The 63,730-nt window shown below is 34.1% G+C and overlaps 7 protein-coding genes and 2 non-coding genes across 17 annotated transcripts; 4 read left to right on the forward strand and 5 right to left on the reverse strand.

Moving 5' to 3' along the window:
- Window positions 1-619: 619 nt before the first annotated feature.
- On the reverse strand, window positions 620-702 carry LOC133309856 (small nucleolar RNA R16). Its single transcript, XR_009751372.1, has one exon. It is a non-coding gene; the product is annotated as a small nucleolar RNA R16 (small nucleolar RNA).
- Window positions 703-5,206: 4,504 nt separating this feature from the next.
- LOC133309828 (protein SLOW GREEN 1, chloroplastic-like) lies at window positions 5,207-8,227 on the reverse strand. The gene has a single exon (XM_061510667.1). The coding sequence runs from the start codon at window positions 8,147-8,149 to the stop codon at window positions 7,073-7,075; it is 1,077 nt and encodes a 358-aa protein (XP_061366651.1). The 5' UTR covers window positions 8,150-8,227; the 3' UTR covers window positions 5,207-7,072.
- Window positions 8,228-12,202: 3,975 nt separating this feature from the next.
- LOC133309853 (uncharacterized) lies at window positions 12,203-13,738 on the reverse strand. Of its 2 annotated transcripts, none has more exons than XM_061510706.1 (3): window positions 13,718-13,738; window positions 13,092-13,197; window positions 12,203-12,519 (listed from the first exon to the last, which is right to left on the reverse strand). In XM_061510706.1, the coding sequence occupies exons 1-3, from the start codon at window positions 13,736-13,738 to the stop codon at window positions 12,383-12,385; spliced, it is 264 nt and encodes an 87-aa protein (XP_061366690.1). In that variant the 3' UTR covers window positions 12,203-12,382. The 2 variants fall into 2 exon arrangements, with proteins under 2 accessions (XP_061366690.1, XP_061366689.1); XM_061510705.1 differs by lacking the exon at window positions 13,718-13,738 and adding an exon at window positions 13,338-13,674.
- Window positions 13,739-17,632: 3,894 nt separating this feature from the next.
- Window positions 17,633-22,550, reverse strand: LOC133309851 (serine/threonine-protein kinase AFC1). Of its 8 annotated transcripts, none has more exons than XM_061510698.1 (13): window positions 22,454-22,550; window positions 22,252-22,375; window positions 21,717-21,888; window positions 21,429-21,455; window positions 21,125-21,278; window positions 20,995-21,043; window positions 20,766-20,880; window positions 20,444-20,535; window positions 20,002-20,158; window positions 19,857-19,921; window positions 18,787-18,884; window positions 18,593-18,698; window positions 17,633-18,059 (listed from the first exon to the last, which is right to left on the reverse strand). In XM_061510698.1, the coding sequence occupies exons 2-13, from the start codon at window positions 22,369-22,371 to the stop codon at window positions 17,898-17,900; spliced, it is 1,317 nt and encodes a 438-aa protein (XP_061366682.1). In that variant the 5' UTR covers window positions 22,372-22,375; window positions 22,454-22,550; the 3' UTR covers window positions 17,633-17,897. The 8 variants fall into 8 exon arrangements, with proteins under 8 accessions (XP_061366682.1, XP_061366684.1, XP_061366683.1 ...); XM_061510700.1 differs by adding an exon at window positions 21,943-21,953 and having other exon boundaries at window positions 21,717-21,845; window positions 22,223-22,548; XM_061510699.1 differs by having other exon boundaries at window positions 21,717-21,896; window positions 22,257-22,548.
- Window positions 22,551-30,230: 7,680 nt separating this feature from the next.
- Window positions 30,231-34,694, forward strand: LOC133309832 (diaminopimelate epimerase, chloroplastic). Its single transcript, XM_061510675.1, has 9 exons — window positions 30,231-30,577; window positions 30,666-30,833; window positions 30,942-31,012; window positions 31,327-31,384; window positions 31,602-31,781; window positions 32,134-32,218; window positions 32,719-32,778; window positions 32,903-32,976; window positions 34,516-34,694. Exons 1-9 carry the CDS (start codon window positions 30,308-30,310, stop codon window positions 34,630-34,632), a joined length of 1,083 nt encoding a protein of 360 aa, XP_061366659.1. The 5' UTR covers window positions 30,231-30,307; the 3' UTR covers window positions 34,633-34,694.
- A 5,750-nt stretch (window positions 34,695-40,444) lies between these two features.
- Window positions 40,445-41,111, forward strand: LOC133309847 (zinc finger protein ZAT11-like). Its single transcript, XM_061510693.1, has one exon. It carries the CDS (start codon window positions 40,552-40,554, stop codon window positions 41,056-41,058), a length of 507 nt encoding a protein of 168 aa, XP_061366677.1. The 5' UTR covers window positions 40,445-40,551; the 3' UTR covers window positions 41,059-41,111.
- A 7,557-nt stretch (window positions 41,112-48,668) lies between these two features.
- On the forward strand, window positions 48,669-49,184 carry LOC133309854 (zinc finger protein ZAT11-like). The gene has a single exon (XM_061510707.1). It carries the CDS (start codon window positions 48,669-48,671, stop codon window positions 49,182-49,184), a length of 516 nt encoding a protein of 171 aa, XP_061366691.1.
- Window positions 49,185-61,571: 12,387 nt separating this feature from the next.
- On the reverse strand, window positions 61,572-61,678 carry LOC133309855 (small nucleolar RNA R71). Its single transcript, XR_009751371.1, has one exon. It is a non-coding gene; the product is annotated as a small nucleolar RNA R71 (small nucleolar RNA).
- A 37-nt stretch (window positions 61,679-61,715) lies between these two features.
- Window positions 61,716-63,401, forward strand: LOC133309846 (uncharacterized; the record flags this gene model as incomplete). The annotated part of the gene is made up of 3 exons (XM_061510692.1): window positions 61,716-62,101; window positions 62,210-62,549; window positions 62,601-63,401. Coding segments are annotated over exons 1-3 (1,527 nt in total), but the record flags the coding sequence as incomplete, so codon positions are not given.
- Window positions 63,402-63,730: the final 329 nt, after the last annotated feature.

The raw sequence follows: 63,730 nt of genomic DNA on the forward strand, positions 1-63,730 counted from the left end.
AGCAGTCCCAAATATAAATTCAAAATAGCTCGTAGATTTTTATTTTATTTTATTTTTTTCTCCCTCACTCAACATAGTACATTGTTAAAGCACAACTACGTTAATGGACACAAGGAGAAAGAACTTCAAAGATGAAGTATAAAATCAATATAAAATTTGTGTGAAAGTTCAAATTAATTTCTTGATAAAAAAGAGAGATGAAATTCAGCAGAATGAGAGCGTACACAGCTTAGATACAAGACATAAGGGAAATTGCAAAAGACAAACTACATATTTAAAAATGTGTATGAAAATTAGCTCAGAGCAAATGAACGTGAATTGAAAAAAGAACAACTGTGAAAACATATTTATTCTTAAAAAATGAAAAAAAAAAAAAACAAGGGATGCGCTTTCCGCTCAGAGAGAGCATAACAACTCACCGAGATATCTCGTATTTGCAGACGTATTTAGCTACTCATCATAGCAGAATACATGCACATCAAAATTAAACTAAAGGACAGAATCAATTACTCTAAATCAGAAGAAAGCATCATAAATTAAATGTAACATAAAAAAAAAGAAAAAAAGTTAATAAGTCCAATCTAACAAAAGGATGAACATATTGTAATCAAGAAAAGAATACGGCATCAGATAATAAGCGGAGTTGTGGTCCACACAGTAACTTCGGTGTGTAGGATAAGATTATTTTCATCATTTGCCAAATCAAAGTGGGGAATACATAAAAGATGGATGGGGAAACAAGAAGCACACACTTTCTACGAAGAAAACGAAGTCAAGAAGACTACAAAGATCGAGCTTCTTTCGTGAGCAATGGCAATAAACCCTAATCAGTGACGGCACTGAGCATTACGATTAAGATGGTACAATCCTTCATATTTATAGATGTAAAGGGCCGAAGACAATTTCCTGAGCTTTTCGGGCATGAGCTGACCCAGGCCCAATCTGCCCTTCTTATGTTCAATTGAGTTTGGCCTTGTCAGTTTTTATATATATATATATATATATATCCCATCAATTTTAAAAAAAGAAAAAAGAAAAAAAAGTGAAGCACATCTTTTTATGAGAGTGTCACATGAGAGATAAATCTTATTTAACATAAGAGTATAATTTCCCATATTGATAATTGGTTCATGAATAACTAAACGATAGATGTTAGATATGTCCATATACTTATGGATTATAGTTTTTCATCAATATGATATAAAATTATCTCTATTAACCCTAAAAATTATGTTGTTTTGGGGATTAGGGAAATTAATAAATGATATTTTTTATAAAATTCATATAACAAGAAACAAATGAAATTCCTAAAATACCCTTCATTAATTTCACTAACCTCCAAAATGACATAATTTCAAGGTTGATGGAGATAATTTTATCTTATGTTGATAGAGAAAAATAAACCCTATATTTATTATATCAAAAAATATTCAGCATTTAACAATTTGTTAAACTTTTTTTTTACAAATATTAAAACCTACATAGATTTATATGTAGGAAAAACGACCATATTGATGCAATTTATTGAAAAAATTGCCCAATTAATGCGCATTGGAAAATATATTTCATTGTAATGTAGTTCTACACGCAGTATAAGCATGCTTGACTAGTCTCGCATCTGATCAGTATGAGATTCAGTGCCACATCACAAGTCTCGCACATACTTTCCAAAGTAACGTGTGCAAATTCACTATAGCCTATAGCGATTTTAGTTCGCAAATGTGACACATTTCTTGTGAGTACCTAATTCGTTTCAGGTAGTAAGGAATTAGGTAGTTCGCAAGACACTTGACAGAGATTGACAAATTCACTATGAGACATAGTGAAATACACTTGCAACGGTTAGAAAAAGAGTTGTTGGGTCACTTGCCCGATGTGGACAAATTTGATGTACCATATAGCAAATTAGGTGCAACGGTGAGAAAAAAAACCCTCTCAAATAAGCACTAAGATGTCGTTTGGATGGCTTCTGTCTTTACAAAAGCTACTTTAAAAATAAAATAAAAGTGCTTTTACAATTTTTTGATTGTTTGGATGTTAATTTCTAAAAAAAGCAAAGGCCAAGAACAAAGTCAAAATATGACTTTTTGAAAAATCTAAAATTTGTAGCTTTTGAAAAATGAGAAAAAATCTAAAATTTGTAGCTTTTGGAAAAAGGAGAAGCTGGAAGCAAGGAAATGACCCTCGTGTGAGCATTTTTTCCCCCGAGTTCCTGCACCATCTTTCTTGAATGATGTTTGTCCTTCATTTCCATCATAGCACTTCTCTGTGGACTTATCTGCTTTGAGGTACACTCTCTTTCTAAATATGTGCATACTATGAAAAACAATGATGGATATGCTGCCACATTTAGGGTTCCCCGAATGTAAATATAAAAGCTTCACAATCGAGACCCATAAAAGACAATTTTTTTTTTTTCAAAATGAAGAAGAGAGTGAAGAGAAGACCTTAAAAGTGTACTTGGGGTTTCTAGGATCTTCCTTGTAAGCATCAATGATTACCTTGTTGGAGAACATAGACAACACATAATAAAATCAATCAATAAAAATGTTGGTTGCTAAAACAGCGGAGTCTGCTGTTGTTGTTGTTGAGAAAAAAGGATGTGGAGAAAAAGGAAGAATCAAAGCCAGTGCCAAAGGGGGGCGTAGAAGAAGACCCAAATGCTGGCGTTGATGATGGGGTTCCCAAACCCAGGGTACCAAAGGCTGGAGTAGAAGATGGGTACCGAATGCTGCGGTTGAAGGGGTTCCGAAGGGCACAACGATCATTTTATATTTAAAAAGGTCTTTTTTATTTTAACATTCAAATGATATTTTTAGTTCAAAAACATCTTTTAAATATTGCATTCAAACGCAAAATAACACTGGCTTTTAAAAAAATTCTTTTAAAAAAAGCAACTCATAAAAAATCTTTTTCAAAAGCTCATCCAAACAGCTCCTAAATTGTCTCAAAAGAACTAATTTCCTAAACTTTCAACACTTAAAATTTTTATTCCTATACTTTATCACTTTTTTTTAACATAATTTAAATCTCAACAAACATAAAATAAATTAGTTTCAATGATACAAATATTATTTACTTTTTAAAAAATGTTAAGGTAAAATTTGTTACATATCATATCAAATTATTGATGAAATAGTTAAACATTAACAAATCAAGTCAAGCAACACTCACGGATTTGGGAGTGCAATCAACAAATCTATTTGCTGACTTGTGAAGATAGTGTGCCTAGTAATGAGCCATCCATATTTTGCCCAAACAAAGGGCATGAAGTGTAGATAGTGTACCTACCCTTTAGCCATCCATGTTCTAGGTGGCTGCCCTTTTTATTCATAATAGTGTGAAACTACATGAGTTTCAAAATTTTGTTATCTCATATATAGGGATAAAGTCTTCATGATTCTGTTACCAAAAAAAAAAGAGTCTACATGACTCACTTTTGGTCCCAGTTACTCAAGAACTCTGGCGCTTAGCTCAATTTCAATATTGCATGGGCAGACTGAAATTGTAAATAAATGCCTAGAAACGTATCTTTGTTGCTTCTGTCATCCTAGGCTCCACCTATAGCCCAGGTGGATGCATGGTGGAATATTGATACAACACAGCATATAAGTCACCCCATGATATGATTTTTTTCCGAGTTTTATACGGATTGAACCCCCTTCTTATTCAAGGTGCCTCACTCTTCCATAACGGCTGAAGAGGATAAAATGCTACTAGAGAGAGATCATACAGCAGCAACTCTTCCATGCCGAGTATTTCACGTTTCTTTGGTTAAAAGATCCCTGTCAGCCACAGATATGTTCCAGTTCCACCCTCCTCCTCCTATGCTTACTTGTGATTTGAAATTGCAAATTGAACCAGAGAAAGTGCTTCAATGGCACAAAACTCCTACGAGAATTCATGGGAGGACTACTATATGACTGAGAGACAATTTCCGGAGTTCCACCTTGTTCTCAAGGTGCTTTTATTTAAAACCCCACCTAATTATAAGGTTTACTGCAAGCGGCATTACAGGGGAACACTCACAGATTTAGGAGTGCAATCAGCAAATCTATTTGCTGACTCAGCAGGTGGAGAGAACATGGGGAAGGCTAAAGTTAGGGAATGGGAGGGAAAACTTGGAGGATAAAAAGAGAGGGTCTGTCGGGAAAAGGTGTCTTTTGGGTCATATTTTAGAATTCGGACACCATCATGTGTATGTGACTATGTGACTAAAGGCACTGCAATTCCTCTATGCTATCTTACTTTTCTTCTGCACCTGTTTCTGCATATACTGAGATGGGTTGTTATATCAAAACGTTGATTCGAATCAGTGATTAACACTGATTATGGAGTTTGTGTTGGTTCCATAAAGCAATCAAGCTGAAACATTTTGACACTCCTAAAATTAACGTGTTGATCCAAGATTCCAATATTTCCATCTCTCGCTTGACTCTGAAACACACCACTAATTTCTTTCTTATCACAACACTTTTAGTGCACTTCATGCGAGCTTGGTTTGCACGAAGGCACACTACTAAACCAAATTATAAACTACAAAAACAAAACGAGTCAGAGCCATATATACTAATACAAAGCACACATATGATACAACTTTTCTGATTGAACAGATGCAGAAGTGAAAGCAGAGGGCCAATAGGTGAGCTTAAATGATTATAAAAGTTAATATGGTAAGGTTCCGCGTAAACTTATCAAATATTTAATTTTCACAATAAAATGTTTGATAGTCTTCTAAATATTAACAACTCAGCATAAGTATCGATCTATTACCCATAAAAATAATTATGAGCATCATAATAATCCCCAGAGTTTATACAAAGGGTGGTGATATTTGCATAATTCTCTGACAAGCCACTAGGTCCCACTAAAACTTTTTTCTGAATAATCCAAGTATGTGCAGTCTAAGTATCTTTTCCCTTGTACAAATATGGTATAAATGTCAGGTGCTAGGCCTTCCTCAAATTAGAAAGGACCTGAGAAATTAGAGTCTCACATGCATTGAATGGGCAATAATAAAACGAGGGGCAAAAGATCCCAGAAAGAGGCATAGACAGAAAACTGCCAGAATAAGAAAATACACACAGAAGTCGTCAAGATCTATAGACTCATCTACAAGTTAGCAGGCTTACATGCAAATAACATTCGATTAGACTAGGTTTAAAGCCATAAGTTCCATTAAAGTTTTCATCAATTCATACTTTCATAGTAGTTGTGAAACTATCAGTACAACCTAGGACACTAATATAAAGAATACAACTAACCACATAATTATTTTTCTCTTTTTAATTCTTTTCGCCTGGCAGGTGCGGGAAGGAGGGTGTTGCTAGGACATTTCAACCTGAATTCTCTCCATTGCTAATCATAAAATTCTGAATATATCCGCTTTCAGTAATATTTCTCTGCCCACACCCACCAATCAAAATCTCAATGTAAGCTCTTACCATCTTCATTAAGAGATCTGCAGCAAGATAACTACAATGGTCATACTATTACTGACCTAGCAAAAGTTGTAGCAATTTCAGTGGGAGTGAATTGATACAAGCTGAGTAAACACACCAGCGAAACCACCAACAATCAGAAAATGCATCATCAGAAGTTAGGATAAGTTGGCAAATACTAATGAAGGTGTCATGTATCGAGTCGCAAACCACTTATTATTACATAAAAAAATGGGTGAACTATACACAAAACAAATCCTTCCAGGCCAGCTAAACAAAAAAATCACTTGGAAAAGCAACATAAAGAAGATAGCATTTTGGGAGGGGGATAAAGACATAATTAAAGACACAAGGCCAAAAAAAAAAATATATTTAAAAATTGTGCAGGCCATCCTATTTACAGTTACACTTGAGAATAAAATGCAAATGCAACTCACCACTCCCACCACATAAGCGGAGAAAATCGAGAAGATATAGTCCAGATCATGAAGGACTTCCCTTCATGGAATCATCTCAGCAGATGAATAAGCTAGATCAGGTAATCCTTGGAAACAGAACCATAATAGTTCAGGGACTTCTAAAAAGTTGATGACCATGATGACAGGAATTAAGTACTATATCCTATGAAATTACGCAAGATACCCTTGATCTCACATAATATGAAAGATCAAGTAGCCTAAGAAGGACATATTACACTATCACATCAATTGAACTGCACTTCAACTGACACATGTTGCTTATGCAATTTTCAAGCTACAGGTGAGAGCTAAGATAAATAAAAAAGGTACCTCATATGTGCTCCTTTGATATAACACGAGCAAATCATTTGGTATAATCAACAAATGCTGCATGAAGCAATCTAGAGGTATATGTAATAAGCCACAGGATAGACAGGTTCATATCCATCATTCAGAGTTAAGCTAGTAGAGCCATCATTAGAGTTCCAAACTAGAATGAGCATAATCTGATGCAATCCTATTGTTGTAGTCCCATATAAAATGGGATGAAATAAGATTTATCCAACACCACCAAAACAGTGTCGCATAACTAATTAACAACCATATTTTTCACCGTAAACACACAAATTTCAAAAAGACTTCTGTTTCCAGATGTCATGCTATTCCCCAACAATACCGCCCACAATGTACAAAAGATATAGAGAGTCCATTTTCAAAACCTACATTGTTGCGCAAGAAAGTGTTCCAGTATATAGCATTATGATTATCCTATGTTACTGTCACAGCTGAAGTAACATATTTACTATCTAGGCTCTTCTACCTCCCAAAAGATAGGAAGAAGATCCACTGTAAAGAAGGAAATATAACTGGGGTTAGAACCCCAAGGACAACATAATGCCATAAAAATAGAACTAATGCATCATTTGATTTTTCAGCATCAAAATAGCTTCTCGTCATCAATCTTACTATTTATATCCACCAGAAAACCAAACAAGAGTAATTCTGAACCACCATTGAGAAGGAAAACTATTAAACTAACCACCTACAGTAACACCAGCATTACTATCCGAGAGCATTTAACTAAAAACCAAGGAGCGGTAAAGAAAAAAGGGACAAAAAAAATTCACGAGGACATCTTCGTAGAACCGTCCACAATTGTCATCATTACATTTCTCAGCTCCTAGCGCTTTCTCCCTCCCTCTCCAATTTCTGCGAGAAAAACTTGGTTGCAAACATGTTGTCCTCAAAATACTCTTTATAAGGATGATTCTTGGGAACAAGCCTCCGGAACTTGTCGAATTGCTTCTCAGCTTCATCTTTCTTTTTTAGAAGGGTATATATGATACCCTGACACAGGTAGGGCCTAAAATCTCTTGGTTCTTCCCTTACTAGCTCCTGATAGGCCTTAAGTGCCTCAGAAAAATCTCCTTCCATTACTTTAATCTGCGCAATCAAGAGCTTTAAGTCTCGCTCATCCGAATTCCTGTTCTGCTTCTTGCACAACTCCACCGCTTCTTCAACCCTCTTCAACAACCCCTTCAAAGGCTCATTCGATTCCGTAGTCGCCATCACGAGCCCGTGAAACGCTTCCACGCGAAGTGGGTCTTTCTTCAGGATATCTTCGAACAAAATCCTAGCCTGTCCATGGTTGTCGTTGAAAACATGCATGTTAGCCTTCAGCAGAGGCCACTCGAGCTCTTCGGGTTCGAGCTCAATCAAACGGTCAATGACCCCAATCGCTTCGTCAATCTTGCGCGCTTTGATTTTGATCTCCATGAGAGCGCGTAGAGCTTCGGTGTCGCCAGGGTTGCTGCTCAATCTCTCTTCGATAACCCTCTCGTTTTCTTCTTCGTTCGAAGCGTTTTCCGTTGAGGATTCAACGGTGGGCGGTGCGAGCGGGGCGGCGATGACGGGCTTGTGATGGAAGCGCATGAAGAAGAATGCGGTTGCTGCAACGACGATGCAGGTGGTTTCCACGACGGGGGATAAAAGGGGGTTTAGGGTTTGGAGCAGGTTGGGTAGGGAAAAGGTGTTTCTGGGTTTGTTAAACGCAGGGTCGTTTGTTGATGGTGACGGCGACGGCGAGGATGAGGCTCTGAATCTGATTGACGGTAACCTAAACGACGAAGACGGAAATTGCGGTGGTGGTAGGGATCTGAAGGAGACGGAAGAAGATAAGGGCGTTGGGAATGATGAACGGTGGTGATTGAGCGAGAGGTGAGAGTGGCGCAGTTTAGGAAGAGAGTCCATGATTAAGGCCTGAGTGTGAGTGTGAGTGTGAGTGTGAGTGTGTATGTGTAGAAGAAGGAAGTGAGGCCTAAAGGCTAAAACCCTCACTCGCAGATTCATTACGCACGGAAAGGGTATTACACGGGAACGAAAAATTCGGTAGCATTTTTTTATTTTTCATTTTTTGCTTTTAATTTTAAATCTCGAATTGTCATTTTATTGGAATATAAATGAAACAAGACCTTGTTACCAAAAAAAAAAAAAAAATTGAAACAAGACCTTTGCAATAAATATTGTATGTGTATACTGAAAGGAAAATAATAGTTACCATTTTGATATTTCAAAATGTGTTAAATTATGTCTCTTTTATTTATTTAATTATTTAAAAGTTATAAAATATTAAAATCGTGGGTTAATATTGTGTATGATGTAAATAATATCATGCATAAATCGCGATAGAAAGATTGCTATTAACCTTTTCAAAATTTCAGGGAGAGATAGGTACATGTAAAGAATACAATGCACAATTACCTACCAAATCATGAGGGAAAGAATGCGAGAAACATTTTCGGCAGTTTAGCGGATATAGAAATATGTCAACTCATCTTGGTTTCTCAGGTGTTTAATTTTCAAAATATACTCAACTCAAATCTTAATGTATAAGCTAAATTTCATATTTTTTAAAAAATATAATCATTTTTCAAATAATTTTTTTATCTAATGTGAAATTGTATTTACAATGAATAACTAACGGTATAATCACCATCAACTATTACTGAATTAAAATTATAATATAACATCTAACGTATACCATATTATAAAATCATTTATTATGGGAACGAGGGAGCAAGACGCGGAATATAAGGCTCTGTTTGATTATTGTTTTTAAAAATTATTTTTTAGTTTTCAGAACAAAAAAATTAAAAAACTCGTTTGATAAGATCTGTTTTGTAAAAAATGTTTTGAAAACTATAACTGTTTCTTTGTTTTAAGAATCAAATTTAGAGAACATGTCTGAGTTGTTTTTGTTTTCTGTTTTGGTTTTTAACTTTCAAAAAAATAAAATAAAAAACAACTGTTTCCATAACTATTTTACAAAACAATTTTAAGAACAAAAAAATCAGAATACAATCAAATTAGCCCCAAGACTTTCTTGTCAAGACTCTTTGCTTTGATAAGACTTTTTGCATTTGAAAATGAATTTGAAAGGCAACAAACAACCTAAGTCCAATCCCAAGTTCTTTAATATCAATGACATTGAGATAAAAGTTGTGCTTGAGGCTAACTTAAATATAGACAATCTTTAATGTCTGTTGGTGAAACAAACCTATTATTATTACTGAAACTTTTAAGGAGTCCTAACCATGATTTGTTTTCATAATTATTAATATTATAATATTCTTATTTTAGTAAATGAAATTTAAAAAAAAATGTAATTTATTGGTTTACTTTTATAATGACATCACAAAATTTAAACCTATAACTTTCTACATATTACTCGAACTCCTAAAAATTAGTTCATTATTAGTCATTGGGCCATGCGAGATTCACTGGACCAAGCCCAACTCCCTGATAAAATAACCCAATCAATCTCTGTCAATCCAACTATCCAATGCAAGTCCAATTCTAACATCAGCTTGGGCATACTCAACTGACCGAGTTGACTTGAATCAATGCCCTCCAGTTTTTACAGAGAAATAGAAAAGATTGAAACTGAACAAAGGATTTTGATACATCTTGCATGCCATTTCTGTTAATACTGCTTTCAACAAAGGTTCGTTTTTTTTTTTTCTGAAATTAATGTAAATAAGTTATTTATATTGATTCTAAAATAATATTTTTTTGGAACGAAAATTAAAATATTTTTATAATTATAATTTATATCAGAGTTATAATAATTTTTTTATTATAATTTTTTTTTTTTTAACTTAAAACGACATCATTTTTGAAGATAGATAACTTATCTACATTTATTGTAAAAATATTAAAGCATTAAACAAATATGGAAAAAATAATGCATTTATACCATTTCTATTTTATGATTATTTTCTTCTATTTTTTTTTTGGTAAGGGAGTATTTATTCCCAGCTACAACATTTGGCTAACACATTTGTCGGTTGTATCAAGATTATAGTCATGGGTGGAAGGGTGAAGATGAATAAGTAACTTATTCCTGTCCCAAAAACACAAGTAAAACGCGAAAAAGACCAAGAAATAAATACATGGAGTGAGTGGGACTGAGGTGACATGAACAACAGATTATAGATGGCATCATCAAAACTGGTTTGATTCTTTAAAGGACTGCGATTGTGACTGCAATTCAATACACAGACAAGTACACTTGAAGCCCCCACCAAATTACCAATGGTTCATGCATCATGCATGCACCGTGCTCCCATTAAGAAACAGTACAGACAAGGAAACCTAAGGAGCCACAAATCTATGCTCACACACCGCATCATCCAAGGGACAAATATAGACAAAGGCACACATACCACTGTTACAAGAAATTGTTTTTTTAAAAAAATTATTCCAAGAAACTTTAACGTAGGTGTAATTTGACAACATGACTCTAGATGCTACAGCTAGAATTCACATTCAGTACAGATAAAATTAGTTCGCAGGCTTAAGAATATATTATTTATTTATTTTAATTCCAATTTTTTTTTTATTAAATTTTGTTAACTTCAAAAAAATAATCTAAATACATCAGTAATAATTACTTATTAACTTAGTTTTTCATAATTTTTTTTTTGATAAACAGTTTTTCATAATTTAACTATGACAAAATATTTATGAAATAATTATATGAAGTTAGTATTTAAATATAAACATATTATTTTCCAAATAAGAAGAAAATTGAGATAGAATAGTCGATTATTTTAAATAATTTATTTGAGAAAAAAACTATTTAATTGGAAATAAAAAATAACTTATGGTATTACGAAACATTTTAACTTAGGTAGTTGCATGACTAGTTGTACATGAGCTATTTGCATAATTAGTTGTACATGTGATATATGTATAATTGTCACGTGACAAGCTCATATGTCATGTGCGCAACTCATTGAATTTTGCCATATGGTATCATCGTAAGTGTTCGTGCAATTATCTTTCACTTATCTTTCTCTTCCTACTTTTCAATTCTCTATAAAGTTAATATTTTGTTGTGCATGTTTCTATCTATCAAAATGAGTTCAAATTCTGATTTGTTTGTGCAATTCTATACTATAATAGTAGAAAATTTAGAGGTAGTAACGAGATAATGTTTAAAGGTGAAAAAAGACATGCATATTAAAATAATATATGCATAATACAATCAAATTCAACAAGTTGTGCCACATAATAAAATCTAATTAATTGCGTACGCACCTTGTGCGCAACTAGTTACACATGTTATATGTGTAGAACTCATAGAAAATTGTAATGTAGCGGACATGCATAACATGTGTGTGCGTAGTTTTATGTGTGTGCACAACAAAGAACAAACTACATTTGTTGAGTTAAATATTTCAAAATGATATTAATATTAATATAATTATTTATTTTATAATCAATAAGTAGATTCTTTTTAAACTATTTAAGTGAAGCAAATAAGAATAGATATTCTCATATTAAAATTTTAAATGATTTGGTCATATGAAATTATTGGGTCTATCTCTTTTCTTATCATATCTCTTTTCTTATCATGCATTAAATAGGTGAAGTATAATTATATTTTGTCAACATTAATGAAAAAGAGATAAACGTACAAATTTTAAGTGACGTGAAATTTTAACATTAAAGGATCCACTCTTGAAACAAATGCCTAAATAAAATTAAGAAGATAATATTATGTTATTTTAAGTAAAATTATCGTGTTTTGGTATTTTTTTTACCTTTTCTCTCGTAAGTAATATTCTCATTTTCTCTCTCTCATAATTTCGTGAACAAGAAAGGAGATAAAAAATTACCAAAATTCAATAATTTCAGTTAAAATAACACAAAATTATTTTCTTTAAAATGAAAAATATTTTTTCCAAACATTCTTATGTACGCCACGTCATACTCTTGCGGTCACTATAGAGTACTTATTAGTTCAACTTCTACCCCATTTGGACAAATCAAATGGAACCATTTACGCGGTACGTTGGTTCAATTAATATTGGGATGTTATTACATAAAACAAACAAGTTTGTCAACCTTTTTTTATTTAACGATTAACATGGTTTGCGTCTGAAACCTAAACTCGTCCTTTGGAAGAATCTAAAACACCTAATCTCGTTCTTTGAAAGAATCTGAAACCATATTCTGTATCCTTTGCCTTGTCTGTTGCTCTGAAGCTCTCTCTGCTCTAGTCCTCGAATATGCCTCGAAGAACTCCTTGTTCTCCTTCTCTAGCTCTTTCCAAACTGCTCCACATAATTCGTACCATATGCATGAACATCCGTCATTCACGTATCCAATTATACTTTTTAGACTCAGGAAAAAGTTAAAAAGGAAAATAATAATAATGATAACATATTAACTTCATCAATCAAGTATGAAGCACGTGTATACATATTTCCCAAAGATTTGGTATAAATATGCCAATATGTACCGTGCTCAAGATGTTAGTTAATAATTAGGGTTTAAATTATCTTAAATTGACGAAGATAATTCTCTTATGCAAGTGAGACATGAAAAACCATGTTATTACTTTTTCTTTTGATTTTAAAAAAAATGATAGAACCCACATGATTTGTTTCTATAGCATGAGGTAAGCCATCTCCTACTGTAGAATAGGAGATTAATAAATCCCTAATAATTAATATATATAGCACAATTGTGGTTATGTACTTGTTATAATAAAGTCAAGCTAATTAATTTGGAGGGCAGCTATAAAGCGATCATAACAGTAAGTGAAATTAATTAAATAATTAAAGCATAGTTTATAAATTTAATTTTCATGTACAAAAAGGAGAGTGAAATCAGGTGATTTTACCAGTGGAGGTAATAACCGGTTTGATATTTGCATGTTTGGAAAGAGCTTCCATGCACTCTTCTTTGCTCATGTTGAATAGGATACACTCCTCAATCAGACGGTGCACCTATATGCATGTATGCATAGAGGCTTTAGAACTATTATAATTACCAGCAAAAGGAAACAGAAAAAGTAAATGAAAATTAAAATATATGTTTTTATTTGTCAGAAACTATCAATATTTGGACAAACAAAATTAAAACTCACCAGGTGTATATAAGCAGCAGAGGAGGAGTCTTCCATGGCCTTTGATTTGTGAGATGAATTATAAATTAGAAGGCGGTTTTCTCTCCTTGTATATGATCTGATGGGTTATATAATATAAAAGTTTGTTAATAGGATCCAGAATAGTACAATTGAAAGAGAGTGAAGAAGCCAGAAATGCTTGAATTGGAAGGAAAAGAAGGGCTAGCTAGAAGGTAGAAGAAAAAGAGAGAAAAGACAAGGAAAGATGACGAGAAAGAGAAAACCAGATGAAGAAGGAAAATGAAATGGTTGGATTTATAAGGAAGGTGCTTCAAAGAGGGTAGATGTCAAAGTTAAAAACATTAATAAAGGGAAATTAACAGCAAGAGAGCACATAAAACGATTAGATAAAAGAGGCACATGAACTTATGAATATGAATAGAATGTCAGGCTGCTGTGGCGGGACCCACAGTCCCACGTGGGAGCAAAACGGCGATTGGTGGCGAGGAGATTAGAGGAGATTCTATATGAGAAGCACCAAACGTAATTGTTTTGTTTATCACGTGGCAGTGGGGCCATTATTCACGTGACACGTGGGGTCTCATATCTTCTCTTTGTCCAAAGTGGCACCTATTAAAATGATTAGGTAAGACTATTTTTTTTCTTCATAAATTAAGCAGTGAGTTTGTTTTTCCTCATTTTATATCTTCAACGTTTTCTCTCTCCCCTTGTTGGAAATCACGTGAACTCACAGAGTTTGTATCTGACATTTGATATTGAGTAAATATGGCTGACCTTATGGTGCAAGCATGGTCATTATTGTCTTGCTGCTGAAAGAAACTACTAATTTTTTTTTTTGTAAGTTGATGATAATAAAAATACTTCATAGGTCATAACAGTAAATAGAATGCCAATTTTCCTTTCCCAATAAATTCCTGTGTTACTAACAACAGTAATATGTAATACCAATTATTAGCCATAAGAGAATAATATTCATGTTAAAGTTTTATATGAGAAGGTCATCTGATATTTTTTTTTTAAATAATGACATATATCATTCTTAATTTTACAAATTTTAAATTAAGTTATGTTGAATTAATTATGTGTATATATATATATATATATATATAACTTTAAATATTTTTTATTTTGATTTATATTTTTTAAATTCTATCTGATCAATGTAATGCACAAAATTCTTACTAGTTAAAAATAATAAGCAATGAGATGATTCATAATTTCATTGCATTTTCCAGATATTAATACTTAATTAGAATTTGTGTTCAAGGTTTCTCAGTTAAGTTAACTAATATTTAATTGTTCGGATGGGTCTTTCACAATTATGTTTTCTGGCAAATCAATGTTGTTATTTTTCAACATTTTCCCAAACAATACGGTGAACCTGTTTCCTCTATTTGCTTATTGTGTTCTTTAAAATAGAAAGGAAAAAAAAAGTTTCTAAAAAAATACTGTGTACCTTAATTAAGTCTTGAACTTTGATTTCCAGGACCTCTGCTATAAACAATGTCTCCCCGCTCTTGTTTACACCTAAATAGATATATTTGCTCTTTGTACCTATTACCTTTTTGGAATTTCCTTAAAAAAAAATTGAAAAAAATGTGTATCATTTTAAAGGATACAAATTATGTCATTTTAAATAAGAGACAAAGATAGATCATAGGAGAGAAAGTGAGAGAATTTTTTTTCAAAAGTGTGAATCCTACTTTAAAAGAACATAAGGTATGTCTTTTAAAATGACACACCTTCTTCCCAAAAAATTTATATTATTTATTTTTATCAAAATAATCCGTGTAAGAGAAAGTATATAAATTTAATTTCGGTGTGAGTATAATATTATTGATAATTTATTAGTGCAAAACAGCAAATGCCATTTCAATTCAATCTTCATATATAAAAGTACTGAATATTGAATAAGAATTTAGAAGAGACACCAAGAGATGGAATAGGCATCCATGCGGAAACGCATATACATAGGTCTCTTGGTTTAAATATTAATTTTGATTTGGTTACAGTAAAATGATAGGAATGAAGGACCTTCACCATTTTTTTAACAATTATTAAAGGGTACAGGCATGGCTGTATGATTACGATGCCAAGTGCCAACCACCATTTAAGACCATTGTTTAAAATAATATATAATATATTTAAAAGTAAAGCATTATGCAAAAAAATATTATTATTTGCTTTTACAGCTAGAAATGACAATGACATGAGGTCCATGTTAATCTACCCATGGGTCGAATTTGGCAGAGCCTAATTATTATTTACTAGTCAGAATTAGATCAGCATAAAAGATTCATTTAAAAAAAATAAAAAAAAAATAAAAGAAGCCAAAAGGATAACTTACTTGGTCAGTTATTTACACATGTTAACAAGTATAATTTGGATTCAAATATAAAGATTTATTGTAAATAAGTTTATTATCCCATTATAAATACTCATTATTGGTTAATTCTGATTTTAAAATGAAAAATGTCTTTACTCATTTATAAACTTTAAATATATTAAAAAAGAGAAGAAAGATTAGGATAAAGAAGAAAAGTTAGTTTTGGATTCAAATTTCAGTGGAGGAAGTATTGAACTTTATAATACTCATATTTATTTAAGAATCAAATAGTCAGATTTAGACTGATTTGTTCATTTTTGAATTTCATTCGTATAAATCAATATTTTACATTTTCTTAAATACAATGTAAACTTTTTAAATAAAAATGGCAATCAAAAGTTTTTTTTTTGTAATACAGTTTGTTTTCTTTCAATCAGATTATAATATAATAAATTTGTAACAATCTTTTCAAAAATAAAAAACAATATATGTAAAATATATTATAATATAAAAACAAAAAAGAGTTATGGAGTATTTGAAGACTAGCGGTGAGAGACGTAAATAGTTCATATTAAATTATACATTCAAACCTCAAACTTCAGTCCTATGATTACATAAAAAAATATTCAAAACTATACGGACCATTTAAATTAAGAGAAAATTATATTTACAAACTCTTAGAAACTACAAAATGTACTAAGAGTAATACATTCCAGTATATAACGTACTATTCATAATACTTAGTGTAATTTATAAACAAAAAATTTATAAATATAAAGATCCTTTCTAAATTAACCTAAATTTGAGCCCATGCCCATAACTTTTACAAGCATATGTTAGGATCCAATTGTTATCACTGACGTCACATTGTCCCCTTTGGGAGTATATTTTTTATGTAACGAGAATAAATACTTCTTCAAAAAAAATAAAATATATATATAGTAAAAAATAACCATAAAAATAATGGTAATATACATGTGTTACTTTTTTTCATATTCGGTAAAAAATATATCACCATACAACCATTTGATACATTGATAATACCGAAAATATTATCCCGTTTTTGATTCCTATCATTGAATGAAAGGCCAGAAAAAGCTTCACGAGATTTGCTATTTACTGATACGAATAGTAATATCTAAATTTAATTAAAACTACTTAAACATTGGTATTACTGATGTAAATTTCTTTTTATACTTTTTCATAATTGATTGTTGACTTACATAACAGTTTGCTTCTCACATTGCTTACTCGAGTGTAGTAAAATATTATATAAAGTTGTGTACTTATTATTTATGAATTGTTATACTCAACATAAATAAAACTATTTGTACTGACTTGAACCGGGATAATTGCCGTGGGAAGTCTTAAGATTTTTTAAACACCTCATCTCAATACACATAAATACCCAGGGGTGCAAACAACTTTTTCTCGATGTGTATTAACGTATATAATACTTTGCAGCTGATATAGACGTACAAGTTTTACTACAAAATTCTTAACATATTTCCATCGACATTAACTAATAAGAAATGCTACCACTTGGAGTCCGTCACAATGTACAACCAATAAGATATGTATACAAATGTGCAAATCGTGCTCAAGGGAAATGTTAAATCTTTATAGAATAATCAGACAATCACAGTCTAACAATCCTCCTAATTAGACAAGACAGAATAAATATTCAACACTTTAATCTCAATTAATCACAGAAAGGCAATAACTACAACTACCAAGTCTTTTTTTTTTTTTTTCAGAATTAAAATCAGTGCTTTAGATTACACATCACCTGTTGAGTGTGGACAATGTTTCTCCTCGTCTGTGACCTTCTCCAATGCTGCTGAAATTCTTACATAATAATACACCAACTTTATGAACATAGTATGACACAAATTGAATCTATATTGTGAAAACATGCAAAAACCCCAACCCCAACCCCAACCCACCCTCCCTCCCTCCCTATCTCTCTCCTACCTATCAAGTCGAATTAGGAAGATGACATTTGACTCCACCTCAAACAGTTCCGATTTGAACGGGCAGCACCATGGCAGCAACTAATTACACGCTAAAAAAAGGGGGAGGGGGGGAAGGAAAAATCAAAAAATGCAAGAGTACAAAACGAAATGCAATTTACTATACAGTGGAGCAAACAATCGAACGACTTCAACTATTTGTGTTATGGCATTCATTCTCTCAACCGTGTTTTCTCCTCCCGGCCATTATGTTTGGGGTACTTATAAAGGGTAACCATATCTTTTAGGATCTCTTGTGCAGAAAAAGGGATGTCTTAATGCTTCCCTTGCTTTAAGCCGTTCTGCAGGGTCATACCGCAGAAGCCCTTGCAAGAGGTCAATCAAATCGCCAGCAGAATGATCAACATGCTGCATTATAAGGTTCTGCAGGGGAATATTAGAGAAAATATACAGGTAAGGAAATGCATTAATACCATTTGAGGCACTGTCAAGTGGATGGAACAAAACTGGATGATAGAATATGACAAAGAAGAACAAGTTCCTTCTTTACAACACTGAGCAAAAGTTTCCTCACGTGTAAAATTTGAAGCTATCGCAATTAAAAACTTCTGGTTTTGAATAACAGCACAAAACCAGGGAACTTTAATCGTAAAAATGTTAAAGGATATCTATAACTTATGATTGACACAGTCAAATTTAAGTACTATCACATTTAGGCATCTGATCAATTCACCCTTTTATGCATTGATCTGAACCTCAACAACCTATATCTACAGAATTCTCTTTAAGATACTGTAAGGAGCCATGAAGCAAGAAATGGACACACAAAACTGTAGTGAGTAGATGAAAGAGGAATATCACCAGGGCATGGAACTGTATTCTCATATACAAACCCACAAATGATATAATTATATGAATATTAAGTTAGAAACAGGCAGCCACAAAGTAAGCAATACCGGCAAACGCGGCAATTTCCAAACTGCCCTCATGCTTTCTCTTGAAGTTGAACTATCAGGCCAACCTACTCGTGCACCTCTTTTAAAATACTTCTCAGCTCGACGACTGCAAGATCAGGCTTTACATGAAAATCCACAGAAAGTTTAAAGACAATACATATTTCCAAAAGCAAAGAGAATTCAAAAGCTCTTACTCAGCCCTGCCCACCATATGCGGAGGTAGTGGCCCTAAAACTCTCTCCATCATGGCAAGATGTTCCAAGTTCTCATGTGTTTGGAAAAGTGCCTCACCCTGTTCATATATATGTGAAATAAAATTGCTCAAGTCACTCACAAAAACCATAAACAAGTTTTGCTGGTGGAGTAATGGCAACAAGGACATAAGCATATCATGCCAATGGATATTGTAACATATCCACATCCCCAAAGAAAAATTTGTCTGGGCTAAATGTATATATGAACATGTCTTGGGCTTCATAGCATGAAAATCAGAGAATAAAGGTAATATCTGACAACTCCAGTTCCACTAAATCCCATGTAGTATGGTAAGATCAGTGCAAATGGAAATGGAAAGTGCAGTGATGACAACAGTGACAAGATACAACTCCCAAATGTGGTAGCACTTTTAACAAGTATAAATCATGAATTTTGAAAGTAAGGAAATAAAATAAGCTCAATTAAGTTTATTTGCATGCATTACACATATTAACAAGATACTGGAAACTGTTAACTCAAAATGACAGACAGTCAGACACATCCTCTGTTTCTTGTCAAGTGCTATTGTTGTACAGTGGATTAAGAGCCCAATAACTGTTGGCCACAACAGAGGGATTTCAGAAATCAGGACAGAAAATACAGTAGAGGGAGAGCAAGACAAAAGAAGAGAAGTAGCAAGTGGGTGAAGTTACTTTCACGTGAACAGAGAACAAAGAGACTGCACCGGTAAAATCAAAGGCTTTTGGCAACATTGAAGGCCTACAATGAACTACAACAATCTCAGTGGATGAAGTTGAGGGGAGGATGAAGTTTTTATAATTGATTTAGAACATACGCAAAATAAAAAACAGCATGAGTTGCTTCATTTTCCAGTGGGCAGCGATAGCAAATGCTATATCAACATAGTGATAGTACATGGAATGGCACAATATCAAAATTGCCAAGCTAGAAAAGTAGCACTTTGCTCTTTCAATGACAACTATGATTCTACCTTTCATGCATAACAAGTGAAGGAAAATAAAGAAGGTTTGGCCTGATGATTACTTACAGAGCAAAGCTCAACAAGTATGCAGCCTACACTCCAAAGGTCGCAAGGATAGTTCCACCCAAGACCTACAGAAAAACAACAGATGCAAAATATAATGAATGGAAAACAGATATAATGAGCATACATGTCAAGGAATGACAATTACCTAAGATAACTTCTGGCGCACGATAGTGTCTTGTTGACACCACATAACTGTGATCCTGATGTTCAAATGTTGTACTCCCAAAATCGATGAGCTTAATGGCACTTGACTTCGGTAGATTCTTGAAATAGGAGCAATCTTTTGCGGTCCGCGACAGAAACTTAATTGCCACAAATGAAGAATATCCCAACAAAAAAGAACAAATATTAAAATTTGATCTGTGAGTATTGTGAGGAATAAGTGCTTCCATGGTTGCATAATCTTAGTCAAATATAGAACATTAATTAACTATTGTCAATTTCATCAAAGGAGAAATGCAACTGCAAGTTGTAAAAGTCATCTTATTAACACCCCTCTGCTAGTCCTAACACATTAGTTTCACTAACTGACAAGTGACAAACGAAGTTGAATTGGGATAGTAGGAGAATGATTAGGAAGATGATACCTTGCAGTCTGGCACTTCAGTAAATTCTGATGAGACAAGAAGAATGTTCTCTGGCTTCAAATCAGTGTGAATCAAGCATAAATCATGCATGACTGCAGATACGAGCAAAATAATAAGTGACTTACAAGCATAATCGATTGTAATAATATCTATTTTGTGTCAATTCAATAATAGTTTAGTTTGCTTCAAATATCAAAGGATTATATTATACATAATCGAATGAGTTATTACATATGCATATGTCTTAAACTCCAAAACAGAGGAGCATCAAATATGTATAAAATATATAATTTGGTAGTTGGTACAGGATATGTCCACACACATGCTACAGACTCCAAAAGTTGTCTGCCAAACTCCCGAACAAGATCAATGGGAAAAGAACAATAGCTGTTTTTGCGGAGAAAATCGTATAAGCTTGGTCCAAGCTTCTCAAATACCTGTTGAAACCATTTAAATCCATCCGCAAGTTTTTTAACTCACAGAATATTTAAGCATGATCGAATAGAAATTCCTGTTATTTAATCAAATTACAAATATCAATAAATACTTACAATACAAATATGATTACGATAGTCAAACCAATTCCGTATTTGCACACAACTGCAAAGAATAAAACCACTTATACCACAATCACTTTTAACATCAGACCAATAATGGAAGACAACCAGAAAGAACTCTTACTGTGAACCATGAACATCATGTCTGGCTAGCCTCATCAAGACATCGATTTCAGTCATTGCAGCCTCACGATACTTATTTATGGAGCGAACAATTTTAATTGCCACAGCTTCTTTCTTTTCATTGTCAAAACATTCCAAGACTTGGCCAAATGTTCCTGCATAAATTTTAGGCATCCGCATTAGGCCAACACACAAAGAATACCTATAAAAAGTCCAAGGACGTGCTTAAAAAGTCTTTTAACATAAAAGAACTAGAAAGTGCAGAATATTGAAATCACATTGTCGGAAACACAGGCACTATCTACCTTCACCCATTTTACTGAGAATTCTGTCTGCAACAATAACAAAGAAAACAATTTTAGAGAAGAAGGCCATATATGACTAATGCATAAAGCAAACATGTCACACAAACAAATCAAAACTACCCCACACACATTTAATTGTAGGAAATAAACATTCATACTCATATGCAACCACTTTAGATGAGTTTTATAAAAAGGAGGGGGGGGGGGGGATAAGTATATGCTATGACTTAACATACATCACATTGGGCCCGGTAGATATCACATAACACATGAGGATGAATCACCTACATCGAGGTGTTAAATTTTCACCAACGGAAAAAGTGTAGTGACCGTCTTTATCATCAGGCCTCCAAGGCGGTGATCCATTGCGAGGCATTCCTCTATAAAACATGGACGGACAAGCATGATTTGGAACCACTCCATTCCCAAACTCCTGTCTGAAATATATTGCAGGAAGAACCTGCAAGCATTCACAGATTAATCATCCAATAATTAAGCAAAATGTTTACGTCACCATGCTGTAAACTCATAGTGCTTATAAATCCACATATAGGTCTATTTCACTATGCCTAACCTAACCTTCAATTCAATTTTATTTTATTTTTTCAAACAAGAAAAAGGTCTTATCGTGAAAATTCACCAAGCCTGATCATTCCTACAATTCCTACACACATTAATTCAGCTAAAAATGTCCAGCCAGAGGGGAGAAAAAAAACAGGAAATAGTTTTCTAGAAACCAATGCAGATAGCATCAAATTAAGAAAACAAAGGCCAATTATTCAAAGAATATTTGCATAAACATGTAGAAGAAAGAAATGAATACCTTGTGAGGAGGAGGAAGAGGAGGAGGAGGTGGGGGCTTATCCCATGTTAAACGAGGCCTCTTCCTTGGTCTCTTGTCCATGTTCCTATGCGGAAACTCGATAATCCGCTGCGTTTCCATTTATCTGTGCATATAGCTCTCGTCACGATACATGACCATTTTTTTAATTGAATTCAATATAAATCGGAGATTGAAGTCTGACCAGAAGCACCGAATTGGGAAAAAAAAATTCCCCAAATTTGAATCCCTAATACTGAAACGGATGAGATCTGAGGTTGAAGCCGAGAGGAGGAGGAGGAGGGAGGAGACTTAACCGTGGTTAACAGAATTAGCTACCGTTACTAATCCATGGTTAGGAGGTGGGCCCTACATATTATTTGTTTGTTATGTAGCGTTTGGTTGAAGGTTTATTTTGGGATTGATGGAAAAGTGTAAGTGGATATTGAAAAATACCACGTTTGGTTCAGGTTTTTTCAAAAAATACTAGGCAAATAGGATAGATGGGGAAATGACTTTTGTGTTCATTTTTGGATGAAATTCACTGTTACAGAATACCACTTGAGATGTGGTATTTTGAGATAATTAGGGAAGTGAAAAACAGGTGCGAAGTTTCTCCCGAACATAGATTTTGCAAATTTAAATAAATTTCCCTGGTAATATTTCGGTCAACCAAACAACTTTTTTTATATTTTCCTACCAAACTCACTTTCCAACCATTTCCCTAGTAATTATATTTCCCTAGTATTCAAAAAATTTCTCCTTAACCAAACGCTCCCTTATCCTCTGCACCGGCTCATACTGGATTCTACCAAGTTGCTGGACTAATTGGTAGTTTTTGTTAGGGGCTTATCCAAATGAGTTCGGTCCACTGTTCTAAAATCCCGCTCGATCGATCGAGTCAATTCGAAACCCGGTGAATCGATTCTCAGATTAATTCGGATCAAGTATTAGATCGATCATGTATCGATTCAGTCAAACTCGATTAAAATTTGGACAAATTCGGCCAAATCCGACTACCTGGTCAGGTCATGCATTTTTTTTTTTTTTAAAAAAACAAAATTGTTTCGTCTTATCAAAAAAAATGTAAAACTCAATTTAATTCTTTTTTATAATTTTATTTGCTAGTATACTCTTCTACAATATACAATGACCTCTTAGTTTTCAATATTGAAATAATTTGTGGAGTAATAAATTAGAAAATGTGACATATGTCATTTTAATATAATTGAATTTGAAAAATATGAGTTCAATGTCATTGAGAGGTATGTTTATGAAAATTCTGAGTTGCAATTTAAATTGACATAGTAATAGCATGCATTTTTATTTATTTATGCTTCATGATTTTGCGTTTATTTAGTGAACCATGTTTAATTCATTTAGATATGGAGAATATAATTAAATTTATATGTTTACATTTATATATATTTTTATATATCTATATATCTCCGGGTCAATCAGTAACCCACAAGTCCGATTAACCCACAAGTCCGATCAGTAATCCAGTATCCCGACTGAGTGGATGCCTATATCGAGTTTACCAACACTTGATTCGGCCCAAGACAAAACTAGGAACGAATAATTATTGCGACAAAAACAAATGCAAATTTCACTCAAGAGAGAAAGAGAGAGAGAGAAAGAAATTGCATGCAACACTATACACTGTAACTTCCTGTCGCTTTTGTGGTGTTAATTCGAATTAGATTTAATCTGCGTTGGTTGACGATAGGATACCTGATAGTTTATGGGATAAAAAATAATTTATTTATATTAAAAAACAATTATTTATTGAAATAAAATGGGTATAGGTAAGAGCATAGGTAAATGATAATGATTCTCAAAATTGAAATAATAATACGTTTGTAAATTATTAGAGGATGCGCTATTATTCAAAGAAAATAATTCTATCAATTTTTTCCTTATTGTTTTGTTATCACTTTTCTCACATAAAAATTTGATATTGGTCCTCTCATTTAATTTGATTATATTATGTGAAATAATCTTAATTATTCACTTAAAAATTTGATAATGAATTCTCTCATTTAACATGATTATAGCATGTGAGATAATATTAACCATTCACGGATAATAATAATGAGAGATTAGAGAAAAAAATCTTAAAATAAGAAATGACAAAAAATAATCCACTTCCTAAAAATTTATCTTCTCCGATGATTTTCTTTTCCAAATCTGTACTCTAACAGCTTTACCAAAATGCTAGACAATTATGTGAATTTATATGTATTTTTATACACATACAAAAGTCAATAAAGTTTTGAAAGAGTAAACTACAAATTAAACTGAACATATATCGATCTCAATGAGTTGGCAAAAAAATTTAATTAATATTTTTTAATAAAATAATTATGCATTTATTACAGTTTTGAGAATAATTACGGATCTATTGCGCAATGTGATGCCTCTTTTGGCGTCACATGTGACGCCTCATTTGGACGTCTCACCCTAAGGGAGACGCCCCTATGGGACGTCTCTCATGAGGTATTGACACGTGTCATTTTTTTTCCAACAAATAATAATTTAATTATAAAACTTCTGAAGGCCATAACTTTTGACTCGGGTATCCAAATCAGGTAATTTTTTTTTTGATTCCACATAAATTTTCGAGATCTACGCAATGACATCTCATTTGACATTTTTTTTTTTTTTTGGAGTTACCCAACCCTAATTACCTCTTTGAGGCGAGTTGGCTCCTCCGGTATCCCCACGAGCTTCGACTCATTTGACATATTTTATTTCTCACAAACACAATTTTAATTTAAATCAGGTCATCATTCTTCCTTAGAGATTTAGAATATTTATTTAATTATTTCTTTTATTAATACATATTTTTTAAATTGATTTTTGAGTTTAAATCACAAATCAAATCTTTATTTTGTTTTCCTTATTAATAATAATTGTAACTTTTACTTTAAATCACAAACCAAAATTTTTTATAATAAAAATAAAAAAAATTATTTTTTAAATTAAATCACACATCAAATCTTGATTTATTTTTTATATTAAATCACAAACGCAGAGGCTTCTGAGTTTAAAAATGTGACATGTGTCAACACCTAACACGTCACCAATCACGTCTAAATTGAGTTTCAATCAAGAGGCAATCACGCCTAATTTAGGTAATTTTATTTTTGAAAAACATTCATAAGCCATCATTAATTTCAGACCACGAATAATAATCCAGAAGCTTATAGCATTAATCATTAATTTCAAAAATAATATCATTCCTCCTTAGAGATTTAGAATATTTATTTAATTATTTTTTTATTTTTACAGATTTTTCAAATTGATTTTTTAGTTTAAATCACAAATCAAATCTTTATTTTGTTTTCCTTATTAATAATAACTTTTATTTTTATTTTTAATTTAAATCACAAACTAAATTTTTGTTATAATAAAAAAATTATTATAAAAAAAATTAAATCATAAATCAAAATTTTATTTATTTTTTATATTAAATCACAAACTCAGAACTCAGAGGCGTTTGGGTTTAACCGCTCTTATAATACCATTCTTGCAAATTAAAATTGTGTTTGTGAGAAATAAAATATGTCAAATGAGATGTCATTGCGTAGATCTCAAAAAGTTATGTGGAATCAAAAAAAGAATTACCTGATTTGGATACGCGAGTCAAAAATTATGGCCTTCAGAAGTTTTATGATTAAATTATTATTTTTTTGAAGAAAAAAAATGACACATGTCAACACCTCATCCTTAGGGTGAGACGCCCAAAAGAGACGTCACAACAATAGATCCGTAATTATTCCCAAAATTGTAATAAATGGGTAATTATTTTATTAAAAAACATTAATTAAATTTTTTTGCCCAATGAGTTTTCTTCAGTGGAGCGAGCTTCTTCTTTGTTAAGGTTTCTCTACTCTAATCTCTATGGAGCTATGAATTTTCTACTTCTCTAACCTATATGCATTTTTTTAGTAGAGTACTAATTTAGTTGGGGTCTTGCCCTTGCTTTGGGGCTGGAGGATAAGCCAAAAAATCTTCGGTTGGGGGATTAGTCTCGTCCTTTCTCCGGTTGCGAAGCTTAGTGCACCCACTGTTACAATGAGGGGCTAGCCCAAACAGGCCGTACCCCGAGGGCATGGTGCCCGGAGAAGATTGAATGTGGATACCTCCTGACAATGTACCAAAAAAAAAAAAAATCACAATGATGGTTTACATGGTTCCCTCAATAATCCACAACGTTTGCGCATTTAAATAGGATGGCTTCGTCTACATCTCCTTTCGTTTAGTTTGCGATGCCCTATATGACTTGTTAAATATTGTCCAAGAACATGATGCCTCATGGCTCAAAACAAAGCAAAACAGCCAAAGACTTGAACAATCGTTCAAGAATTTCAGGCTTCAATTCAAACCTTTGTTAAAAGATGGAGAAAATAAGAAGGGGAATACATGCATACTTTATCTAAGTTCTAACCATGGTCTTTACTCTCATTTAACAGTCTCACTTCTATCTACATCATATCATTTACCCACGTACATCCTAGCGATGCTAAAATATACATAATATTGATTATTATCTCGCTAATTCTTAATTAAGAAAAAAAAAGCAAGCCTGATTATGATGCATAAGGCAGAAAAGTGGGAGGAGGAACAGAACAACCAGCTTCATAAAAGCTTTCTCTTTTTTCCAGTTAATATATGATTGTGCATCCTATTCGAATCCATATCCATATATGACATTGGTTCTTCATTCTTCACTGATAACCCATAATTAGTGGATGCAGAAGACATCTGAGAAGGTCCCCGAGAATTCCCAGGAAATGCCAAACTTAAAGAAGTTTCAGAATTATTGTCTTGGGAACCACTGAGTTGAAGGCCAGAGGAAGATAAAGGAGGAGGGTTTTGCCACTGTGGAAGTGGAGCAACTAGAAGTGTCTGAAGCAAAGGTCCAGCTTCTGTTACAGTTTGTAGCAATCTACCTTTCTGAGGCAAGGGTTTCCCACAAACCAGTTTATCAATCATTAGCGAAGAACTATCAACTATATTATCTCTTGAAGCACCTGTATCTGCCTTGATTGTACCAGGCGTGTCTTGATGATTTGGTTGCTTTGGCAAGGACAACTTGTTTGATTCAGCTATTCTTGTGTGAGATAAACCCATAGAGGAATGCTTCTCATTTGACTGGAGGCTTGCCAAGGATAAATCATACAAACAGTTTGAGAATGCTTTGGAACTCATATCTGATACCTTGGTGCTTTTCATTGATGGCTTTGTTTTGTACTGGTGAACTGCATGGTGCTTAGGATGTTCAACTTGAGGCATAATAGTGCTTGTCTCAGCTGGTGTAGATGGTTTGAAATTTCTCAGTAGCAATTGAAGCTGGTCTCTTGCTTCATCTCTTTCTTGGCAAACTCTCTTTAATAGCTTATACAAGTGTTTTATGGTCTCCTCATATTTTTTTATCTCAGTATTGGCTTCCATTCTTGCTGTTAAGAGTTCAAGCTTGGTGCAGAGAAGCCTGCGCTTAATCTCATCAAAGCTCTGGCAATACAAGACGCAGTTCAGTCACTGTGAAGCTGATAATTCAAAATATAATACACTACCAACAACAAGATATTAGAAAAAGTAATGCTTCTAGTTTTTTTAACTAAAAGATTGGGACACCAAGTTACAGGATCTGTTCAAAATGGTAAGATAACTAAATACTAAAGTTGTTTGGCATGTGAAGTCACAGGGTTTTAAAAAAGTAACAAGCGTTCAACTTCTTATCCCTTTGGTTAAAAGATAAAGCAATGTTTTCCAACTTTTTAATCGGCTTTTGTTTTTCATATTATTTCTTTGTACAATATTGTGAACGCACATAATTGTGTTCCCCAAATTACATGCATCCCCGTAGGATTAGTTATTCTGTCGTTATCATGTACATCTTAATTGGTTTGATTTGTCAACATCAAAATACAAACTACAGCTTCAATGGCAGATTTAGGAAGAAAAAAAAAAACATTAGTCCCTTACGCAAATAGAATCTACTCGGTGTCTCTATGTAATAAATAAACTTTGATATACCCCTAATGGAACATCCAATAATGCAAACGAAAGAAATTATTAACTGGAACCCAAATGAAATTAATGAAAACCCGTTTAGAATAAGAGTAGAAGAATCATTCACCTCATTCTCAGAAGAAATCATATTTAGCTAGCTATGAACAATGCACGTACGCCACCCAAGCGGGTTGGTTGTGTCTGAAATCTGAATTAGGGAAATGACTGCTAGTCTTGGGTTCAAGACAACCCACAAAAGTAAATGATAGGATTTTGAAAAAATAACAACACCTTTTTTATATTCTAATTTAACAGTCGTTGTTAAGTGTATCAACCTCTCCGTGGTTCTAGGGATGTTGTTTACCTATATATCATCGATATCCCCTTCTCTCATTTTTAATTGCTTGCGACCTATTTTTAGGACCTATATTTTAGAGACAGAATACGTGGCCAATTCCTAATTAGGCTTTGACAGATGAAACACAGTTTTGCTGAGTGTATCTGATATTATAGAACAAACAAACATTCAAATTCAACGTTACTGTTGGTTTTTGTGTATGAACAATACAACGTTTTCGGCTCCTACAGCAACCATATTGTACTTATTAGGTTTCAGTTATTTAGACCAAATTTTTCTTTGTAACAAATTGAATTTGACTCTACCCTCCTCTTGCCCGTTGTAACTCCCTTTGACGGGATGAAAAGCGCAAGTCATAAACTTTGTTGCATTTTGTTTGATACGTTCATAAATTACAATTTCCTATAACAGAATCAAATCTGAGTAACATAAAATTTTGATGATTACTATACTATTTCAAAGGATTTCAAATTCATAAATACCTATAGTAATAAAAATTATAAGAGCAACTATTTCCATCATTACGGACTTTTGCTGTTGCAGTAACTATTATGGACTTGAAAACTTAAGGAAGCCCAAACCGCGTTAAAAAAGTATGGCAAGGTTCACATGTAGTAATTATTTAATCACAAGATATGATTCTCTTCACAAAATATCATTTTTATAGATAGATGAACTTTACTTACATTAACTTGACTAAAAAATCATTTCGGCGTGACAATTTTTGTCCTTTCTTTTGTTTTGATGTTGATTTGATCCACATGCGCAACAAGTCTCTTGCTCTATTTGATTTCCAACTTTTCCTTCGTACACCTAAATATATTAAATCATACGTTAATAGACATTATATATATATATATATAGTTCACGACGAGAATATGTAAAAAAGTTTAACCAAAAATCAATATTTTTAACCCCTAAGGAAGCTCAATTAGCAACTGAGCTTGCTTCAAAAGATTTGCTTAGGTAGGGATTCAAATACAAAAAAAAAAAAAAAATCAATATTTTTAAACTTATTAAAAAGGAAGTTTGTAACTAGTTTACAAGCTAACTCGACTTAATGCTAATCATAATTAGATTATTATATCATATGTGCGTCATTATCACTCACACCTCCAACAATTTGATTATTTTTATTGATTTCATTTCACATGTTTTAAATTATTCTCTAAGTTAATTGTAATATTCAATAAATAAAAAACAACAAATGAGCAACGTGGTTTATTAAGAGTGCGATTAATTAATGTTTTAGTTATTATAAAAATATCATCATTTTGGTACATTTGAGTAGCTAATATAAAGATATCAGGATTAATCAAAATGTTACTTCTCATCAAATAAATTTGGGTAATCTTGATATAATATCATATACAAAAATTATTCCTGGTGTGTTGTCTCATAATTTTATAACTTATCATGATTAATTAAGGGGTTTAGTATTTGTTCTTTTAAAAGACATAGAGTTATATTATTTTAAATGATAAAAGACACAAATAATAAAAATTATGAAAAAAATCATTATTTTTTTTAATTTTAAATAAAAAATATTAAATGATATTAATCAAGAGAGTTGGTAGATAATCAAAATGTAAATATAGGGAACTTTCAGCGTTGTGCTGCGGCGGAACGAAGTCAAAACGAGGGAGAATCGAATAGCCGCCACCATTTGAAAGTGCAGCGATGGCCATAACCGCCACCATTTCTCTTCCTCTCACCTCGCCCACGCGCCGCTCTCTTGCTTCCGTCAATCACCTTCGTTCTTCTTCTTCCAGATCCATTTTGGTCATACCTCAACGCACTTCCAAATACTCCCATTCTCGCCTCGTTGCTGCTTCCTCCATGAGCATCGATGCGCCCGTGAAAACCTCCTCTACTTCTTTCCTCCACCACAGAGAAAGTGGCTTTCTCCATTTCGCCAAGTATCACGGCCTCGGAAACGACTTCGTTTTGGTGAGTCTATGTTCCACTCTCACTCTTCTGATCAAATAGTCGTTCGGTTTTAACGAAGTTTTTTGCTGTTACGAGTGGTTTTGAATAGATTGACAATAGAGACTCTTCGGAGCCAAGGATCAGTCCAGAGAAAGCTGTGCAAGTGTGTGACCGTAACTTCGGTGTTGGTGCTGATGGAGTTATCTTTCTCTTGCCTGGCATCAATGGCACCGATTATACAATGAGGATTTTTAACTCTGATGGTAGTGAGCCTGAGGTAATTCTTCTTGCGAATAGATTTGTTCATGGTCTTGATTGAATAATGGATTAGTTTTGTCATTGACAAGTTCACTCTTGTTTCTTACTTCGACACTTTTCTCTCTAGATGTGTGGCAATGGAGTGCGATGCTTCGCTAAATTCGTTTCTCAGCTTCAGAATTTACAGGGGAGGCATAGGTATCGTCGTTTTCTAGTAGTTCTTTCTGAAAATTTTCTGTTGTTTTTACCATGGTCTCTGACCGTTTTGCTTCTTAGGTCTTATTGCATGTGATATTGTGTTTTTTGGGCAATTTTTCATATGTGTAATGAATGTAAGTAAATAAAACAATTATTTTTAAAGATAGAATTTACTTATTAGATAATATTGGAAATGAAGATAATAAATTGATGATGATTTTTGACCATGGTCTTGTTGCCACCTCAATCATTATCAATATATATTGATGAACTTCTTGAAGTTTCATCCAACAATTTATTTTCATGCTTCGCAGTTTTACTATACATACTGGTGCTGGGCTGATTGTTCCTGAAGTCTTTGAGGATGGAAATGTACGTTGTTATTATGTGGCTAATTTTTGCAATTTACTTATTGATATGTGATATTGTTTAAAGGCATCAGCTCATGCTGCTTCCAAGGTTCCTTTTTATGTACTACTCTGAATCAGTGAATTGGTTTAACGTGAAGTAGGAATTTTCTTTTTGTCACTTATGTGGTATTGGTTCTCTTTCTGTAGCTTGATATAGACAATAATACTATCTGCTTCAGGTCAGAGTTGATATGGGGGAACCGATTCTTAAACCGTCAGATGTGCCTACTAAATTACCTGAAAATAAGGATCATGCTGTTGTTAAAGCGGAGCTAGAAGTTGATGGAGTTATCTGGAATGTGACTTGTGTTAGCATGGGAAATCCACACTGTGTAACATTCAGTAGAGAAGGAAGTCAGGTCTTCATTTTTTACATACAATAGATGTTTCACAGTTACAATTTCCTTTTATATATTATATGGTGCATTCTGGATCTATTTAAAGGAATGAAACACTGTGTAGGAGTAGGAAGAAAAGACATTGGTCAGTGATCTGTAAGATGATATTACATACAAATTCATAGAGATTCTAACGTACGGAACTAAATATGTAACCATATCATACAAATCTCTACGTATTTTTTTACTAAATTTTTTTAATCACATCCTTAAATGTCAGCTTTCATCTGTCTTACAACAGTTTTAAAAGAACTTAATCATTTTTCTGCTTTTGCCACATACATCATATTAGTTTTAATCCTTGTTGCAACAGAATTTGCTTGTTGATGAATTGAAGCTAGCAGAAATTGGCCCAAAATTTGAACATCATGAGGTGTTCCCTGCACGGACTAACACAGGTAAGATCTGTCTATTTGTATTATTGGAATATGATTGTCAACTTTCTTTAAGATGTTGTTTATCTTATGCCCCCCATCAATTTTTTATTTCTCTCGCTAGGGCCTTTTAAATTTTTTTTCTTCCTGCCAATAGCAAGTCACATGAACATTCTGCCAAGATGGAAACTTACTGACTTGTAATTATTCTTAGTTTAATGCTTGAGAACATGATACTGTTTGTATTTTATGGAACTTGGTCAGACTGTATGTCTAGCTTAGGTTGGGAGAGGTGTGCTTGTGGCTTTCCCTTGTGTAGAGCATACAATATTATCCAATTATGTCCATCTTTGATGCATTATTCATTCCCCCTGCATTTTGTCCACCAATTTCCGCCCTCAATGTTTTGATTCCTTGAGCTTGACCCAAATGTCCTAAATATGTGTAGTGAGATCCATGAATCTAATCCTGTTGCAATTCCTTTCCCTCTTTAATGGTATGGTCTCTTGTGATTTAATGTGCAGAGTTTGTGCAAGTTCTGTCCAATTCTCACCTGAAGATGCGTGTTTGGGAGCGTGGAGCAGGTTAGAATATCTAATATCCAAGATGTGTGTCTGATTAGTATTGTTAGTATGGTTAGTTAGGATAAGTCCAAGGATCCTTGTAGGGGAGAGCTCATATTTTTTTTTTTTTAAACTGTTTTTGCAGGAGCTACTCTAGCCTGTGGAACTGGAGCCTGTGCTACTGTTGTTGCAGCAGTTCTCGAGGGTCGTGCTGGGAGGGTAAGCTTACTAATTTACTTGTAACAATTTTTTCTTATAGATTTTATCATAATCTATAATAAATGTGATTGTCGCTGTTTATTTTAAGCAATGTCTTCTTGTAACCATGAATCCTTCCTATAATATTTGTTGAAAAATTATCCTCCTTGGGGATTTCCTTTGGTCTGAGTCCCTATAAGCTTGTGTTTGAATTGGTCTCTCCTTTTTTTCATAATTTATTCAACCATCAATTCTTCATTGCAAATTCTTTTGAAAATCAAACCTATCGGTTCTGATTCCATGAAAGTGTAGGTTTATGTAAAAGAAAAATTGCTTGGATCTAAATATAAAGGGTGTTTGGGTTCTTCCTTGTCTGCTGCTATCTTTAGAGATGGAGGTGGTTTTGGAACCATTTTTCTTGTCCATGAGGGTGAGGTGATGGTTGTAGCTAATTTCCTTCCTTGAAAGATCATGGTTGTTAGGGAAAGGGCTTATTATGGTGGTACAAAGTTGGTTTACCAATATTTTTGTTGAGACGGATTTCCAAAGGTTTGCAACAGATCTAGATAGGGGTTTCTTTGATGCTAAGGAGTAGGCTTGCTTCTTAAGGATGTTAAAAAACTCCTCACTGGTTTCTCCTTTGTAGTCGTAAAGTATGTCCAGAGTAATTGTAACCTGGCAGCTCTTAGGCGAGCTCAAAATTCTATAGGAAAGTACAAGGTCTGTTGGTGGGTAGAGGAGACCCCTACATTTATTTGTTACATTATTTTGGAAGATGGTTCTAATTAAAGGCTGCTGGCAGTTTCTGACATTTTGGTGCATATATCATTAAACTCAAAGGGTGTTAAGGCTCCTTGTTGGCTTCTGCAGTAGTGTCTTTTGTGGTCTGATGCTGGTACAATACAGCTTATGTTAGTGGCCCTGCTTTGTAAGTTATATTGATGATCTAGACCTGGAAAAATTGTGTCAGCTAGGTGGTAGAAGTTTAGTTGCATCAGTCGTTCTAATCTCATGTTACAGATATGTTTAGTATTATTTATTGAGATTTGGTCTTTTTAGTCTTCGGATGGTGCAGACATATTCTTGCAAATACCTATATAATCAAAGGGTGTTTGGGTTCTTTCTTGTCTGCCGCATTGGTGTATCTTTTGGTCTGGTGCACGTACTGGCCCTGCTTCATTAGTGGTGTGGGTGGTCTGGACTGGGTAAAATCTTGGTCTGCTAGATGGTAGAAGCATTGTTGGCGGTTTAGCTATTTGTAGCATGCCTTGTTCAGTAGCATTATGTACAGATCTGCATTGTACTATTTGTAGAGATGTGGTGAAGCATTTTTCTACCAGAGGCAAATCATCATTGTTCTTCTTGGAGGCTCGAGTTGGTAGCAATAGCGAATGTGCATTGGTCGTAGTTTTCAGTTTGTCTTAGAGTTGATATTGGTGTTGTATCAGAGCCATCATAGTATGGCTTTGGATGGTGTGATTTCTTTCGAAAAAACATTTCAGCTGAAAAAAATAATAATGCAAGTGCCATCATTATTTTTAACGTGTCAATTTGTCACAGAACTGCACGGTTGATCTACCTGGAGGGCCTCTGCAGATTGAGTGGAGAGAGGAAGATAATCATATCTATATGACAGGCTCAGCAGAGCTGGTTTATTACGGATCTTTGCCCCTTTGATATGTCAATACTTCGGGGAATTATGTATTGCTGAATAATAATTAAAGACTTGTTTTGTACTACATGTTTTCACCTCGTATTCAATATCTTCCAATTTAGTTGAATGAGTCACAATAAATGTATACCCGTACAATAAGTAATGAAGCAGTGAGAATTATACGAACTATTAAAATTAGGAATGATAATGTGAATACCAAAAGGTGCGATAGGCAATCGGGTCAATGGCTTTTTCATGATATTGGGTTTCAAGATTATACAATATAGATCAAATGCTGTGTCGGGGATCATGAGGGCAAAGTTAAAACACTCAAAATTTGGAATTCAAATGCTGCAAGATGTGGATATATTTTCAAAGAACGATCCATAACTTAAAACTATTGTTTTAAACTCCGGCACCATTTCGCTTGTACATGCAATTGTATAAAATATAATAGAGGTTATCAACTTTTAAAAAATAGAATATGATATATTAATTATCAATAGTAAAATAGTTTAAATTTGTACATTATCGACAGATAAATGGTATTACATTATTCTTGAAACTTTTTGCTTTAATTTTTTTTATAAAATTTTAGAAATACGTTTTTTTTAAAATAAAAATAGATAGTAATAGGCTTCCAAGTTCCAAGCTTCATGTGAGACCACAAACCTTAAGAACTCCTTCAAGTTTGAATATTTCAGGCTCAGGGTCCACCAACACAGATATCTAATGGGGCGTATGCGGCGTTTGGTTGAGGAAATTTTTTTTGAATAGTAGAGAAATGTAATAGATAGATAAATGATTGGAAAGATAGATAAAGTGAGATAGGTAGAAAAATGTAAAAAAAAGTTGTTTGGTAGGAAAAATTTTTACTGGGAAAATTAGGTAACTTTATGAAATCAACAGTGCATTAAAAGTTAGATAATCGGTTTTTCGAAAAATCCCACCTTCAAATTGGGTTTCTAAACCGTGCGGATATCTATGTTTCTCATAAATCCATACAAATTGGATAGATGGGTTTTTGGTGAAAATACGTTGAAACAAACATGGTGTTTCTAAAAGTCATACTTGAGAAACATAGATATCCGCTGAAAAGCTCCCAACCAAACAGTAGCCGTTGGCAAAGCAATGCTTTCATTTTCTCATTTTGTAATATGCTTCCGAACAGTAACAGAGGGAAGATTAAAATCATAGAAAAACAAAATCAGAGAAGTTATCTTTCTCAGATTCCCCGATCTTCCCGTGAGTACCTTAATTTCCTAGAAAAGTTGTTTGGTTGAACTATGTCTATTTTTTGCATTTGAATGGTCCTCATCCTGATAGTAGTGTAGGGTTTGTAATGACATGGCACCATTCCTTGCCCCAATTTAAGAGGAGTTGATTAGAACTCACTTCGTCAGGACTAGGATAAAGACTAATGTCCAAGTTTTGCTTAGATGCAGGTCACTTAACTGCTGTTTCCTTCATTACCAAGCCTATATGTTATTTTTCTGATCGAGGATTTGGAGGTGTATGTTGTGGTGGGATGTATGAAATTACACAGTTGTATATTCAGAATGGATTTAATTTTAATCCACCCACACTGACTATTACTCAATTATATTGACCATGACTACTGCCAAAATTAAACTCATTCAAAATTGTTTGAAACTGAATTTGATGATAGCAGGCTTCTATTTTCAGATTAAGGGTTGATAGTTGAGTTCATTATTAGCTAATAGCTATGCTTGACATTTTTTTTTAAAAAAGAAGAAGAAATCATGTTTATTTTACACTTCCATTGTGCGACCTTAAAGTTTTTTCTTCCAGATAAGTTATTTCATAAGAAATCTTCTTCATAGAATTTGAAAACGAAGTTGAGCATAGCTCATCGTTTTTATTTATAATTAAAAACCAAATATCTTTCTGAAAAGAGCTCTCAATAGAAACTGTTCCGAATGGCCCAAACACTAAAGCGGCCCAACTACCCAGGCCCAATACCGGGCGTGAACCCGCGTCAGCCCTAAGGGCTAACATGGACCCCCTCAACCCCCAACGTAGCAGCAGGTCCAAGACATACACCAAAATGTCCCATCTTGGAACGCTAGCCATCGAAGGCGACTACCACAGACACCGCAAAGGGAAACTCCCCCTTTGCCCGGTGCTGACACCGCCAGAACACAGAGGGCGCAGCACTGCCACAATGACAGCGCCAGCATGCCTAACACTGCATCATGGGAGTAAATCCCAAGGAGAGTTGACCTCCCCCTCACCAACCCACACCATTTCCCCTATAAATAGCCCCCATGGGCACACCTTAGAGGTATCTTATGTATCGTTATATTGCCCATTTACTTGAGTCATAGTATCCTTTTGCTTATTATCTATTCACTGTTTACGCTTGGCTTTATACTTCTTAGCCTGGTTTGTATCAGTGCTAAGGGTATTATCCATACATTGACTCATCTCCATCGGGAACACAGTGGGCTTATAGATCTCATCGGTACAGAAACTATAAAGATTTTGGCTGGATTTCCCTTCTCACATCCTAAATGATATAGGCTGTAGTTTGATTCTTCCGACGTTTTATTTATTTAATCTTGCAGGTCAGAAAGAAAGGATGCATGCAGAGAATCAGAAAAGGATCTCGAGTTTTGGTTCTCTACGAAATGAAAGCTTGAAAGATCTGCATAAGAACATTATGGGGTCTATTTCTCAACAACAGAAAAAATTAATATGCATGGAAAATCGTGTCAGCTCCTATTTTGCAAGTAAAATGTGATGTAAGATAAATGAAGAAATATTGTTTCACTTACATGTTTCTCTGGGCAGCACAAGCTCGAAAATCAAGGATCAATCAAGTGTAGGAGATTTATACTTCAGGAATAGGAACCCTGAAGGAGCTGACCAATACATTGCATATAAAAGCTTTTTATCTGATATGGAGCAACTGCAACCTAAAGCTTCAGCACAAACATTGGCAGCTGAGAAGGTAAGAAGTCAAGTGATATCGGCTGTTTTACTGTAATGCCAAGTTTCATCTCACACATTTTCTGTTCAGAGAATGCTAGAAGAAATATAAAAAAATACATTAAATGCTATGTTGATCTGAAATTGATTATGCCGTGCTTCCTTAAGAGTTCCTTGCTACAAGGATGTTGTATGCAACATCCATAATTCTCTTGATGAGCACAAACAGCAGTTAGTATTCTCCATTCAACAAGAGGAAGTAGGTCCATTTGTAACATTTCTTTCTTTTGTTTTGCTTTAACTTATTTTCTCATAAAAATATTACATATATGAATATATTAACCATGCAATATGAACTTCATAGATCAATGTAGGGATTACAACAAAGTATGACTTCAGCACGAGTGGTTTCAGAGGCAACTGTGAACTTCTTTAATGACATTCATCAGCATTCTTCAAGAGTCCTAAAAATTATTGAAGAATATCAAATTGAGACATCCCCCCAATTAGTTAATTCTTGAAAGGAGTTCAAGGTAAGCAAACGTTAAGTTGTGCTCCCCTGATATCTACGTCAGACTCATGGTTGGTTTTCTTCCTTTAACCTGAAAGAGGAAGAGGCTGCAAAAGAGGAGGAGCAGAACTTAGAGAGAAAGTTGCAGCAGTTTTGGCAGCCTTGATATCCAAGAGAACTGCTACGGAGAGCAGTCAGCTTTTTCTTCTTTGGTTGTTGTATACTTTATAGTATCACTGACTTCTGAAAAATGCTGTAGGTCTCAGTGAATTCAAGAAATATGCAAGGCACAAGTATGCTACACAGTCTAAGAGATGCACAACATGCAGAAAGTTTCTAAAGGTGCTACTAAGGAGGTTAATGAATATGGAGACAAGGTGAAAAATCATTTCATGCAACAGATTTTCTCAGCAACTGATTTCAAAGCGGTAATGGAAAATTGCCTACAGGGGTGTTGAGTTTTTGTTTCTTAAGTTATTAGGAGAGAGTAATTATTTTATTTTATTTGCTGATATATGCACATCTGCTTCCATGTTATGCAGCTAAAAGACAGTGCACTATTCTGGGGAGTAGTGGTAAAATGCCTAGTTTTCCCGGAATGATCTTTACGAGAGCAGTCTTGTAGAGATAGATAGAATCCATAGTGAAGAAAGTTCTGCTATTTCTTGTCATAGATTTATTGTTGTTCTTATAATTTGAATGTCTGTAACTTATATTGATGATTAACAGAAAAATATATTGACAAATTGTGCTCTGAATAAAGAATTTGTTTCTGGATCCATTATCTATGGATTCAGATAATGATGCCGGAATCAGCTGCCTGCAGGCAGATGCGAATTGTAGTTTAAAATTCTTGCATTTATGGTTTGCAAATCCCTTCTTCTTCTTCTTTTTTACTAGCTGAGGCCTGAGGGAAACAAACTCATACTTTCAGGTGCGCTGATGCTGGACCATGAGAATAAGAAGGAAATTGATTCCATGACTACACAGTGGTTGGAGCAATGTTAATTCTGCACAAGAGAAACATGGCGAAAGGATATTTGGTATACATGGAATCTTCATCTTTACTTTGTGTAGTTGTTGGATGTGTAATACACCTTTCAAATAAATAGAAAATAAAATTGTATTTTTCAATAGATTGACTATAGTTAATGGATGCACTTTTATTTCATGAATTGTTTAACCTCATAGTAAGACATTACTATATGAGGTTATTTTTTTGCTGTACTTTCTGGTTATTCTAGTGTCTTGTGAACGAACCAAAAGTTAAATGTTGTTCCTGTTCTTTGTGAACATGTTGATCAGAATACAGGTTCAATGTCTCAGAAAATAGATATAGTAGTCCCCAGCCCTGCATCTATTGAGGAGATGAGGACACACATCACAGAAGGCAATTCCTCGGTGAAAAGATCAAAAATGGATCCAAGCAGAAAGCAAAATTCCACGCTTAGAAGCATCTCCAAATCGAGCTCCGTTTGCAGATTAAATTTGACTTTAGTGTTAGACAGTTAGTTGGAGTATGGAACTACCCTTGCATCCTGTGTAATATTTTCCTTCCAACCCCTATAAAATAATAAGTGATAGTTGAAATTTCCATTAACTAATAATAATTAATTATTCTATTTTCATCTTAACTTGCTTGAGGTATGCTTATACCTGCAAGACGCTTTAATTTTTTTCCTCTCTCTACGTTGTGTAGAATCTTCATGGGTTTTCCAATCTGCTGCACATATTTGACTGCGTGTAAAGTTTCACTATCTAGATAATATGACGGATTTCGCTGAAAGCATAACTCAAGTTTTCAGATGGTTTTACCAACAACCAAAGCAGTGGGAACACAAAGAAAAAACCAACTTCAAATCCCTCTCTAGCATACTAAATTGACACAGACTTTGCCATATTCAAGAGAGACCAACAAGTATTGTTACACAAATTTTATGGTGTTTCCCGGGTTTCGATCCGAAGTTGCTTGCCCTTTTCTTCTTTGTTACAGTAGAAAATGCATAGAATCTTCTTTATTAAAATAAATAAATAAATAAATAAAAAGACAATCGAAGTTTCATGGAACCAGTCACTCACGGATTGTTCACTCGGTGGCTTAACACGGCTGAAAAGTGAAAGTGAGAGCGTAAGGCATAGCGTGAGCCTCACGTGGACTAATATTTGATCATTAATAAGGGCATTCACATCATCACGAGTTGAGTCAAAAAAGTAGTCCAACTAATTATTTTTTTATTATAGCTTCAACAAATGGACTTTTTCATCGGATTTTGAACAAAAATCAGTGTCCCCACACGCCACGTTATCTTGACTCGTCTCCATCCGCATATAAATACCAAAACCCCCCAAGAGTTCCTCATCCTCACCATCAACTCTCATATATCATATTCTTTCTGGACACTGCATATTTCATTACACTCACAACGAATTTTCTTTTTTTTTTTCTTGTGCTAATCTGTTCGGATCAATATTATTAGCCATGAAGAGACAAAGAAACAATGAAGGGTCAGAGAACTCAGGTTTGGAAAATTGTCTGATGTTGCTCTCTTGTCCACAAGAAAACAAGAAGGCACAACAGAAAAGTTTTGGGCATGTAGAATTTGAGTGCAAGACCTGCAACCGCAAGTTCTCGTCCTTTCAAGCCCTTGGTGGCCACAGGGCTAGCCACAAGAGGGTGAAACTTGACGGGGAAGAACTCAAAGCACAAGCCAAATCTCTGAGCTTGTGGAATAAACCCAAAATGCACGAGTGCTCTATTTGTGGCCTGGAATTCTCACTGGGCCAGGCACTGGGAGGCCACATGAGAAAGCACAGAGCTGCCATGAACGAAGGGTTTCCTTCTATCAACCAAGTCATTGCAAAAACCCCAGTTCTGAAAAGATCGAGTAGTACGAGGATTATGTGCTTGGACTTAAACTTCACGCCTCTGGAGAATGACTTACTGTTCGGAAAAAAGTCAACACCAGTTCCTCTTTCTTTGTTCTGATCAACTTTACATTTTTACTCTTTCTTGTCACATGTATTCTTTCCATTTTTTTATGTAAAAATTCATTTATTCTTCTCTTTGAATTGTTAGCTTTTGAGGTATATAATTTCATTTCAATTAGAAATATTTTTAGTTGTGTTACGACATAACTTTTGTTTTTTTATTTTTATATCGTGAAAAAAGTAACATATTCACTTCAGGAAAGTAACATATAAATGACCTTAAACTTTTAAGCTTATGAAAAACAGGGGATTCAATCTCCGATTCTAACAATAGAAGATTTTTTTTTTTTTTTTCTGAAATATTCCCCGTGTTAAGTGGAAAACTAATCCGTTGAAGATAGATCCTTAGACAAATATAAAATTATTAATTTAATCTAATCCAAAAATTTAAGTACTTGGATTAAAATAAGAGGAAGGTTATAGTTACAACTTTTTTTTTTACAACCTCTTACAACCATATATTATAATCGTTGATTTTCGTCAATCAACGGTTGTTATTTATTATGAATTAATAATTAATTAATAAATTTAATTTGCGAAAATCATAACCGTTGATTGACGGAAATCAACGGTTATGATATATGGTTGTAAGAGGTTGTAAAAAAAAAAGTTGTAACTATAACCTCTCCCTTAAAATAAACTATTATTTACAACTTTTAATAATTCATGATAAAACTCAAAATTATATATTTAAAAAATCTGAACTTCTTTAACACATATCAACACATGTTGGTTAAATAAAAATCCTTTATCTATTAAGAAACTGACATTAAAATTTAGGAGTTTGTTTTTCTGCAGTTGCAGAAATCAAAATATACATTTCACTTGTCCTTAATAATTCGTGCCATAAGTTTTTTTATTTTTTATTTTTTTTACTTAACGAGTCTCACGTATTCTTTGTTTTTATGACATAAAGTAAAATTTATACAATAACATGAGATGATTTTTACTCTAAAATTTATGATTGCTTGTGTAATAATATATAAGAGAAATCCACTTATTCTTTCACTGCAGAAGAAATTTTGTATAATAACTAATTTCAATTATGTAATACGGATAATACATAATGATAATTTTAAAAATTATTTATTCTCTTTTCTTAGAAAACTATCGGTTGATGTAGAAAAAAAAATAATTTTAATATTATAACTATATATTAATCGTAATACATAATTATAATTGGTTGGTGCACAAATTTTTTTGTGTTGGGGACCAAAATATAATAGGTATAATAGCTTGTAATATCCGTTTTTGTCTTATGCAGCCCATGCAGGCTGCAGCGTGTTGAATAATTTTGTCGCTGCTTTTTCTAGAACCTCGTAGAAAACGGCAAGGCTTACTGAGTTGAACTCTTGTTTTCTTTTATTTTTAATTTTGTTTTTCTTGCCTGTACGTAGTTCAACTTTTTCATTACTTGTATCATTGTATGTTCCCTTTTTTTTTAGCGAGGGTGCGAGTTTCTGTCATGAGATTCTTTTTTTTTTCTTCAAATTGCCAAAACAAGAGAGTCAATAATTGAGGAATCACACCAGAATAACAAAATGAGAATATATTTTATATTATTAAACTTTTGTAAATTCATGCAAAAGTATAAAAAAAAATAACAAATTAATTTGCATACAACAATTTATTAAAATTGTACTTTTTTTTATTCATACAACATTTATTTTTACTGATAATAACTCAATATAGTTGGGCTACATTGCTATTCTGAGTAATAATTGGGTGTTGTTTAATTAATTATGGTATAATTATATCAAAAAAAAATTAATTATGGTACATATTGGAGAGAGGTGAAAAAAAAAAAAAAAAAAGGAACCCAGCAATACTTCAGTTATTTCATTTGAGGTTTGACCAACCATTTCACATATGAATATGCTTGAGTGTAAAAAATAGCAGAGGCAGATCTCAAACTGTTCGACCAACCAAATTGGGAACACAAAAGAAAAGTATGTTTATGCGACTGGTTTAATCGAATCCGTCGATGCACTCGTTGCAGCACCCGGAATTTCAACGCAGCACATACATGTTGAACAAAGTCCAAACAGCTAAATAAGATCGTATATACAATGGGAAATCTTTTTCTAATACAATTGGAGATGAGTTATCTTATATTAATGAAATAAAATTATAAAAAGAACTCATAAATAATTGGAGAAAAAAAAAATAGAAGTGAGACTAACCTTTGTTACTTGTGTAAATATAACTCATATACAATATACTATACTGTAATAAAGTAATTGCTATAAATAAAGGTGGTTGGTTGTTCGGAAGTTCCTTCCCCTCTTCTTTGAATTGCTTTCAATGGCTTCCCAATTTAAAGTTGTATTAGTTGGCATGAAGAATATATTCTCCGAAACCATGTCAAAGTTTCAAGGGCATTGAGTGGGCGAAAATCCCATAAGCAAGTACGCAACGCAATTATGTAAGCAGCAAGGGCATTGTGGTCTTCACAACAAGTCAAAAGCAGGTCCAGCAAAAACCAATCAAAGAGTCACAGTCAAAGCACGTGCCAAATCTCTGGGCTTGAGGATGGAGAATAAACCCAAAATGCACAGGCACTGGAAGGCTACAAAAGAAAACACAGACATGCCAACTACAAAAAAAAGAAAAGAAATAGAAAACATAAATATGCCGTCAACTGTTGTATAATAATATAAACCATTTAAAATGTTTTTAATCATTCAACAATTTAAACTTTTGAGTTAAATTAATTCATATCAAAGTTTCAATGATTACGATTTACGAGTTCTCGAGTTCAATCCTCATCGACTTCACTTTCAAATAAAATTGAGTAAAGCACAACGTAAATAAAAAATTGGTCATTTACAATATTCACGCTTTAGCCCAAAAGATTTTTACTTGAAATATTATGTTAAAGAATAATATATCTGCCCTCTGTTAAAAAGATCATCATCCACCAATTTAAATTTTTGAGTTAAATTGATTTTTTTATCAACAAACACTCCTCCACAAATCAGGTTGTTGAAAAAGTTGAAGTCTTAAAAAGATCGAGCACTAGCTTGGACCTCAACTTAACACCTCTGCAGAATGACTTGAAGTTATTGTTCGGGAACACTGCACCTACAGACTATATATAGTTAATATATTTCTCTCCCTGGTTGAGCGAGGAGGGGTGATCATTCCCTCTAAGTTTATACACAATTTCTAATCTTTTAGTCATATCTAAAAAATTATAAAAATATTTAATTTTGAACATTATTTTTATTTTTATCATATAAATAATTATAATTTCAAATAAAAATATATATTATAATTTCATCCAGTCATCTAGAGGTGATAAACGAGCCAAGAGCCTTTCAGGAGCCGTTGGCTCGGCTCGTTGTTGGAACCAGACTTGGACTTGTATAAAAGTTCGTTTAGTAGAAAGGCCTCATGCTCCAATTCAAAAGCTCGGTCTTGGAGCCTCTCAGGCTCGCCTAGTATATTAATTTTTATTTTTATTTTTATTTTTTATACTATTTGTAATAGCTCTCTCTCTCCTCTCAATCCATTTCACTCCTATTTTATTAGTTAAACAGACTTTTTGCTGTTGGGATATACATTGAATTTATGAATATTTAGGAATTACTAGTATTGTTGATTGTATATTTTGTTTGGATAAATTTTTGTTGTTATCTTTTTCTAACAGGCTAAATTAGGCTTTTATTTTTTGTAAATAAGGCAGGTCACGGGCCGATAATTATATTCGTAACAAGCTTGGTAAGGTCGACACATTTAAACATAGGCTTAGCCTTTTAAGACCAAAGCTCGGCTCGACTCGGCCCGTTAACACCCCTACTGTCATCCCCTCACAAAATAGTTACGCCGCTGTAATTTTTTGAATCTATTTTAATTTCTATTATTTGCTTCTTCTTTTTTCAAATTTTCACGTAAATGATGGATTGTTTTTTCCTTGGATATTATCCACCGTTTAATCGATGGATAATATTAAAAAAAAAAAGATGCATTTTCAAGCACTCCAATTCAAAATCACTAATTGAGCTAGAAAACTTTTTTTTTTTTTTGGTAATCAGCTAAAAACAACCCTTTCTTTTTGTTGGTAATAACAACCTTTTATCAGTTGATTGACATGTTTGGAGATAATAATTTTTTTCTTACTTAATTTGTTCCTTGATAACTCGCTATTTGTTGAATTATTATCATATTTGTATAATGCATCGTTAAAAAAAATAAAATTGTAGCCTTTCTGTTTGTGTTGCTAAGAGTGGCACTAGTCAATTGAATAAGAATAACATTAAATTTCTACGTCGAATTTTAAAATAACAAATATATAGAATTAATATTTCTTATATTGTAGGAGATAATTTTATCTCTTACACACACATAAAAATGTGTGGAGTCCATGTGAGGTTATGTGAAGAGAAAAGAGAGAAAAATAAAATATCGGTTCTACAAATTTTGTATGTATGTGTAAAAGATAAAATTATTTTCATATGAAAAACATTAATCCCCACAAATATAGGAGGTTAATTAGGAAAAAAATAATTATCTCCAAACACGTGAATCAACGGATAAATTTGTTTCCACTTAATTAGCGTTCTCGAGTTCGAATATCTTAAAATAAATTTTTTTTTTAAATTATCCATAAATGAACGGATAAATAATATTAAGGGAAAAAATAATCAATTATTTACACCAAAGTCAAATATTTAGCCAACTGTGCCCAGCCGAATAACAATGCATGTAGTGAATGTTATATTACATAGATTTTTTCCCTTCACAAAATGTAATGCCCCAAACAACAATGATATGGGGAGACTAGATTTTATTAAGCCTCCTCCTCCACTCATATTATCCAATATGAGTTTTCCTTATCCCACACCCCTTCGTATTTTCAATCAACTTCTTATTCATTAAATTCTACATATTTCTTATTTTAAACGCATACATTTTTTTTCTTTTTCTTTTTTAAAAATAAAATCAAGGCTAGCTATACAATTCACGTAGTAATAACTTATCCATTTTCTGTATAAAACATAACTTAATATCTTCAGGGTGGCATAAAGGAGTGGTTATTTGTCGAATGTCTCTTAGAACGAACTAAAGTTTTACTTGTATACGTTGTGGATTTAACATTTTGAGACTTCCCTGGCAGTTAGGGGTGTAAATGGCCAGGCTGGTCCAGCCCAGTTTACGGCCCGGCCTACATTGAGCTCAGCTCAGGTTCATCTTTTCAGAAAAGTAGAGTAGGCTTAGGCTTATAAAAAAGTTTTTTTTAATAAATAGGCCATAGGCCAATTTTGTCAAGCCCGGCCTACAGCCTTGTAGGCTGGCCTATTTAATTTATTAAAATAAAATAATACTAAAATATTTATTTTATGAAAGGAAAACTTGTTTAATCTCTCCAAATTTTACATGTTGTTGCAGCTTAATACCATGGAGTAATGGGTACCTTTCTGGATTATGATGTTACTGATGAAGATCTTTCAATAATACTCTTCTTTCCCTTGTCTTGACGGTGGTTTAAAGATTTTTAGATGAATGACATTCTCTTGTAGACTTTATTTTAGCATCCAATAATTGTATTTTTCTTATTTTTCTCATTTCTTTGACTCTTCTATTCCTCTATGATATACATTCTAGAGCTGAGGTATTATGTTGACTCTTTTTTGTTTGTCATTTTTTTTATGAGAAGTACTAGTTCATGCATGAATGGAACTTTCTTTGTTCTATACAATTATTTTTTTTGCTTAGTATATATAGTGGGAGGCCTACAAAGCCTGTCGGCCATGTAAGGCTTTCTTATTTTTGATAATGGGCCGGGCTTGGCTTACAAATAAAGTCTTTAATAGGTCAGTAGGTCAGATAGGCTGAATTTTTTTTGACGTAGGCTTGGGCCAGGATAGCCAAAGTCCAGTCCAGCCTAGTCCATTTACACCCCTACTACTGGCAGCTGCAGGCACGGTGTTCCACTCTTGTATTCTCCCATATGCGCCAATAGCTACTTTGGTTTGGCTTTTGACTGTGTTTCAAATTTCACTATCTCTAGTTTTCAAAAAAAAAAAAAAAAAAAATTCACTATTTCTACATTCTCTTAAACGTGTCGGCGCGAATGTTTGTCAGTGTGAAAATGAATATCTTGATGCTATGTAGTACTATACCACATGCATAGCTTGATCATGAAATCAAAAACAAAAACTAGTATAAGGAGAAAAGTATCCCCATTCTGATCAAAGGCATTATTTTGTTGCACGCCAAATTAGTATATGTCAACGCACGCAGTCCATCTTGAAGCTTTAGAGAATTCAATCAAATATTTGTTATAAGATATATATTATTACTTTCTGAGTCGTAACATATAAACAAGTGGCTTGCGCACACAAAAAAGAACTGAGGGGCATAATTCCCAAGTTGCTTGGCTGATTACTTATTAACTTTATATATAATATACTAGAAAATTTCAGGACATTATGACTGCTTCAGCTGGCCAAAGCAACATCAACAAGTAACTCCCACGCGGTTGTTCTAGATTCATAAACCTGTGAGCGTAAGCCCCACGTCAGCAAAACAATTTTTCTGGAATAGCCCAGACACAACCATTACGCGAGCATCACAATTCACTACCAGAACGGTTTGGATTGGATCAGTTTTAGAAATAAAAATCATCTGATTCTATCCCTTCAATTTTATCATGTAATTATCCATTCGATTTAGATTTTTTTTCAAATCCGATCCAATTCAATCTAATTTTATTCGATTTGGATTGAATCGATTTTCGATTTTTTTAAAAGCATATGATTTGTATGGTGACTAATGTGTAAATAACATATCTTTTGTATGTATTGACTTTGTAAAGTTTATATGATAATTATTGTGCAATCTAAAAGTATTGTACAACAAAAAGTTGAATTATTATCTTTTACCTCCAACAAAAAATTTATAATATAGTTGACTGAGATACTACCCAAATTTTTATCTTATAGAGGAGATGTTATACAACAATAACTCATAATAAAAATATATTATGTATCTTACCAAGCAAAAGAAGCATAACATAGATCAAGCACAACCCACTTTTTCCAACATGATGGATTAATGGGTCTTGGATTAAGAATTTTGCTATATGATTTTTGGGATATGATTGAGAAAAAGTCCAAGTAGGTAGATGGTAAGGTTGGAGAATTATTGGATCAGTCTTTACCAATCGATCAAAAAATCAATCCAATCCAATTAAATTTTGCGATATTTTTTCGATTTTCGATTTTTCGATTTTCGGTTAATTCGGTTCGGTCACCGCGGTTTGGATTGGTTGATGAACCACTTATACAAAAGCACTGAGGGCATTCATGTCATTATCTTCATACGACTAGTCAAAGAGGCAGTCCGAGATCTGTTAACTGTTAAAAGTAAAACTCTTAACTTTCCTTACTTTTGAAGCATAGATTGTTGATAGAAAAGAGCCGCCATAAGTAGTTTATTTAAATTAGTCAAATTCCTTGACTTTGTTTATAGTATGGCTTATAAATATAAACCTCAATGTCCAAGTGTTATTCACCAATCACAACTCAATTCTAAATTCTTTACGTACTTCACCTTACATTGCATATTTTTATTTTTATTTTTGTTTATTCTACGTGCGTAACCATGAAGAGACAGAGAGATATTGAAGGATTAAAGAGCATAGATTTGGCAAATTGTCTAATGATGCTCTCTCGTCCCCAAGAAATCAACAAGCTACTGGAAAAAGGTTTTGGGCATGTGGAATTTGAGTGCAAGACATGCAACCGCAAGTTCTCGTCCTTTCAAGCACTCGGTGGCCACAGGGCTAGCCACAAGAGGTTGAAACTAGACGAGGATGAACTCAAAGCACATGCTACATCTCTGAGTTTGGGAATTAAAAAACCCAAAATGCACGAGTGCTCCATTTGTGGGAAGGAATTCTCTCTGGGACAGGCATTGGGAGGCCACATGAGAAGGCACAGAACTATCTTCAACGAAGAGTTTTCTTCAATAAAAAAGGTGGTTGCAAAATTACCAGTTTTGAAAAGATCAAATAGCACGAGGGTAATAACGTGCTTGGACTTGAACTTAACGCCGCTTGAGAATGACTTGAAGTTATTGTTTGGAAAGATGACTCCGAATGTTGATGCCTTAGTCTGATTCTTATTGTGTTGTTACATATAATTTCTCTTTTGTAATAACTAAATTGTATTTAATTAGACCTGTCCGATTTCTTTTGAAATCGTGTCTTGTATTCTTTCAATTTTTAACGTAAGAATTATTTCTTATTTTCTTCTCAACTTATATATTGCTTATAACGATAATCACAATAATGGAATAATCTTTCCCGTCTTCCAAAAATTTAAAAAATAAGGTTGAAGATAAATTTGTCTGCTGTCTTTCCGGGGAAGTTTTAACATGTAGAGAACTACTAGCTAGAAGAAGGCGAAAAGAAAAATCATTTTTGACTTTCAAAAACAGGCAAATTGATGAAGCGGAAAAAGGGGAAATGTATATCTTTCAGCCTTTCAAGACTCGAATATGGTAATTCTAAGGTCAGCTTTCAACAAGAACATTCTATTCTTGGTATAAGATCACTTGCATGTGTGTTAGCAGAACATTGTATTGGGATCGCTGGAAAGGTAATTAAAGAGAAAATATCTAATTGGTTTATTATTTATAAAGATAGGAAAGTGGTAAGTGGGAACAGACGCTAAAGTCGAACAGGGACTGCATTTGAGGAGTATTTTTCTTTGTGCTACTGTTATTAAACGACGATTAATGAAGAAAAAGAAAATTGCAGTATCCACTTCATCAAAGAGAGAGGATGTATTCTTGTATATATATACATGACTAGACATAAGTATGAATTATTTTTTTACATAGTAATTAATTATATAAGCACAAACTATTCATTTGCAAACTTACATGGTTAAACAGCTCAATTCAAGCAAAGTTTGTTTAGCCTTGTAAATATTAGGGTTTAGTTTTAACCAGTATCAATAAAAATTAACTGCATTATTATTCAGTTATATACAATTACATAATAAATAAAAGGATTGATCTCATCTAATGCAAAAGAGATTATGCAGTCATTGACAAAACCTAGCACAGTTGGTAGATAGATGGGTCCTTTAAGTATGCTGATAGTGGTTCGATTCTTGGCTGGGAGAAGCCGTACCTACAATTGCGTGATCTCTCTGCGTCGAGATGATTAATCCTTGACTTTCAGCTAGAGGATATCCTTGGAACAATTTCAAAAAAAAAAAAAAAAAAAAAATTATGCAGTCTATGCCTCGTAAGCTCATAGGAATGATGGTGCCAGTTTAGTTATATTTACCCTGCTAAAATAAGAGTATTCTTTTAGGATAGTTTATTTGATTCAATTAAACAATATATATAAGAAGATTTATTTAAATGCTTATTATGTTAACTAATTTCTTGTACAATTTTTCCTTTTTCCTCAATTTATAACATTTTATCAATATTTGTTCTGCTTTTCATCAATTTTTTAGTTTATTTTAAAAAAGTATTCGTCGGAGCAACAAGCTAGTCTTCAAACCCTTAGCTCACAACTCGTAGGCTTTGGTCAAGGCCTCCATTTCTAAGCCCATGTTAAAGCGGGCTAATCCAATTTGATCCGTATCGGCTTAACCTGTAATGGGCTAGGCCTAAATGATCCATATTGACACTTGACAGTGTTAGAATTTGGCAGCTTCCTTACCATGAGTTACAAGGAAAAACATTACGTGTACATCGGTACACCATTAAATAACTTCTTGTGACAATATTAACTTATAAAATGGTCCTTTAGTTTATTTATCATTGAGTCTCATTACTAATCAGTTTTTGCAATTCAGTCCATGAACAAAATTTTATCTAGGAATTCAAGGATGGCAGGGCTAGACTGCTAAATAATAATAATAATAATCCTATTACTATTGCCGCCGTTATCGTTGTCACCGACTAGCTACGGCGGCATAGAAGAACCCAGATGAGTCGGCGAAACCGTCTAGTGTTGCAATGAAAAACACTCAGTTTTGAACTTCTTTCTCCTAAGAAAAATTCAGGTTGTGGAAGTGGCAAGTCTGTCTCTTCGTCTTCGCCTGTTGTTGGGACTCTCAATTACTTTTTTAAATAACACTATTTTCAAGGACTAGATTGTAATTTCAAAATTCACACTTAAACCTATTCAGCAAATTACAGGTAACTAATTTCGAAATACATCATCTCACGTGAAAGAAAAAAAAACATAACATGATTATAAGAGAACGTTACAAACATATAAAAGTAAATTAATTCAATATATATTTTTGCTTTCTCTTTTTTTCATTATTGTTAATCCGTAGGGTTATGCTTCCTTGCATGTCGATATCAAGATCTTTATCCAAATAATTCACACCGTTCATCTCGTTTACAAAGTAGGCTATTACTTCTTGTCATTAATGGTTTGATTCACACATAACGGAAGTAATCGTTTCCATTATTATTGTCCAATCGCGAAAAGCTGAGACTGAGACCCATTATTAAAGGACAAATCTTCCAAAAAAAATTTGTTATAAAGGTTTCCGTAATCATGCGTTGAAACCTTCGTGTGGGGAATATGATACATAGGGTCTTGATTTTTTAATTATCTTTACCATTAAATATAATAAATAATTCAAGCAAAGTCGCCTTACATGAGTTTTTCCATCATGGAGACCCTGCTAAGTTTTTTTAAAAAAACGCATTCCACTGTGCTTTTCGAATGAAGTCACTGAGAACTTCTGCTTTCTTAATTAATTAATATATACATACATTAATTAAACACGGATAGTTCACCAATGAGTTATTTAAATGAGATGAGACCAAAACTATTGTTTAACTTGTAATAAAAACCAAATCATATTACCCATGGGGGAAATGATTTTCAACCTTCCTGTAGTTTATGATTAGTGGTGAGGAAAGCATGTGTAAATCATAAAATAATATATTAATATATTATTAAATGATCAGCTTCACAAGGGAGATTATTGGAATATTTAAGTGTGATGAAATTTCACATTGCTTGATAATGAGATAAGTGAAGTGCATATAAGAATTCGACATTGTGTCACAGTCTAAAACCTTAAGATATTAGGTTCATGAGTCCTCTTACTTATATACATTTCACTTAGACCATAATTAACTAATGTGCAACTCTATCACACTTGAATATTCCAACAAAATGAAATACTAAAAAAATTATACCCGGATTAATATATAAAAGTTAAATTATTATAAAATTTGTAATATAGATTGATTACTCTCTTTGCCTCATATCGTGCGAAATTAATTTCACTAAAAAGTAAATGAAAGGATTGAACTCGTAACCTCGATTTAAAACCTTCGGCACAAGTGGTCACCGAGCATGTAAAGCAATAAATTCAATCTTAGAAATGAAGGCACATTTATCAATCAAGGTGCCATTGACAATTTAACATCTCAGGACCCCAATTCTCTTCATCTTTTCATTTGGCTTAGCTTAGTACCAAAGCTCAACAGAGGGCAACCAATAAACAAAGGTCCGACACATTGGGATTTGCTTTTATCTATGGTGTGGGATTTCCTTGAAGTACGTTAACCTGCAGAACAAGATTATTGGTTGAAAGTAGATTCGAAATTACGTGCTTGAAGAGTGCAAGGCCTTAAATAAATCTTCTTAGCCAACTGAACCAACCTGCATCGCCTTTTAAAATTATATTGTATTTTAATTTATTTGATTTGATGGCTAAAATGTTAGCCGGGCCAGGAATCTTGTGCCTATAGAATGCCTCTCATAGCTAGAAACACATCTCTTTTTGCTGGTGGGCGCGTGAATGTTTGAATCCTACATCTATCGAAACCTCTCACCCATGTTGTATGAAATCAATTATCATTTTGCAAAATAAATAAAAAAGTAACTAGTTTTGTGGTAGATATATCACGAGAAGTGTTAATCAAAACAGCTCCGCAAGCTGGAAAAGTCAACTTGTAGGCTGTTCGATCCCCATTAAATCTCAGGTCATGGGAGCTTAATATTGACCACGTGATAATTCCACGAAAGTCAAAACTCCCTGCAGTCAACCTCTACAACTCCCACTTGTATGTGATGTGTTATTATCTGGACTTTGCATGTTTTGCTCTCGTTTCAATGAGCTATATTAATTAATCCTGATAGCAGATTAGTTGCTAGTGTATTTGAATGGTGTTGTGAAGTCCTATAATATTGCTAATGGTACTTGCACCCAAGGCATGCACTAACTGACAAGTCATCCAAGGTATGATGATCCGTCCATACCGATCAACACAATGTTCCCGGAATCATCAAAATCATTAAAAATGAAGATTAATTTATCGCTAGTTCATTTCATGGACATTTTTAATTAGTTAAAAATTAAGCCTGTGCAATATCTACACTTCTGGCATAACGGACTATTGCGTGAGGGAGTGTGTTAGAGAATAATATAACTCATTAAAAAAATCCTCACCCAACACTTTAAGATTTTAAGTTGAAGTGGTTCTTGACAGTTACCGGTATTATTGTCTCCAATTCTACCAACATTTAATCGTGTTCAGTTAGAATGACCAACTACAGCATGAGATGAGACCGATTGAAATTTTTTTACGATACTTCTTATCAGCCAGCATCACTAACCAGAGGAAGATTCGACGTGAATCACGTTTTCATTGTCCATTTTAGGTACTTATTTTTTCTAAAAAAATGAGAATTTACGGTGATAGAAAATTCACTCTATTATAACGTCCGGACAAAACACGAATCTCAACATAAATTTAATTGGAATTACAAATTGATTATCAACTGAGATTCATGCGTTAAAAGCAAAATATGTAATTATTATATGTAGAAGACTGTATAAGTGAATCAATCTCCTTTAATTAAGAAAAGAAAATCGTGGGAATACAAGACAATTATACACCAACGTCATTGCTGGTGAATTTCAAGCACGTAAAAGTTGCTTTACGTGGCTAGTACTAACAGTAGTGCTCAACATAATGGCATGCAAAATTAAGTAAAGATAATACATTTCCTGCAATGGCTAATATCCAGAGTATTCCTTGTGTTCATTGCCTTGGACTCCACTTGCTATGTCGCCAAAAGGAAATAGATCAATATGAATTTTGAAGTTCAACCAACGTGCTAAAGAATTTTCTTTGATGACTGCATATATATAAACAGCTTTTAGACTTTTGAAATCATATATGTATGTGCCAAATGTCAAAGTCTTGCATTATATATCTAAGCTATATTCTCTTTGAAAATATTTATATGGACCACTCTTCCATCATCAATGTGCAATATCTTTAGTGGGGAAAAAAGTTTCGATCATATGCAACTAAATATAGAGATCGAGAAATAAAATAAAATAATGAAAAATTGTATACGTTTTTGTGTGTAAATAGTTATACTTATTTTAGCATTGCTCATTCGTATTTTTTTTTAAAAATAAATATATAAAATAAAACCTTTCTCATTCTCTCAAACTTGATGAAACTAACATTCATTTTGGCAAAAAAACCAATCTGTTGTTTTCATTTCTCTTCCAAGTATTTATACAAGTGCTGTTTTACATCAGAAAGAAGTAAGATAAAAGCGCGGGAAAGTCTAACAAGAACCTAATTCTGTTTTGCCAGTCCACGTGGCATAATCTTAACAACATTAGCAACACTAGTTTGATTACTATCAGATGTGGGACTTCTTTGTTCCAAGACCCCCCCCACAAGCTGGACGATGTATATCAAACATCCCCAGCTTGGAAACAACATCAGTAAAAGCAGCACGACCCAAAGGTTTGGTAAATGTGTCAGCGAGTTGATGAGAAGTGCCAATGGGAAAAAGTCGAAGGAGACCAGATTGAATTTTGCTGCGAGTGACATGGCAATCTATTTCAATATGTTTGGATCTCTCATGAAACATGGGATTATGAGCAAGATGTATGGCGGATTGGTTATCACAATACACAGAAGCTGGTGACGGCCATGGCAAATGAAGGTCTTGAAAAAAGTATTGAAGCCACTGGATTTCGCAGGAGAGGCTTGCAAGGGCGCAATATTCCGCTTCAGTTGAGGAACGGCTGATGGTAGATTGCTTCTTTGTCCTCCAGGTTACCAAAGAAGAACCAATGAAGACACAAAATCCAGTAATGGATTTTCGACTCTCTGGACATGTAGCCTAATCGGAATCTGCAAAAGCTTGCACACGAAGATCATTCTTTGCTGGAAAAAATAGACCAGTACCAGGAGCTTGTCTGAGATAATGAACAACCCGTTTTGCAGCAGCCATGTGAATATTGGTAGGAGCAGAGATGAACTGACTGAGAGTTTGAACGGCAAAGCAAATGTCAGGGCGAGTATTGGTGAGATATAACAAGCGACCAACAAGTCTTCGATAGGGAAAAAGATCAGAAAGGAGGGTCCCTTGATTACTTTGAAGCTTGGCACAAGCTTCAATTGGGGAAGAAACAGATTTGCTATCAAGAAGACCAGAATCCTTGATGATGTCTAGCACATATTTCCGTTGATTCAAAATAATACCTTTGGAAGAGCGAGCCATTTCTAATCCAAGAAAATAACGTAATTCTCCCAGATCTTTAACACGAAATCTGTCATCAAGCAACTTTTTGACTCTTGTAATCTCAGTAAAGTCGTTGCCACAAATGAGAATATCATCAACATAAATCAATAAAGCAGTAGAAGAAGTATGCTGATGAAGGAGAAATAAAGAATGATCAGAATGTGCCTGAATGTATCCTATGGATAGAAGAAAAGTAGATAGCTTCGCATGCCACTGGCGACTAGCTTGTCTTAATCCATAAATGGATTTTTGGAGATGACAGACTTGGCCCTGTTTAGGTAGAAATAAACCTTGTGGAGGTACCATGTAAATTTCTTCAAGGAGGTCCCCATGTAAAAAGGCATTGTTCACATCTAATTGATGAATGAACCAGCCTTTAGCAGCTGCAATTGATAGAAGAATACGAACAGAAGCTAATTTGGCCACTGGACTATAGGTATCAAAAAAATCAACTCCCTCCAATTGAGTGAACCCCTTGGCTACTAGTCTTGCCTTGTATCGTTCAATGGAGCCATCTGAATTGTATTTGATTTTGTAAACCCATTTACATTGAATAGGTTGTTTATCAGAGGGGAGATCAACAATATTCCATGTATCGTTTTGTTCCAAGGCTTGAAGTTCTGCCTCCATTGCTTTCCTCCAATGTACTGATTTAACAGCTTGAGTGTAACAACTAGGTTCATCATTAGTGGATATATTATGACAGAAATGTGAATATTGAGAAGAACAATTTACATAAGAGAGTACAGTAGAAATGGAATGTTTGGAAGGTATGGAAAAGGACTTACTCTCACAAAAATTGGTATGCTGATTGATGATAGGGCTATAGTGATATTGGTCAAGATATTTAGGAGTTGCCTTTATCCTGGTGGATGTGCGAAGTTGAGGTGGCTGAGATAAATCATGAGTTGTAGCATGTTGTGTAGGATCCTCAATAACAGTAGGTGAAGTGTCTCCATGAGCGGATAGAACATTATCATTGCAAGTATGTTGATCAAATGCACACTGTGATGTATCAGCAGGTACAGAGGTGGGAGCTGTAGGGATAAAAAAATAATGGTCAAAGTCAAGATATGGCTGAGGTGTAGGGAGGGTAGCAACTGCAGTATCAGAAGGAGCAATAGGTTCTGGCTTATATGTGGTATCAAGAAATGGGAAGTGATCTTCATAAAAAAAAACATTTCTTGATAAAAATATCTCTCTGGACAAAAGGTCATATAAGACAGAACCTTTAACACCAGCCTTATGACCTAAATAAACAGATTTGCGAGCCCTAGGAGAGAATTTTGATCGATGGGCATGAAGGGTGGAAGCAAAAGCAAGACAACCAAACACTTTCAAATGAAGAAGAATTGGAGGTTGATTGTGGAGAACCTCATAAGGTGTTTTGTGGGCTAAAATGGGAGTGGAAGTTCGATTGATTAAATGAATAGCATGTGTGATAACATAACTCCAAAGGGAAATTGGCAAATTAGATTGAAAAAGGAGGGCTCTAGCCACATTGAGGATGTGTTGATGTTTCCTCTCCACCATACCATTTTGTTAGGGACATTCCACACAACTGCATTGATGAACAATTCCCTTTTGTGAATAAAAATCAGCCATGAGAAATTCCTTTCCATTGTCACTTCGAATAACAGTAATGGTAGTGTGAAACTGAGTCTCAATAAAAGCCACGAAATTCTTTATATGAGAACTAGCTTCAGATTTAGCCTTCATTAACATCACCCAAGTAAATTTTGAATAATCATAAACTATGGTCAAAAAATACCTATCTTCAAGGGAAGCAATAGCAAAAGGGCCCCAAATGTCAACATGAATCAACTGAAAACTATGTATTGAATTCGATACAGAAATAGGAAATGACAATTGTTTCTGTTTTGCCAAGTGACAAGTATCACAAGGGTGCAAACAGTCACCCGAAATAAAAGGAAATCTAAGAGACATCTGTCTCATTACAGTATGTGGTATATGACCAAGTCTTCTATGCCAAACAACAGAATCATGTTTCTGCATATTACAAATTTGAGTGTCTTTATTGCTACTATATCTCTGCATATGACAAGCTTCCTTGATATTCTTTCCCATGATCACATATAGCCCATTTCGTTGCTCAGCAATACCAATCTTCATGTGGGTATGGATGTGCTGTATAAGGCAATGAGAAGCACAAAAAATTAGAGAACAAGGGACATGAGTTAACAGTTTGGCAACAGAAATGAGGTTAACCTTAAATTAGGGAACAAAAAGAACATCAAATAAAACAAGAGTAGGAGAAACATGAACAGTTCCAGAAAATTCTGCAAGAACTGTGACTCCATTAGGCAAGTTAATAGAGATAGGTTGGATCTTTCTCAATTGTGTAAATTGGGATCTCAAATATGTCACATGATCTGTGGCACCACTGTCTAAAAGCCAATACGAATCTATGTTACCTGGCTGATCCATCAATGCAGTATTAAAATTGGATACTTGTGTAAAATTTGTGGCATGATTGGTAGAAGGAGCAGAAGCGGAAGTAACATTATTCTTCTGGAGTAGGCTCAGAATGTGCTGATATTGATCACTAGAAAGAGTGACACTTGAAGCTGAATCTGATTTGCTAGTAAAAAATCAGATGTGTTTTGTGCTACAATATTGGTAGCATGAGGTGCAGGATTTCGTGGTTTATATGCTTGTGGAAAACCATGAAGGTGAAAGCAAGTTTCAACAGTGTGATTAAATCTACCACAATGAGTACAAATCTTTGTAAGTTGAGTACGACCTCCACCATAATTGTTGAGAGAAACTCTGCCTCTTCCTCTAAAACCTCTAGCACCATGATTTCTTCGAAAAGAAGCATTATCAGAAAAGCCAGCAAAAGATTGGTTGTTACCTGCACGACCTTCACCTTGAAATTGTCGTTCCTGTTGAGTTACCATGGAAAAAGCCTGAGAAACATCAAGAAGAGGCTTAAGCAACATTATTTGGGATCTGACTTGTGAATATTGCTCATTTAATCCCTTGAGGAACCTTATGATATAATCTCGATCACGATAATCCTTCATTTTCAAATATCCACCACATGAACACTTGGTCGAGCAACTACAAATTGGTAATGGCTTCAAATTATCTAATGTATCAAACAGAGTTTTAAGTTCAGTAAAATACTCTGTGACATTTTTATCTCCTTGCTTCAAACGATAGATCTCCTCTTGAAGATCAGAAATCCGAAATATGTCAGAACGAGAGAATCTGTTACATAAATCAACCCAGACATCTCGAGCTTTTTCGATCCATATGATCGATTGGACAATTGATTGTGAAATTGAACGGTGAAGCCATGCATTTATCATATTATTACACCTCTGCTAAGCGAAATAAGAAGGATCATCTTCCAATGGTGGATCCATGCTACCATCAATAAAGCTTATCTTGTTCTTCGAAATGAGCGCAACTGTCATGGCTCTAGACCACGTATGATAATTGTTTCCATTGAGTAACTGAGGAACTAAGATTGTGGATGGTGATTCGTTTGGATGTAAAAAAAACGGATGAGAAGGATTTGTATAGAAATCAGGCACCGCCGGAAACACCACATGATGTGGAGGCACCGGTGGATTCACCTTCTGCCATTATAGAAGACAACAAAACGAAAAATCACGCGTTTCTCTCACTGCGATACCAGAGCCCCAATTTAAGGCTCTGATACCATCTCAAACTTGATGAAACTAACATTCATTTTGGGAAAAAAACCAATCTGCTGTTTTCATTTCTCTTCCAAGTATTTATACAAGTGCTGTTTTACATCAGAAAGAAGTAAGATAAAAGCGCGGGAAAGTCTAACAAGAACCTAATTCTGTTTTGCCAGTCCACGTGGCATAATCTTAACAACATTAGCAACACTAGTTTGATTACTATCAGATGTGGGACTTCTTTGTTCCAAGACATTCTGCTATACGAGGGTTCTTGATCAAATCTAATTATGTTTCATGCGTTTTATTTTACCACTTGATAAACCTTTAGTTTATCTTGTTTAATGGACTAAAATAATATGAATTATCTAGTTGAACAAGTCAAAAATTAGGGTTTTAAAATGATAATCATGAATATTATCTGATTGTTGGAACTAATTAATATATTTGTTATTTTTAAAGGGATTTGATAACAAATGATTCAAATACGAAGATTTAGATAAAGAGAGATCAAATCAGAAAAGAAGATGAATCAAGGTGAAAACAATACGATTGAAGATCTTATCAAGTTGTTAGAAGTGGGAGCTTAAGCCCCCATTCACAAGCTTAAGCGCCCAGACAAGTCCAACTTAGGCCCATTCAAGTTTTCTACTGCAATACGAACTCTTGACCTATTTAAACACCATTGGGGACCAGAAATACATAACTTTTACATTACTAAACAACTCTTGGGTGCTTGGAGGCTGAAGGAACGCGGAGAAACATCAGATTCATGTTCGTGAGCGGCGGAGACGGATCAACGTCAAGTGTTCACTGGAGATATTGAAGATCCACCAATCACCTATGGAGTTTGGGGGAGCTTTTCTATTTTCTTTTGTTCTTGATTTTACTATGTCCGGCTAGTTCTTTAAGTAGTTAGGGTTAGATGGATTTTAGTCGATTTATTATGTTTTGAACAATTCGCTGTGTTAATTTTCCTTTATATCATGAATGAAGTTATCTGTTTTTAATGCTTTATATAGGCTTGAATCTTATGTAATGATCATCGGTGAATGCATGACAATAGGAATGTTGGTGTGTGATCCATATCTGATAACTTCATCGTAAACGTTATGATTCTAGGGATAGACATAGGGTTTGCGTAATCTTTAAGATTCTTGAATTTAATGCTTGCATGCTTGGGGAATAACCGGGGAACTAGGGTTCTTCCAATTTTGTAAAGATTTTAGAGTAACAAGGGATTGAGCTCTAATAACATGCGAAAGAATTGATTAGATTGATACTAAGGACAATTAACATTAAGAAGGAATTCAAACGTAATAAGGAGATTAAAGGAAATCGAACCCCTAGCTACGTTTTTATTATATTAGTTAATCACATCTTTAATTTCTTGTCTTTAATTCTTGCAAGTAATTAGCTTTAATAATTAATATTTTAATTTTACAATTCAAATCCTGTTTCCAAATACACTTTCGATTGTCCAACTAAGTTTGCGATAGTGAATTAGTGCTTGAACCGTAATCCTCGTGGGAACGATCTCTTACTTAATCATATATTACTTGTACGATCGGTGCACTTGCCGTGAGTAGCAACAAGTTTTTGGCGCCGTTGCCGGGGATTACTATTTCAACATTAATAGTAGCTATTAATTCTTTAGATTGGACCTTATTTTCTGTTATTTAATTTTCTGTTATTTAAATTCAGTTTTATTTTCTTATTTTATATAATCTATTTTTCTTGTTTATGTGAGGTACTGTTGACACCGATTCCTTGCAATTCGACCCGGAGATAGAGAAAACAGCAAAAAGAAACAGAAAACTTGCTAAAGAAAGAAGACAGCAAAAGAAAGAAGCTTTAAGCTCAACAGAACCAAGAGAAGAAGCACTGGGAGACAACAATGCACCTCCACCACCTCCGAGAACGTTGGGAGATTACATGACTCCTGCTCGAGTTCCACAGACGGCGAGTATTGTTAGACCAAACGTGGATGCTAACAACTTCGAACTCAAGCCGGCACTTTTACAATTAATCCAGAAAGACCAATTTGCCGGAGGAAGCACGGAAGACCCTTACATCCATCTGGAAAAATTCTTGCTATATTGTGATACCTTGAAGATGAATGGGGTGTCTCGGGATGCTATTTTGCTCAGATTGTTCCCATGTTCACTTAAAGACGAAGCAAGAGGATGGTTGCAATCGTTACCTCAAGGAAGCATCACTCACTGGGACGACTTGGCAACTAAATTTTTGGACAAATTTTTCTCATCTTCGAAAATGGCAAAGCTCAAGGCGGATATCACTTCTTTTGAACAAAAAGAAAGTGAATCTCTATATGAAGCATGGGAAAGATTCAAGGGACTACTTAGGAAGTGTCCCCAACATGGCATTGAAGCTTGGGAGCAAGCGAGAACCTTCTTCCAAGGGATGACGCCGAACACAAGAACATTGGTGAATGCTGCATCAGGAGGGTCCTTGAAAACAAAAACTCCAGAGGAAGCCTTGGAATTACTAGAGTCTCTAGCCTCTCAGGAGTATGACAATGCTCCCGTACCACAGAGAAGAGCGGGGATTATGAAGCTTGATGGCTATGATGCTATCCTGGCCCAGAATGATCAGATTCTACAATTTAATAAGAAACAGCAACAACAACTAGATGCTCTCACGAAGCAATTTTCTGATTTTCAAGTTTCTTCTGTTAATACTCCAGTAGCTTCTGTTAATACTTCTTCTTTTGTTTGTGATATTTGTGCAGGTGCTCATGCCACTGATGACTGCAAGGCACCCGAAACTGCAGATGTTAATGGAATTTGGCATGATCAAAAAGCTCCATATAATCCAGGGAGGAACCAATACGGCAATAATCAAAATCAAGGGTGGAGAAATAAAAATCAAAATCAACACCCGGGATTTAGTTACAGTTCAAACCATCAGCTGAATCCTCATATGCCAGTGCAACAACAACCTCCTCAACAATCAGAATGGGAAAAGGCCTTTGCACAACTATCCAAGACCACATCAGACTACATTCAAAGTTCCAATAATTTCAGAGAAGACACTTCAGCCTTTATGCAAGAGACAAGGGCCTCATTCCGGAATCAAGAAGCTTCTATCCGGAATCTTGAAACTCAGATTGGCCAGCTATCAAAGCAGTTCACTGAAAGAGTTCAAGGAACTTTTCCAGGTAACACTATTCCAAATCCAAGTAGGGAACACTGCAATGCGATTACTACTATGAGTGAGAAAGCCATTGAACATGTGGTAAAGCCTTCAGTTGAGAAAAAGAAAGATGATGAACTTGCAACTGAAAAGGAAAAAGAAAAGGAAGTTGCCAAAGAATTTGCTGCAGAGAAAACTGTTCCTGAAAAGAAAGAGTTCAAATGGGAGAAAAAGAAAGCTCAAGAAAGGCAAGAAAAGCCATTGGAGCTCTCACCTTATGCAAAGATTCCATATCCGCAGAGGTTCAGAGAGGAAATCAAAAAGCAGCAGTATTCCAAGTTCCTTGACATTTTCAAGAAGCTGCAAATCAATATCCTGTTTACTGAAGCCTTGGAGATTATGCCCAATTACGCAAAGTTCATGAAAGATCTTCTATCACGAAAGCGTAAGCTACAAGAATGTGAGACGGTGACGCTGACAGAGGAATGCAGTGCCATTATCCAGAAAAAGTTGCCTCCAAAGCTTAAAGATCGAGGAAGATTCAGCATTCCATGCAACATAGGCAATATGGAAGTGAAAAATGTTCTATGTGATCTCGGTGCCAGCATCAATGTGATGCCACTATTTATGATGAAGAAACTGGGGATCACTGGAGTAAGGCCAACCAAGACAATAGTTCAACTGGCTGACCGCTCTACAAAGCAAACTTATGGCATTATTGAGGACATATTGGTAAAGGTTGACAAATTCATTATTCCTGTTGATTTTTTCATCCTTGATATAGAGGAAAATTCTACTATTCCTATGATCTTCGGAAGACCTTTCTTGGCAACCTCAGGAGCGCTGATTGATGTACCGAAAAGCGAGTTGATCTTACGGGTAGACGGGGAGCAAGCAATTTTCAAGTTCTTTGATAAAGAAGTCCCTTCACCTATAATTCAACCGCAAGATCAAGTCTACTATATTAGTGAAAACAAAGGAGAAGAAGAGCACAAAGAGAATTCTTCTCAAGAAAGTAAGCCAAAGGTTAAAATGGAGAAGCTCAGGAGCAAGAGTGCATCTCACTCATATGCACAAGAGTACTATGGGAGAACACCATTTCTGAATGATGGAGCTTGGTCATCACCAAGCCCATGCTTTGAGCCACCATGAACGTAAAAGAGGTACGTCAGGCTCGTGACGTAAAACAAGCGCTTGTGGGAGGCAACCCAACTATATTTTTATTTTCCAACATTTTAGTATTTAGTAATTTAATTTTAGTTTAGCTTATTTTCATTATTCTT

This window comes from Gastrolobium bilobum, unplaced genomic scaffold (assembly GCF_033153095.1).
Source record: "Gastrolobium bilobum isolate Gb01-03AN ecotype WA unplaced genomic scaffold, APGP_CSIRO_Gbil_v1 utg850, whole genome shotgun sequence".
NCBI lineage: Eukaryota > Viridiplantae > Streptophyta > Magnoliopsida > Fabales > Fabaceae > Gastrolobium > Gastrolobium bilobum.

Excerpts from the sequence above, each read along its gene's own strand:
- LOC133309828 (XM_061510667.1), bottom strand. The coding sequence starts at position 8,149 with ATGGACTCTCTTCCTAAACTGCGCCACTCTCACCTCTCGCTCAATCAC.
- LOC133309853 (XM_061510705.1), bottom strand. The coding sequence starts at position 13,373 with ATGGAAGACTCCTCCTCTGCTGCTTATATACACCTG. Across the intron at positions 13,198-13,337 it reads CTGCTGCTTATATACACCTG|GTGCACCGTCTGATTGAGGA; the intron begins GTGAGTTTTAAT and ends ACATGCATATAG. Across the intron at positions 12,520-13,091 it reads ACCGGTTATTACCTCCACTG|TTTGGAAAGAGCTAGAGAAG; the intron begins GTAAAATCACCT and ends TATGTGGAGCAG.
- LOC133309851 (XM_061510699.1), bottom strand. The coding sequence starts at position 22,371 with ATGGAAACGCAGCGGATTATCGAGTTTCCGCATAGGAACATGGACAAG. Across the intron at positions 21,456-21,716 it reads TGAAAATTTAACACCTCGAT|ACAGAATTCTCAGTAAAATG; the intron begins GTAGGTGATTCA and ends TTATTGTTGCAG. Across the intron at positions 20,536-20,765 it reads ACTTTTGGAGTCTGTAGCAT|TCATGCATGATTTATGCTTG; the intron begins GTGTGTGGACAT and ends TCGTATCTGCAG.
- LOC133309832 (XM_061510675.1), top strand. The coding sequence starts at position 30,308 with ATGGCCATAACCGCCACCATTTCTCTTCCTCTCACCTCGCCCACGCGC. Across the intron at positions 32,779-32,902 it reads TGTTTGGGAGCGTGGAGCAG|GAGCTACTCTAGCCTGTGGA; the intron begins GTTAGAATATCT and ends CTGTTTTTGCAG. Across the intron at positions 32,977-34,515 it reads TCGAGGGTCGTGCTGGGAGG|AACTGCACGGTTGATCTACC; the intron begins GTAAGCTTACTA and ends AATTTGTCACAG.
- LOC133309847 (XM_061510693.1), top strand. The coding sequence starts at position 40,552 with ATGAAGAGACAAAGAAACAATGAAGGGTCAGAGAACTCAGGTTTGGAA.
- LOC133309854 (XM_061510707.1), top strand. The coding sequence starts at position 48,669 with ATGAAGAGACAGAGAGATATTGAAGGATTAAAGAGCATAGATTTGGCA.